This window comes from Silurus aristotelis (genome assembly GCF_946808225.1).
Source record: "Silurus aristotelis genome assembly, chromosome: 17".
NCBI lineage: Eukaryota > Metazoa > Chordata > Actinopteri > Siluriformes > Siluridae > Silurus > Silurus aristotelis.
In genome coordinates, this window is record NC_139590.1 from 2,017,899 (window position 1) to 2,089,987 (window position 72,089).

Sequence of the window (72,089 nt, forward strand, 5' to 3'; positions counted from 1 at the left end):
ACATACTTAACCTAAAGACGTTTTTTGTGTAATGAGTGTAATGACCTTCCCCTTTTACTTGGTTTGCTTGGCATCACCACTGGAAGGAGTAATAAACATATAGGATATAAGTTAAACGAAGAGCAAGCGTAATCCATGTTTGTTCACAGCTTGGGAGAAAGATTTCAGCTGTAAGGATGGTCAGATCTCTTAATGAGGTCAGACTCTGATAATTGCCATGCAACAAAACAATAAACCTTTTAATCTGAGGAGAGAATCTCTTTAATCTGAGGAGAGAAAGCCATCTGTTCAGCTGCCCGCTCACCCATCTTTGAGCCCCCTCTTTCTCTCCTGGGGAGATGGCCTGATCACGGAAAGGTGACTTAGAAGTTACCAGAATTCAAGCTACTATACTTGCATAATGTAATAATTACAATTTAGGAATGTATGCATTTTACCTTCACATGTTTGGTATCATTTTAAAGGTCTCAGTGTGATTGGAAGTATGATCTTAGTCCCATATCATTAGAACAGAACTCAGAAATAACCCAAACAACACAATAAATGATGATCTGCGGCAGAAGCTACGCAACCTCGGCGTGCTCCGAGAACCAGGCCTCCAGACCCCGGCGTCGCCTGCAGCGGATGGACGGAGGAGGGGGAATCGAAAGCGCTGCGCGAGGAAGCAGAAGCGGAAGCGCGGAAAGCGAGCGGGTGCTAATGCTAGGCTAAAAGCTTACCCTAGCCAGCCCGCTCTACCATCTCTTCCGCTGGCAAATGTCTGCTCCCTGGACAATAAATTAGACTACATCAGACTCCAACAAGCTACTCGGCGTGAGTACAGACACTGCAGCGTTTTTGTGTTTACTGAGACATGGCTGAGTGACAGAGTTCCGGACGCGGTTATTTAGCTGGACAGGCTAGCCGCGTTTCGTGCCGACAGAAATGCAGCTCTGTGCGATAAGACTCGCGGTGGTGGTCTGTGTGTTTACATCAATACGGAATAATGTAAGAACTCTGTCCTTGTTTCTACCTACTGCTCATCGCTGCTGGAGTTTACTGTTGTGAGATGTACACCTTTTTATCTACCACGGGAATTCACCACCGCTATTGTGCTCGGAGTGTACATACCACCTAGCGCTAATGCTAAGAAGGCGCTCAGCATGCTCTCTGGGACAATTAGCGAACTTCAAAACACACACCCTGACGGATTGTTTATAGTCGCCGGAGATTTTAATCATGCAAATCTCAGGACTGTGCTCCCTAAATTTTATCAGAATGTGGACTTTGCAACCAGAGGAGAAAACACGCTGGATGTTGTTTACACTAACATCCGGGGCACATACCGGGCAAAGCCCCGCCCCCACCTCGGGTACTCAGACCACATCTCTGTTATGCTGATCCCAGCATACAGACCACTCAGCAGGCATTCAAGACCAGCTCGGAAGCAAGTGAGAACCTGGCCAGCAGGATCCATGTCTGCTCTCCAGGACTGTTTTAAATGCACTGACTGGGACATGTTCAGGGAAGCTGCAACCAATGGCGATTTCATTAACTTGGAGGAGTACACGTCAACAGTGACCAGCTACATCGGCAAGTGACGTGACCATCTTCAAGACCATCACTACACGCTTCAACCAGAAGCCGTAGATGACCGCCAAGGTGCGTGCGCTGCTAAAAACAAGAGACTCCGCCTTCAGAGCAGGGGAAAGGCGGCCTTGAAAACAGCAAGGGCCAAACTGTCCCGTGCCATCAGAGAGGCGAAGCGCGCACACGCCAAGAGAATTCACGGCCACTTCCAGGAAAGCGGAGACACCCGCCGCATGTGGCAGGGCATCCAGGCGATCACAAATTACAAGATAACATCACCTTCTTGTGACCGTGACGCCTCCCTCCCAGCTGCGCTCAACGACTTCTACACCCGGTTCGAGGTGCAGAACAACATGGTGGCGAGGAAGACCATCCCTCCTCCCAGTGACCAGGTGCTCTGTCTAACCCCAGCTGAAGTGAGGAAAACTCTATGCAGAGTTAACCCACGGAAGTCACATTCCTGGCAGAGTGCTCAGGGAATGTGCACAACAGCTGGAGATGTCTTAACTGACATCTTTAACATCTCCCTGAGAAACACCATTGTTCCTACGTGCCTCAAGACAACGACCATCGTTCCTGTGCCGAAGAAGTCTACTGTCTCCTGCCTCAATGACTATCGTCCCGTTGCACTCACACCCATCGTGATGAAGTGCTTCGAGAGGCTCGTCATGAGGCACATCAAGACCCAGCTTCCACCCGCACTGGCAGTTCGCGTATCGTCCTAACCGCTCCATGGACAATGTTATCTCCACAACCCTTCATCTGGCCCTCAACCACCTGGACAACAAGGACTCTCATGTAAGGATGCTGTTCATAAACTTCAGTTCAGCATTTAACACGATTGTCCCTTAGCACCTGATCGAGAAGTTGAGCCTACTGGGCCTGAACACCTCCTTTTGTAACTGGATCCTGGACTTCCTGACTGGGAGACCTCAGAAAGTCCGGATCGGAAACAGCATCTCTAGCACCACCACACTGAACACTGGAGCCCCTCAGGGCTGTGTGCTCAGTCAACTGCTGTTCACTCTGCTGACTCACGACTGTGTAGCAATGCACAGCTCGAATCATATAATCAAGTTTGCGGATGACACAACCGTGGTGGGTCTCATCAGCAAGAACGACGAGTCAGCATACAGAGAGGAGGTGCAATGGTTAACAGCCTGGTGTGGAGTAAACAACCTTTCTCTAAACATGGACAAAACTAAAGAGATGGTTGTTGACTTCAGAAAAGCACAGAGTGACCATTCTCCACTGATCATCGATGGATCCATAGTGGAGATCGTCAAGAGCACCAAATTCCTTGGTGTTCACTTGGCGGATAACCTCACCTGGTCACTCAACACCAGCTCCATCACCAAAAAAGCCCAGCAGCGTCTCTACTTCCTGAGAAGGCTGAAGAAAGCCCACCTCCCTCCCCCCATCCTGACCATGTTCTACAGAGGGACTATTGAAAGCATCTTGAGCAGCTGCATCACTGCCTGGTTTGGGAATTGCACCGTCTCGGATCGCAAAACCCTGCAGAGGATAGTGAGGACAGCTGAGAAGATCATCGTGGTCTCTCTCCCCTCCATCATTGATATTTACACCACATGCTGCATCCGTAAAGCAAACAGCATTGTGGACGACCACACACACCCGTCACACACACTTTTTACTCTTCTACTATCAGGGAAGCGGTTCCGAAGCATTCAGGCCGCCACATCCAGACTGTGCAATAGTTTCTTTCCTCAAGCCATCAGGCTCCTCAACAAAGAACTGAACTGAACTCTTAAAACACACTCACACACACTCATACTCACTTCGTGTGACTGATCTGCACAAACCGGACTCAACACACATCATACACTGTGCACATCTATCATCCAGTACCACTCACACTAATCATTACCACAAAAATGTTTACATGCCGTTTTTGCACATCTTCCAGGATTACTGCTAATTGTTCTTTCGCACAATATTCTGTCCACATATTTTTGGCACTGTTCACTTTATCTTTGTTGCTGCTATATGTTTAATTGCACAATATTGTTAAAATTTTTCTGCTACCGTGCACCTTATTTTATTTTGTAAGGACAGGTTTACTGGCGGAGCTATTTTGTGATTTGTGTATTGTCCTACACTGTCCTGTGTTGTCCTGCACTGTCTTGTGTTGTGTTCTTGCACTGTTTGCACCAGTTGCACACATGCACTTTATGTGGCGAGGATCTGTCTACTAGTTCTTGGCACTGTGTTTTTTGTTCTGTTTCTGTGACTGTTGTTGTATGTAGCATCTGGGTATGTAGCTATATATGAATAAAATGACAATAAAAGCTTCTTGACTTGACTTCTGAGGTTTGGGGAAATTCTGTCCTACTGACAAAAGGGTTGCTCCTGATAAGATCCTTACCAGGTGTTGGTTTTATGGTAAGTGACATTTGGTTTTTAGGTCACCTCTTGTCCCAAGAAAGGGTTTGCAAAGCTTTTATTACTTTGAATTTACAAGTGTTTATAATGTTTTGGGTATTTAAGGAAATTTGGCAAAACGCTCAGGGAAACATTCGGTAGTCAGAACCTCCCACACAGTCTCTGTGTGTCTCTATTGCCAGGTACAGTAATTCTTTAACAATTCTTTGGTAAACTGCATTGCTAAAATATTTGGTTTTTGTCTGATCATGTTGTGTAACGTTCTTCTATTATTTGTTTAATGTGACATTTGTTTATTGATTATTGCCTGGCAAATAAATGTAAAATTCTTGATTAACTCTGAAATTTCCTGAAATAATTTATATCTAGTTGATTTTGCAGCCTGGTGTTACCGCAAATCTATGACCAGGATAGTAAATTGTCTTGGATAGACCATGCGTCAGAAACCGGGAGTAAAGTAGAAAATTCTTTATTTGCCTTGGTACATGGAGCAGAGTACTTCCAGAGAAGCGATGCCTGGAAACAAGTAGTATGCAGCGTATAAGGTAGTCCTGTGAAGATCTATGTTGCAATCTGTAGATCGGACGGTGACTGAGAGGAAACGAGGCCTTATAAAGGGGAGTGTAGATTGGGAACAGGTGTGGGTGATTAGTAGGAGGGAGAGGCTGAGCGAGTGTGCTGAGTGCAGGAGTGAGGCATGGCTGGTGGTTCTCTGACATAAATACTAAAGGCTCATGAACGGATGGAGCATAGAGCACAACGTCTGAGACCTTCTGATTTCTGACTATAGCCCTATTCGGACGGGACTAGTTTTACAGGGGGTCGTTAGAGAAATTTCTGTTTCACAGAGGTACTTTGTGATTTTAATCCCGTCCGAATCTGCCATGTCTGTCTTTTTCTCACACGACCGTTGTAAAAATTCCAGAGCAAATTACCTACTGTTATTTAGCAAACTCTGCGCTCCTCTGAGAAATCTAATCCCGTCCGAATGCGAATGTCTATGATTGGTGAAAATGTTTTTTTCCAAAACGCGTTTACTTGTGTGTTTTGGTCAACGTGAACTACCGTACTAACCCTAGCGTGCCGGTATTCAAATTTCTGCTTTCTGCGCACCAATAATGGATGTAGAGCCCACATGTAAAACCCAGACACTCCTACCTCCGCAATAAACACGGAGATGTTAGTCCCGTCCGAATCCATACATGAAATGACAGACGTCGGCTGAAAAAAATTCTAACTCAAACGTCGTTTGGAAAACTAGTCCCGTCCGAATAGGGCTTATCACTAATTTAGCAAGTTATAATGAGCAAGCACTGAGACTACTCCGCACGGAGCTCCTCACCATCCTACTGATTATCCACACCTGACACTCATTCCCGTACATATATAAACCCCTCTCACCTTCACTCATTGTCCGTTATTGTTTTCCGTATGCTCCGTCTACGGTTGGACTCACTCTATAATCCTGTGCTACGCTTTTGCCGAAGCATATTCTCGGATTATCCCACACACTTCTCTTCATTTGCTCAGGACATTGTGGACCGCGCTCCCAGAGCGCACCACGGATATTTTCCTCACAAACTCTTTACTACCGATGGTGTTTATGTTCTCTCTGCCTCCTCTTTATTAAAAACTGCACCTATTTGTACTCCGTCTTCCGCCACGTTTTTGCCGCATGTCAGATACAGACTGGCGGGTTTATCCGTGAGCATGTGTCATGGCTCTCACTGACTTAGCAAGTTATGACTAATTAACTAAATCAGTTGTTTTTTATGAATGAGCAAGCATTGAGCGGCCTACTTAAAAAACATTAGTTTACCGTTATATCCTCTAACCAAGGCTGTAAGTGTCTCCAGGTCCATAATGAATGATTAATTGAAAAGACAGAAAGTTTAGAATAATCTATTACAATCAAAGAAGAAATACAATCAATAAAGTGCTCAGATTGAATTAGAGATATTCAAGTTAAATCTTTATTATAAATTGGAGTCAGACTAGAGATTAAAAATTGGATTCATGAAACAAATTGATATCCATTTTAGTAATCTTTTACAGCAGCGCGAGAAAGACTAACACGCAGCATACCTTCACCCACACCAGTGAATTCTGTCATTGGGCCATTGGGTGGGCACCCCTACACAGCTTTCAGCTTCAGTATCCATTCGGCAAATGAGTTTTTTTTGTTTTCACGTATTTCCTTGGTACAATATTGTTGATTAATTTGAATGTTAAATGTTTAGTTATTGCGGTCGGTGTTTGGTTGTTTATTTTGCTTTGCTTATGTTTGTTTCTTTATTTGTTTTCTTTGTAGTTTTTTGGTGCCATGGTGCTGTGATCTTATTGGTATGGTGCTATGAAGTCAATCAATAGTTGTGATTTATGGAATGAATTTGCAACAAAGAATTGAGACAATGAGTTCTTCAGTGATGAAGTTTTATTGTATCTGAGTAAAATAAATCACAGGCACCCGTCAAAAAAAATCTCTGCCTCCTTTGTTCGATGCTGTATTGCTGCTACAGAGACTAATGACAACACAAAAATTTGCCACAGGGGGCAGTCTCTGACATTGCTTCTACATTTTGAGCTATTCAGAATCACTGAATTGATGACAAGAGCCTTAATTATAGAAGCAAGTTAATAATTCTACATTACAAAGCTACTTCTAAAATAAATCAATGTTTATATAGTTTGCATGTATATTAATGCTATAATTTAAGCTATGTTGCAAATATCAGCAAACAAATTGCCTTGTGCATTTTTTTATCTTAAATGTAAAAAGAATAATATGAGAATGAGGAGAAAGCTAAATTAGTGCTAAGTATATAAGTGCTAGCATTCGAAAGCAAAATTGCTTTTAATAAGACTGATTACATTTTGCAAAAAAGAAAACATGGATAAAATAAATGTAATTCACAATCTTTAAAAGTCAAATTAAATAGGAAAGTCTTGTTAGTAAAACATATTTCTAGACTATATTAGATTATAATTGTTTAAAAATTTATGTGTTCTGCATCAACTGCAATGGTAAATAATAATAAAATATATGTGTAGAAAATTAAGAAGATACAACCAAATGTTTTACATGAATACATGAGTCCTGTGTAAAGAATAAACTGATTCAAATGTCATTTAAATCTATCATTCACAATGATAATATCTTAACTATGGAAAGTAACAATCTAATTTAATCATAATTTGTTACTGGACTGTGGATACTGCACTCTAACCTACAAAATTGGCATAAATGTCTGTATCCACATCACTTCTTTGTTCATCGGGATCAACATTAATATAATCATCATCCGAGTCTTTGGAATCCTCCTCCTGCTGGAAAATGGTTTATGCATTTTGTCATCTGTCTCAGTCTTCCCTTCTGGACTCTCATGTGTTGTTGGCACCTCCAACTTGATTTACTTAAAATGTACAGAGGTTTACAGGTTAATTTTCTATATATTTATTTTCAATAAAGATAATGTAATTGTCTGTCCTAAATGCTGTTATTAGAAAATACATCCTACATGTTTTTGTCTACTTTTATGCCTTGGCAATTAGACACATTGTTCATTCATCATAAAAAAGCATAACATTTTTAAACCGTTTAGAGTATTTAGTATAAAGTCTGCAAAACAAGATTAAGACTTTTGTATTTCTGTTATAAAATAAAAATATATTTATATTTTTAATGGGGTTATTTTATTGATATAGTAAAACTCACACTGCATATCATTTGTCTTATTCAGCTGATCATCTCTTGTTTGTTGCCTTTTTACAAAGTAAATGATGAGTGGAACTAGGAAGAGAAGCAGTCCTGCTGTCACTCCAACACCAATGTAGGGAGCTAGAGATGCTGAGAGCAAAATCATCATCATTATTATCATCATCAAGCTTTTCAAAAATATAAATGCAGAACAGATAATAACAGAAATAATTACTTCTAATCTACCTTTCACAGTGATGACCAGGACCTCATTGGCAGTGGAGGTAAAAGTATGTGAAGACACATTAATCTCATAGGTACAGCTGTAGTTTCCATGATGGACAAAATCTGCCTCAGGAAACATGAAGATGGCTGAGTGGTTAACAGCTAATTGAGTTCTGGTGATGTTGGATCCACTGAACTTCAAGTGGAAGGAACCTCCTGGATACTGATGTTTAGTGGAGCAGATGAGTGAGAAGCTGTAGCCCCTTGTCACATCTGGTCCATCAGACCCCCAGTGGAATGAACCACTGGCAGCACTGAAGGAGATTTTGGGCTGCAGCAGGTTTACTACAAAACAACAAACAGAAAAGCCACTTTCGTTAAATCAAAGCTTATGCAGTTGGTAAGGGCTGTGTAAGGCACAAACTTCATCAATCTAACAATCATACTTTATAATGTTGATATTTATTTATTTGTTAAAATTAAAGGTAAGAGTCTATAGTGTCATTACTTTGTAGCCATAAAAAGGTAAAGGTGAATGTTAAGATAGTTTGACACTAGAAATTCAGAGACTGACTGTCTGAATTTTGTAGATATGTTTTATTTACATAAAAAAAGCAAATAGAATATATAAACTTGTTTTATAACCTTTGTTGTTATTCAAAACAGAAAGTGACAGTGAGCTCATGGTCAAGTGTCAGAGAGGAGGTGAATTAGAAGGTAAAGCTTTATTCTTCCTTATAGCCTATGTGTGTCTTGCCTGGGAGCGGAGCACGCTAAGTTGGTTCTCATGGTGTGCTCACATGTCAATGTCCCAGTGGGCACTCTTCGAGGAGGTGCTGCCGCACCTAGCGGTTCTGGCCCCACCCTTGCTGAGGCGGAGCGGCGCGCTAGTTCCTTGGGCTTGCAAATGGACCTTGTCTCTTTCTCCTATCTCACCTGCCCAATCCTTCTGGCATTTCAGAGGTTCCTCCCACATCGCTCTTATGGGGCTGCTCAGCAGGCACAGCCCCAAGTACAACCCAGGTCCTGTGCGATGCTCTGGGCCAAAGCCCCATGAGGCTAAGAAGTCCTGATATAGTATGTTCTGGGGATCCTACCAGGAAACCCAAGAACGCCCAGTGACCTCAGTGCTTTAGGGCATGGCCAGTTCCAGCGAGCACTCTCCTCAATTCCCGCCCGGCATTGTAGTGGACCTGGAGAATTCACAGCCTCCTTTGAGGCTCCTAGAGCTGTACCAGGGCGTACCCCTAGCTCTAGGCATTCCTAGAGGTCAGTCTCAATAGACTGATATCCATAAGAGACTACATGGCAGGTGGATCGTCGATGCCATCCTCCTACCCCCTTCGGGGTCAGAGCACACTTGACTTGGAGTGTGGCAGCCTTTAAGGCTTGGTCCTCTGGAGTTTCGCTCCATTACATCTGAAACGCTGCAGGCTGGTCTACCCCGCTGACCTTTTTCAGGTTCTATAATCTTGACCGCAGTGCTTCTCATGGCCCTAAAGTCCTTCGACCTAGCTGTGCCCCCACACACTAGGCAGGGACTGGTCAGTCTGCCGGTATTGGACACTCATTCCCAAAGCGTTGTTGATGCAGCTCGAGTTCCTGACCTGCTGGGGAAGTCCTGGGGTTTTTATGCTATGCACAAGTGGGACAGGCTGCCACAGCTCTTCTAATTGATGGCCACCAGAACTTTTGCTGGAAGAGGTGTGCGATGTGCAGAAGGTGCAGTAGGTAATAATATATGGTATATATAGTAATATACCATATATTGTGTAAAGATTTTTCATAGACAGATATCTCAAAAGATAATACACCTCCTCCTTGGCCTTCCTCTTTTCCTCCTTCCTGGTGGCTCCAATCCTCAGCATTCTTCTACCAATATACCCCATGTCCCTCCTCTGCACATGTCCAAACTATCTCAATCTCACCTCCCTAACCTTGTCTCCAATACGACCTGCATGCACTGTCCCTCTAATAAACTAATTTCTAATCCTGTCCATCCTTGTCACTCCCAAGTTAATTAGAATTGCAGAAAAAGACAGTATGCTCAGCTACAGACAGGCGCTAAATGCTGCTAGAGCTGAGCACCTGAGCAAAATCATAAAAAACAACAAAAACAATCCCAGGGTCCTCTTCAGTACAGTAGCTAAATTAACAACATATCAGGTATCTGAAAAACGTGTTTTCTTCACTGAAAACAATGATAGTATTAGAAAAACAATTGTGGAGGTGCAACCTAAAACAATCGTACCTAAAACTCCACAACTACATTGCTTTAAAAGTAAAAGGACAGGAAGAGCTGTATGATATTACCAAAGGCAACTCAACAACATGTCTGTTAGGTTCCATTCCAACTAAACTACTGGAAAAAGTGTTACATACAGCTGGTGAGCCTCATCTGAATATTATTAACTGCTCTCTATCTGTCAGGGATACTCCTGCCACGGCCCCCTTTATAAATTCTCATTCCGGCCTCACTTGCTGTCGAATCTACTTAAAGTTACAGTGATCATTCAAACTCCTGACCGCCAGCATTCCCTGCTGGTTTCTGGTCCGTGTTATGATCCATGACCACCAGCATTCCCTGCTGGTTCCTGCTCCATGTTCCGATCCTACAGATCCTACCCGCTTTACAGATTATCTCCGCAATATAGATCCTACCTGCTTTACGGATTATCCCTGCATTACGGATCCTACCCGCTTTACGGATTATCCCCGCATTACCGATTTTACCCGCTTTAGGGATCCTCCCCGCATTACGGAATATACCTGCATTCTGGTCTATACCCGCATTATGTATTATACCTGCATTACGGACTTGACCCGCATTATGGTTCGTAACTCTCCCAGACTTGTGTTTATGTTCTTACCTTAATAAAGACTATGATTGAGTTACTCCCGCTTCCTATGCCTGGTTGCTGCACTGACAGAAGATCCAACCAAAACTGAAGGAAAGGGAATTGCTGTACCGCGATAGGTCGGCAACCCTGTTCTGCTTTGAGACCCACACGGAAGCTCACTGCTGCTCCTAGGGAGTCATGATTGAAGGCTCCAGCTCATGCAAGTGCGGCGGTGCCATGCACCTTTAAGAGCCCGATGGCATTCCCGGCTTGTTTCTCGGGCAACGTGGCTGACTGGAGTGGTTTTCAATGGAGCGTTAGCGTTTTCCTTCTTTATCCTTTCTGGGGAGGCTCTCTCTCAGGCCTATAAGATGTGGAGTGCAACCGGGAGCAATTTTGGCTCGTACGTCTAATTTATCTTTCAGTTCACAGGGAGAATTCGGGATGATAATGGCGGACCTCCACTACAGTCCCCTTCATTCTGGGAACGCTTCAAACTGGATTACCAGTGGCAGGAGGCGCCAACCCAAGCTCCAGTCTCCCAGCCCCACAGAGTACACCGCCCAGCCTCCAGGTCCCACTGGGGGCACTGCCCAGCCATCTCTCCTCGCTGGGGGTGCCACACAGTTCGTGAGTCCCATTGGGCTGGTGCTTCACCAGAGACAGCTACGGATTAGGGATTAATACCTGCATTCTGAACTATACCCGCATTACGGATTATACCTGCATTATGGACTATACCCTCATTACAGTTTGTAACTCTTCCAGACACGTGTTTATGTTCTTACCTTAATAAAGACTATGATTGAGTTACTCCCGCTTCCTATGCCTGGTCGCTGCCCTGGCACTATCTTTAGGTCACGTCCACTAAAGGTGGTGGAATATTCTCACATTTAGCTTTGGAATAGTCTTCCTGACAGTGTTTGGGGCTCAGACACACTCTCCCAGTTTAAGTGCAGATTAAAAACATATCTTTTTACACATAACACACATCACAGATCATAAATTTGTGCTCCAGTACATCTGATCACATGCAAATTATCAACTTGTTGTGCTTGTTAATATCATAAATAGCAGCTATGCTAATTCCTCTTCACTGCATCTCTTTCACTACCCATCCCGAGGCATCCTGAGGTTGCTCCAGCCCCAGTCATGTCCCACATCATGAAGATTGTGGACCATTAAAAAAGTAGATGCCAATCCTGCAAACATCCCGAACCATCTAGAGACATACCAGCGCCAATTGGACCCCACTTTATGTGGAGTTTGGACAGTGGACCTCCTTGAGTGTTTAAAGGCTCTGTTTGAGGCTGTTAATGAAGCCACTTAAAATAACACTATTTCATTTATAAAGTTACTGATTAATACTGGTATAACATCCTGCAAACACTTACCCACAGTAATGCTAATGGAATTGCTCCTGGATGAAGTGGAGGATGTTTCCCTGTATGTGTAATCACAGGTGTACTCGCCCTGATGTGAGGCTTCTACAGTCAGAGTAAATGTTGTTGTAGAAGCTGCAATTTGCTTCTTTATTGATGTCCCACTTTTATATAAACTGAAGTCTACAGAGATGCAGGTTGGGCTGGGTGTGGAACATCTGAACTTAAGAACTTCTCCAATTGATACCACAGAGTTTGGGGAGATCCGAGTCAATGTAGGAGCCTGCATATCTTATCATATACAAAAATAGTAATTTAGTATCTCAATATGCTTAAACAGGTTAGTGGAACAAAAAGAATAATAACTTACTTGAGCACACAACTCCAGCATCTTCATGGTGTCCACAGTTCTCTAATCCAAATCCTCTGTGTGAGCACTGATCTATGTAGCTCTCAGTTCCAGTACACTGAACATCATCCAGCCAGGTTGGTTCAGTTCCCTGACCAAAGTGAGCATTACGAGGAGCGCTGACGACTTTACCACATCCAAGCTGCCTACACACCACCTCTGCATCCTTTAAGTCCCAGTAATGATCACACACTGTTCCCCACTGGGCTTTGTGCTGGACCTCCACTCGACCACAACAGTTACTTGAACCATTCACCAGCCTGATCTGATTATGGACTGATTGATTATATAAACAACACAAGGTTTTTATTTATGACTGATTTTTATGTTAATCGGTTCTGCTAATAAGCTATAAAAATGAAATAATAGAAAGAACATCAGTCTCAGCTGAACAGTTTTGCTTGTTGATAAGCCCAAGCCATGTAACACTTGCTGGGAAGAATGACAATTCAACTTGACACCTTGAAAATTATTTTGTACCATAACAGATGAAGTTTGAAGGAGCAGCTCATCAAATGTAGATCTTTATATCAGAATCAGAATCAGGTTTGTTGGCCAAGTGTGACACACACAAGGAATTTGATTCCAGCTGTTAGTTACTCTAAAACGTACATACATAAATAACACTATACATTTAGCTTGCACTATACAAGACAAAACACACAAGACAAGACAAAAACAGACTATAGAAGACAATACAGACAATGTGAGACAATATAGACAGTATGAGTATTAAATTACAGTTACTTGAACCATTCACCAGCCGGATCTGATTATGGACTGATTGTTTACATAAAAAAGGTTTTTTTTTATGTTAATCGGTTCTTCTCATTAGCTATAAAAATGTTATAATGGAAACAACAGCACCTGAGTTTGCAGAAAGGTTTAAACTATAAACAAGCCTTGCATTCTTGATGAATGTCAAACTAAAGTTATAAAAAAAGAGTTTCCTGAACTACAGAGTCTCAGCTGAACATTTTAGCTTGTTGATAAGCCCAAGCAATGCACCACTTGTGCTGTCAAAAAATCCACCTTTGTGACTGACACACTTCCTGGGGCCTGTTGGTGGCGCTATACCCGGGACTCACAATAGGCAAATCGATGCGATCAGAATCTTTGGCCGAACATACACCCCACGTGTCATCACAATAAGACATTTTTTGCCTTAGATATTAGGCACTTCCTGTTTCTCTGATTTCGCCATAAATTTGTTGCCTCGCCATGGCAGCACCGTTCGAGATATCAAAAATCTCTTCACAATTTAGCAACGTCAATGTCTTGGCATCATGTTTACCATGTTTGGTGTCAATCGCATGAATCCCCTAGGAGGAGTATTTAAAAGTTCACCACGTGCACTTTGACGTCTGTGCCAAATTTCCGGTGTTTTCGAGCATGTTAAGAGACCCCAATTGGCCAATGTGTTGCAAAAAATAAAAATAAATAAAAAATAAATCTGAGCAAAAACAATAGGGCTACACACCTTTCGGTGCAGGCCATTCTGGCCTGCTCCTCGGTGCTCAGGCCCTAATTAAGGTCTGAGGTCCAAGTATACAGATATGAGGGTGATTAATGTACAGAAGGTGCAGTTGGTAATAATATATGGTATATATAGGAATATACTGTGCAATAATTTTCCATAGACACTCCAGATCTTCCTTTTCCTGCGGTCTCTGTAGACATCATCCTCCTCTCCTTCTCCTCCTTTAACCAACAGTAGCCCAATTTTCACCAGTACCCTCTTTGCTAACGATACCTGTGGCGGTTGTTGGTAACCCAGGCCTCGACAGATCCGGTATGAATTTCTCTTTCGTGATTCGCATATTTGATTTGGCACGTTTTATGCTGGATGCCCTTCCTAACTCAACCCACCACATTTACCCGGGCTTGGGACCGGCACTAAGAGTGCACTGGCTTGTGGCTCTCTCCAGTGTTCTATATTGTTTCAAAACTATAATCACACTCTTGATGACACAAATGAGGATGGGTTCCCCTTTTGAGTCTGGTTTCTCTAAAAGTTTCTTCCTCATGTCATCTAAGGGAGTTTTTCCTTGCCACAGTCACCATGCCTGCTCATCTGGGATAAATACACATTGTTTACCTTAACTCTTAAAATTCTTTAAAGCTGCTTTGAGAGAATGTCTGTTGTGAAAAGCGCTATAAAAATACACTTGACTTGAAAGTGTTTGTTTTTCGCTGTTAATGAAGCCACTTACAATAACACTATATTTCAGTTATAAAAAAATATGTGCTAATTCTTGGTTAGAATGACAATTAATTAGTAATTATTTAATGAGGAATAAAAGTTACTGATTAATACTGGTAAAACATCCTGCCTGCACTTACCCACAGTAATGCTAATGGAGCTGCTCCTAGATGAAGTGGAGGATGTTTCCCTGTATGTGTAATCACAGGTGTACTCGCCCTGATGTGAGGCTTCTACAGTCAGAGTAAATGTTGTTGTAGAAGCTGCAATTTGCTTCTTTATTGATGTCCCACTTTTATATAAACTGAAGTCTACAGAGATGCAGGTTGGGCTGGGTGTGGAACATCTGAACTGAAGAACTTCTCCAATTGATACCACAGAGTTTGGGAAGATCCGAGTCAATGTAGGAGCCTGCATATCTTATCATATACAAAAATAGTAATTTAGTATCTAAATATGCTTAAACAGGTTAGTGGAACAAAAAGAATAATAACTTACTTGAGCACACGACTCCAGCATCTTCATGGTGTCCACAGTTCTCTAATTCAAATCCTCTGTGTGAGCACTGATCTATGTAGCTCTCAGTTCCAGTACACTGAACATCATCCAGCCAGGTTGGTTCAGTTCCCTGACCAAAGCGAGCATTACGAGGAGCGCTGACGACTTTACCACATCCAAGCTGCCTACACACCACTCCTGCATCCTTTAAGTCCCAGTAATGATCACACACTGTTCCCCACTGGGCTTTGTGCTGGACCTCCACTCGACCACAACAGTTACTTGAACCATTCACCAGCCGGATCTGATTATGGACTGATTGATTATATAAACAACACAAGGTTTTTATTAATGACTGATTTTTATGTTAATCCATTCTGCTCATAAGCTATAAAAATGAAATAATAGAAAGAACATCAGTCTCAGCTGAACAGTTTTGCTTGTTGATAAGCCCAAGCCATGTAATACTTGCTGGGAAGAATGACAATTCAACTTGACACCTTGAAAATTATTTTGTACCATAACAGATGAAGTTTGAAGGAGCAGCTCATCAAATGTAGATCTTTATATCAGAATCAGAATCAGGTTTGTTGGCCAAGTGTGACACACACAAGGAATTTGATTCCAGCTGTTAGTTACTCTAAAAAGTACATACATAAATAACACTATACATTTAGCTTGCACTATACAAGACAAAACACACAAGACAAGACAAAAACAGACTATAGAAGACAATACAGACAATGTGAGACAATATAGACAGTATGAGTATTAAATAGGAATACAGAGTATATGACAGATCAGTATTGTATATAAACTGTGAGAGTGCGTGGTAGACGGCGCTTCCAGAGTGGTCTTAAAATGTGACGGCCTCCTGGGAGAAATGTTCCGCCGAGTACTCCGGTCCAGGGCCGCAGGGACATTGTATCGCAGCCTGGCCGCAAAATGGACGTTGTACTGCCGCCAAGCCGCGAAAAGGAGGTCGTACCGCCACCAGACCACGACACGAACAGAACATCGGCACCAAACCGCTCCCGATGGGCCGTCATACCTCCAAGGCCCTCTGAAGGTGACGTCTCGCCTCCAAGCTCCTCCAAAGGCGACATCTCCGCCACCAGACCACGACACGAACAGAACATTGGACTCCCATTTTAGATCTTGGGAAATGGTAGTGCCCATAGAATTTAATTTCTCCACAGATGACACAGGGCTGTTGGATATTGTGAGGGGAATTTCCTAAAGACCACTAGTACCTCCACAGTTTTGAGTGTGTTTAGCTCAAGGTTGTTCTGACTGCACCATAGCACCAGCTGCTTTACCTCCTGCTGATATGCAGACTTGTCGCCATCTTGGATGAACATGATGAGTGTGGTGTCATCTGCAAATTTCAGGAGTTAACAGTTGGGTCACTTGATGTGCAGTCATTCATATAGTGGAAGAATAGCAGTGGGGAGAGGACACATTCCTGAGGAGTGCCAGTGCTGACTGTCCGAATACCGGAGGTAATTCTTTGCAGTCTCTCTTTTTGTTTCCTGCCTGTCAGGACGCTGTTGATCCACTGACAGATTGTAGGGGGTACAGTGAGCTTTAAGAGTTTGGAGTGGAGCATTCCTGGAATTATTGTATTAAAAGCAGAACTGAAGTCAACAAACAGAATCCAAAACCTTGAAGATAGAAGCCAGTAAGTCAGCACATGCTTTGAGACAGGAGGGGGAGACACCGCTTTTTCCAGGAGCTTTCCTTGTCTTCTGTCTCTGAAAGAGCCGATTCACATCCTCTTTACAAATCGTGAGTGCAACTTGAGTGCTGGAAAGAGTTGTTAGAGGGGTTCCCAAAGGTGTGATGGGAGCAGACAGTGGGCTAGGTTGTATGACAGGAGTGAAGATGTTGTTCTTAAATCTGCAGTAGAAGGTGTTGAGGTCATAAGCCAGATCTTTGTTTGCTTCAGTGGGGAGGGGTGGTCTCCTGTAGTTTGTGATATCTTGGAGAGCCTTTTCACACTGATGCAGGATTGTTAGCTGAAAATCTGCTTTTCAGCTTTTTAGAGTAGCTTCTTTTGGCTATTCTGATATCTTTTGTCAGTAGATTCCTGGCCTGATTATACAGTGCTTTGTCCTCCCCTCTGTAGGCATCTTCCTTAACATGTCGAAATTTTTTCAGTTGGTAAATCATGGCTTGTTGTTATTGAATTTGCAGAAGGTTTTGGTTGGAACACACACGTCTTAAAAAATTTATGTAAGATGTCACAGTGTCAGTCAGTTCATTCAGTTCAATCAGTCCATTCAAAGCAGTCTTGTAGTTCCTGCTTTGCCTCACTGGTCCATCTCTTCACTGTTTTGACTATGGTCTTAGCAGATTTTAGTTCCTGCCTGTATGTTGGAATAAGATGAACCAAGCAGTGATCGGAGTTCCCTAGGCCTGCCCGGGGTACAGAGCGATATGCACCCTTAAGAAGGTGTAGCTGTAATCCAGTGTGTTTTTCTGTCTTGTGGGACAATTCATATGCTGTTTGTATTTTGGAAGTAAAAGTGTTAGTTTTGCTCTGTTAAAGTCTCCAAGGATAATACAAAGACAATCTGAATGTTTTTGCTCCAAAACAAATTTTTTGTTTGTCAGGTTTTGCAGTGCATCACTCATGTTGGCCTGTGGTGGGATGTAAACTCCAGGCACAAAGAATGAGGAAAATTCCTGTGGTGAATAAAAAGGTTTACAGTTAATAAACTGTGATTCCAAGTTTGGGCTGCAGTATTAATTCAGCACTGTGACATATGTACACCAATGTTCGTTAATGTTAAAGCAGATTCCGCCGCATTCAATTTTGCCCGATAGCTCTATTACATGATCCGCTCGGTGTAAGTGGAAGCCCGAGAGAAGTAATCCGCTGTCTGGGATTGAGTGACTGAGCAAGTTTTGGTAAAACAGAGAGCAGCAGAGCATGTAAAATCTTTGTCTGGTCCGTTAAGAAGAATTAGACCATCCATTTTGTTTGGCAATGAGTAGAAGATTGCCAGGTGAATTGATGGGAGCGCAGTTCAAAATTCCCTCTGCCGTAGTTTCACTAGCACACTGGCGCGCTTCCCTCGCCGGTGTCTCCTTCGTGTACCATAGAGAGCAGCTGCTCCTCCAACTAAGAGTTCCAAAAAAATTTCTGTGTTTCCTTTCACTGAAACTTTCCTTTCAGTGTCTGAAGTGAACTGCCTGATGTTAAGCAGTTCTTCTTTAGTGTAAGTTATCAGGGTAGGTTAACCAAACACACAGACAGTAATCAAAAAGAAAAAAGTACTAGAGAGAATCGTGCAGAAGCTGCCATCCTCTGCAAAATCTTGCAGAGAGATCTATAGACCTTCATCTTCCAGGGGTTCTTAAATGTTTAAATGTAAGTGTAAATGTAGGTAAGATTTGTACCACAGTATTGCTGAATTTTCAAATCTGACAAAATTTGCTGATTAATATTCTATTATAGTTTTATGGTTATTTTTCTGCACAAATTAATTTTTACGGTATCAAATTACATTGGGAATCATATAACACAACTTCCATATTTCCATCATATAATCATATGTAATTGTTAGAAGGAGAGAAGTTTATGATCACAACACCCTGTTGATTATCTTCTTATAAAATGGAATGTTTTATTATTTTAATAAAAGTAACACTAAATAACTGATCAGTAGTAGAAGCTTAGGCTGAAATATTCATCCATCACTGACTGACAGTGTTTGTTTTTGGCTGTTAATAAAGCCACTTACAATAACACCATATTTTATTTATAATACATATGTGCTAATTCTTGGTTAGAATAACAATTTTTCTTCTCCTTCTTCTTCTTCTTCTTTCGGCTGCTCCCATTAGGGGTCGCCACAGCGGATCATCAGTCTCCATACCACCCTGTCCTCTACATCTACCTCACACCAACTACCTGCATGTCTTCCCTCACCACATCCATAAACCTCCTTCTTGGCCTTCCTCTCTTCCTTCTACCTGGTGGCTCCATTCTCAGCATTCTTCTACCAATATAATTCATGTCCCTCCTCTGCACATGTCCAAACCATCTCAATCTCGCCTCCCTCACTTTGTCAACAAAACATCCTACATGCGCTGTCCCTCTAATAAACTCATTTCTAATCTTGTCCATCCTCGTCACTCCCAACGAAAACCTTAACATCTTCAGCTCTGCTACCTTCAGCTCCACCTCCTGCCTTAACTCAATGCCACTGTCTAGTCCAACCCTCACCAGTCTGTTGTACCTACTGCACACTTTACTGCCATCACACTGTCCTCATACATGTCCTGCACCACCCTCACATACTTCTCTGACACACCTGACTTCCTCATACAATACCACAACTCCTCTCTCCACCCTGTCATATGCTTTCTCTAAATCCACAAATACACAATGCAATTCCTTCTGTCCTTCTCTATACTTCTCCATCAACATCCTCAAAGCAAATAAGGCATCTGTGGTGCTCTTCCTCGGCATGAAACCATACTGTTGCTCAAAGATGATCACCTCTTCTCTCAGCCTGACTTCCACTACTCTTTCCCATAACTTCATGGTGTGACTGATCAACTTAATTCCCCTGTAGTTACTGCAGGTCTGCATATCTCCCTTATGCTTAAAGATCGGTACCAGCACACTCCTTCTCCATTCCTCAGGCATCCTCTCCCCTTCCAGAATCCTGGTAAACAATCTGGTTAAAAACTCCACTGCCATCTCTTCTAAACATCTCCACGCTTCTACCAGTATGTCATCTGTTCCAACCGACTTTCCATTCTTCATCCTCTTATTCGCTGCTCTTACTCCCTCCTTACTAATCCTATCTACATCCTGCTTCACCAACTCCACATCCTCCAACCTTCTCTCTCTCTGATTTTCCTCATTCATCAGCTGCTCAAAATACTCCCTCCACCTTCTCAACACACTCTCCTCATTAGTCAACACATTTCCCTCTCCATCCTTTATTGCTCTAACTTGCAGTACATCCTTCCCAGCTCGGTCCCTCTGCCTAGCCAATCGGTATAAATCCTTATCTTCTTCCTTAGTGTCCAACCTCTCATACAGCTCCTCATATGCCTTTTCCTTGGCTTTCGCCACATCCCTTTTTACCTGCTGCCGCATCTCCTTGTACTCCTGCCTACTTTTCTCATCGCTCTGTCGATCCCACTTCTGTTTTGCCAACCTCTTTCTCCTAATGCTCTCCTGCACTTCCTCATTCCACCACCACGTCTCCTTGTCTTGCTTTCTATTTCCAGATGTCACACCAAGTACTTTTCTAGCTGCCTCCCTCATAACTCCCAATCATCCAGCACCTCTTCACCACCACCAAGCCCCTGTCTGACCTCTTCCCTGAACCTCACACTACACTTTTCCTCCTTCAGTTTCCACCATCTTATTCTTCTTTCAAACCTTACTGTCCTCCTCTTCTTCTTCGCCTCCAAAACCATCCTACAGACCACCATCCGATGCTGTCTAGCTACACTGTCCCCTGCCAACACCTTACAGTCTCCAATCTCCTTCAGGTTGCATCTCCTGCATAGCACATAGTCCACCTGTGTGCACCTTCCTCCACTCTTATACGTCACCCTATGATCCTCCTTCTTCTTAAAATAAGTGTTCACCACTGCCATTTCTATCCTTTTAGCAAAATCTACCACGATCTGCCCTTCCACATTCCTTTCCTTAAAACCAGACCTACCCATCACCTACTCATCACCTCTGTTCCCTTCACCTACATGCCTATTAAAGTCTGCCCCAATCACCAATCGTTCTTTCCTAGGTACGCCATCTACCACTTCATCTAATTTACTCCAGAATCTTTCCTTCTCCTCCATCTTACAGCCAACCTGTGGAGCATAGGCACTGATGATATTTATCATCATCCCTTCAACTTCCTCCTTCACGATCATCACCCTATCAGAAACTCTCTTCACCTCCACTACACTCTTACTGTACTCTTCCTTCAGAATCACCCCTACACCATTTCTCTTTCCATCCACACCATGATAAAACAGTTTAAACCCACCTCCAATGTTCCTGGCCTTACCCACTTTTTACTTGCTCTCCTGAACACACAACATATCTACCTTTCTCCTCTCCATCATATCAGCTACCTCTCTCGCTTTACCCGTCATAGTACCAACATTTAAAGTCCCAACCCGAAACTCTACTCTCCTACACTGCTCCTTTTCCTGCCGTCTCTGTAGACATCTTCCTCCTCTCCTTCTCCTCCTTCGGCCAACAGTAGCCCAATTTCCACCGGTACCCTGTTGGCTAACGATACCTGTGGCGGTCGTTGTTAACCCGGGCCTCGACCGATCCGGTAGGAAATTCTTATTTGTGATCCGCATATTTGATTTGGCACATGTTTTACGCTGGATGCCCTTCCTAACGCAACCCTCCCCATTTACCCGGGCTTGGGACCGGCACTAAGAGTGCACTGGCTTGTACATCCATAATGGCTGGGTTGGTTAGAATAACAATTAATTATTTAATGAGGAATAAAATTTACTGATTAATACTGGTATAACATCCTGCCTGCACTTACCCACAGTAATGTTAATGGAGCTGCTCCTGGATGAAGTGGAGGATGTTTCCCTGTATGTGTAATCACAGGTGTACTCGCCCTGATGTGAAGCTTCTACAGTCAGAGTAAATGTTGTTGTAGACTCTGCAGTTTGCTTCTTTATTGATGTTCCAGTTTTAGATAAACTGAACTCTACTGAGATGCATGTTGGGCTGGGTGTGGAACATCTGAACTGAAGAACTTCTCCAATTGATACCACAGAGGTTGGGGAGATCCGAGTCAATATAGGAGCCTGCATGTCTAATCAAACAGAAAAATAGTAATTTAGTATATAAATATGCTAAAACAGGATATTGGAACAAAAAGAATAATAACTTACTTGAGCACACGACTCCAGCATCTTCATGGTGTCCACAGTTCTCTACTCCAAATCCTCTATGTGAGCACTGATCTATGTAGCTCTCAGTTCCAGTACACTGAACATCATCAAGCCAGGTTGGTTCAGTTCCCTGACCAAAGCGAGCATTACGAGGAGCACTGATGGCTTTACCACATCCAAGCTGCCTACACACCACCTTTGCATCCTTTAAGTCCCAGTAATGATCACACACTGTTCCCCACTGGGCTTTGTGCTGGATCTCCACTCGACCACAACAGTTTCTCGAACCATTCACCAGCCTGATCTGATTATGGACTGATTGATTATATAAACAACACAAGGTTTTTATTAATGACTGATTTTTATGTTAATCGGTTCTGCTCATAAGCTATAAAAATATAATAATAAAAACAACAGCAGCTGAGTTTGCAGAAAAGTTTAAACTATGAACAAGCATTGCATTCTTGATGAATGTCAAACTGAAAAAAAAGTGTTAACAATCTGAACTACAGAGTCTCAGCAGAATGGTTCAACCTGTTGATAAGCTCAAGCCATGCAACACTTGCTGGGAAGAATGACAATTCAACTTGACTGAATGAAAATAATTTTGTATCATAATAGAAGAAGGCTGACTGAGCAGCCTATCAGAACAGGATTAAATGTAGATGTCTATAGACCTTCATCTTTTACATTAGACTAGATTCAACTTTATTGTCATTGTGCAAGGAACACGTACAGAGCCGATGAAATGCAGTTAGCATCTAACCAGAAGTGCATATGTGGCATTTTTACAATAAATAACAGTCGATAAATAAGGTCTCAGGTAAATACATACAGATATGAGGGTGATTAATGTACAGAAGGTGCAGTTAATAATAAGATATGGTATATATAGTAATTTACAATATACTGAGCAAAGTATTTTCCATATACAAATATTTCAATAGATAATATACCCTAATGACATGATATAATTATGTACAAGTATGAATGTATGTATGATACAGTATCATCATCTTTCGGCTTCTCCTATTAGGGGTTGCCACAGCAGATCATCCGTCTCCATACTCCCCTGTCCTCTACATCTGCCTCATTCAAACCAACTACCTGCATGTCTTCTATCACCACATCCATAAACCTCCTCCTTGCCCCTCCTCTTTCGCTCCTTCCTGGTGGCTTCATCCTCAGCATTCTTCTACCGATATTCCCCATGTCCCTCTTCTGCACATGTCCAAACCATCTCAACCTCACCTCCCTCACATTGTCTTCAAAATGTCTTACATGCGCTCTCCCTCTAATAAACTCATTTCTAATCCTGTCCATTCTTGTCACCCCCAACAAAACCTCAACATCTTCAGCTCTGCTACCGCCACCTCCACCTCGTGTCTTTTAGTTAATACCTCTGTCTCGAAACCAAACAACACCACAGTCCTATAAACTTTTCCTTTTACTCTTGCAGATACCCTTCTATCACAAATCACTCCTGCCACTCTTCTCTCCAGTAACACTAGTAGTAACACTAAATTACTGATCAGTAGTAGAAGCTTATCCTGAATTATTTACCTTTAACTGACTGACACCAGAAATGCTAACCACCTTGATGAAATGACTAACAACATAGACCTTATACTCACTAGCACATTAAACACCGTTGCCCCCATCCGGTTAAAAAAGTTTAGAGAAAAAACACAGGCACCATGGTATAATAATACGCATGCCCTCAAGAGAACAGCCCTTAATCTGGAAAGAAAATGGAGAAAAACTAAATTGGAGGTATTTAGAATTGCATATAAAGACAGTATGCTCAGCTACAGACAGGCGCTAAAAGCTGCTAGAGCTGAACACCTGAGCAAACCCATAGAAAACAACAAAAACAATCCCAGGTTACTTTTCAGTACAGTAGCTAAATTAACTACAAATTGGGGATCTGAAAAAACGTGTTCCATCACAGTTTAGTAGTAAAGACTTTATGAATTTCTTCACTGAAAAAAATTATTGTATTAGAAAAACAATTGTGGAGGTCCAACCTCTACACTGCTTTACACGTACAGGACAGGAAGAGCTGTATAATGTTATTACCTCTCAGCCTGGCTTCCACTACTCTTTCCCATAACTTCATGGTGTGACTGATCAACTTAATTCCCCTGTAGTTACTGCAGGTCTGCATATCTCCCTTATGCTTAAAGATCGGTACCAGCACACTCCACAATTGTTTTTCTAATACTATAATTTTTTTCAGTGAAGAAATTCATAAAGTCTTTACTACTAAACTGTGATGGAACACGTTTTTTCAGATCCCCGATTTGTAGTTAATATCTTAATTCCTCAGATATTACTCATTTTCTTTGGCTTTCGCCACATCCCTCTTCACCTGCTGCTGCATCTCCTTGTACTCCTGTCTACTTTTCTCATCACTCTGTCGATCCCAATTCTGTTTTGCCAACCTCTTTTTCCTTATGCTTTCTTGCACTTCCTCATTCCACCACCACGTCTCTTTGTCCTCCTTTCTATTTCCAGATGTCACACCAAGTACTTTTCTAGCTGTCTCCCTTATCACTTCTGCAGTAGTTGCCCAATCATCCAGCACCTCTTCACCACCACCAAGCCCCTGTCTGACCTCTTCCCTGAATCTCACACTACAGTCTTCCTCCTTCAGTTTCCACCATCTTATTCTTCTTTCAGCGCTCTTTTCCTCTACTTCTTCACCTCTAAAACCATCCTACAGATGACCATCTGATGCTGTCTAGCTACACTGTCCCCTGCCAACACCTTACAGTCTCCAATCTCCTTCAGGTTGCATCTCCTACATAGAACATAATCCACCTGTGTGCACCTTCCTCCACTCTTATTTACCACTGTATGATCCTCCTTGTTCTTAAAATCAGTGTTCACCACTGCCAAATAAACTTGACAGTGTTTGTTTTTGGCTGTTAATGAAGCCACTTACAATAACACTATATTTCAATTATAAACAAATACGTGCTAATTCTTGGTTAGAATAACAATTAATTAGTGATTATTTAATGAGGAATGAAAGTTACTGATTAATACTGGTATAAATCCTGCCTGCACTTACCCACAGTAATGTTAATGGAGCTGCTCCTGGATGAAGTGGAGGATGTTTCCCTGTATGTGTAATCACAGGTGTACTCGCCCTGATGTGAAGCTTCTACAGTCAGAGTAAATGTTGCTGTAGACTCTGCAGTTTGCTTCTTTATTGATGTCCCACTTTTATATAAACTGAAGTCTACAGAGGTGCATGTTGGGCTGAGTGTGGAACATCTGAACTGAAGAACTTCTCCAATTGATAGCACAGAGTTTGGGGAGATCCGAGTCAATGTAGGAGCCTGCATGTCTAATCATATAGAAAAATGTTTAATAAATTAGTAACTGTACATGCTTAAACAGGATATTAGGATAAAAAGAATAATAACTTACTTGAGCACACGACTCCAGCATCTTCACTGTGTGCACAGTTCTCTACTCCAAATCCTCTGTGTGAGCACTGATCTATGTAGCTCTCAGTTCCATTACACTGAACATCATCCAGCCAGGTTGGTTCAGTTCCCTGACCAAAGTGAGCATTATGAGGAGCGCTGATGGCTTTCCCACATCCAAGCTGCCTACACACCACCTCTGCATCCTTTAAGTCCCAGTCATCATCACACACTGTTCCCCACTGGGCTTTGTGCTGGATCTCCACTCGACCACAACAGTTACTTGGACCATTCACCAGCCTAAACTGATTATGGACTGATTGATTATATAAACAACACAAGGTTTTTATTAATGACTGATTTTATGTTAATCGGTTCTCATTAGCTATAAACATTTTATAATAGAAACAGCAGCTGAGTTTGCAGAAAAGTTTGAACTATAAACAAGCCTTGCATTTTTGATGATTGTCAAACTGAAGTAATAATAAAAAGGTGTTTTTCATCGGAATTACGGAGTCTCAGCTGAACAGTTTCGCTTGTTGATAAGCCCAAGCCATGCAACACTTGCTGGGAAGAATGACAACTTGACTCCATGAAAATAATTTTGTATCATAACAGACGAAGGTTGAAGGAGCAGCTCATCCAAAAACTATCAATTGTAGATCTCTATATCACAATCGGGGTTATTGGCAATGTGTGACACACACAAGTAATTTGATTCCAGCTGTTAGTGACTCAAATGTACAGACATAAATAACACTATACATTTAGCTTGCACTATACAAGACAAAACACACGAACCAAGACAAAAACAAATTATACAAGACAATACAGGTAATGTGAGACAATATAGACAATATAAGTATTAAATAGGAATACACAGTATATGACACATCAGTAATGTACATAAAGTGTGAGTGCATGGTTGTGCAAATGACAGTATTGTATGTCAGGTATGATAAAGAGTTTACTTTAGAACTTTGTACGATATACAGCAGCAATAGTGTGTAACATATACGGATGATGTTATGACTGACATGTCTAATAATGCAGTACTTATAGATATGTAGCAGGAAATATTATAAAGGTGAGTTATTAATATTGGTGATTGCCTGGGGAAAGAAAATGTTCCTGTGTCTGGCAGTTTTGGTAAACAAGGTTCTGCAGCACCTGCCAGAAGGGAGGAGCTGAAAGAGATTAAGTCTAGGGTGTAAAGAGTCAGGAGTGATTTTTATCCTGCCCGGTTTCTGGTTCTTGTATAGTACAAGTCCTAGATAGAGGGCAGTTCAGTTCAGCTTGTTGATAAGCCCAAGCCATGCAACACTTGCTGGGAAGAAAAACAATTCAACTTGACTCCATGAAAATAATTTTGTATCCTAACAGACGAAGGTTGACTGAGCAGCCAATCAGAATAGGATTAAATGTAGATGTCTATAGACCTCATCTTTTACATTAGATTACAGGAAGTCGTCGACTTACGACCACAATTGGGACCGACATATCGGTCGTAACACGATTTGGTCGTGTTAAGTAGAGTAGGCTATATGTACAGTACTGTGAAATGATGCCGGAAGCTGGTACGCACTGTCGTATGCTGCGGCTACCTGCGTAGCCGTGGTGTATGGCATTCATAAACGATTTGGTCATAAGTAGAGTAGGCTATATGTACAGTACTGTGAAATTAAAAAAATAACGTACGCCAAGGCTAGCGATTGTGGTCGTAAAGTCGAATGGTCGTAAGTTGCATAGGTTGTAAGTCGACGACTACCTGTATATTAGATTCAACTTTATTGTCATTGTGCAAGGAACAGGTACAGAGCCAATGAAATGCAGTTAGCATCTAACCAGACGTGCATATTTGGCCTTTTCACAATAAATAACAGTCGATAAATAAGGTCTGAAGTCCATATATACAAATATGAGGATAATTACTGTACAGAAGCTGCAGTGGGTTATAATATATGGTATATATAGTAATATACAATATACTGAGCAAAATTTTCTATAGACAGATATGTCAACAGATAATACAGTCGAAACCCACTTATCTCGACCTTGGTTAACTCGCCAACCCTAATAAGTCGACGTTTTTGAAGTGGAACCGCCAAATTCTTGCTTTGTCTTAGCATTTTTAATCGGTTATGTCGATTCTTTTATGTCACTGAACCCTAATATCTCGAGCACAAGGGGGGGCAAATTTGCCACTTAACGTCGCTTGTGTCAGGAATCCCCCTGCCTTGCCCCCTTCATTTCCCGAAGTATCCCGCTAAGTACCCTTCTTCTCGGACTCCGCATTTTCTCAACGGCACCCCGGATTACCCCGATCCTGCTGTTTTCCATGTTCGCGCTGTCTGCACCACGTTTATCCGTTGCTGCCCAGCGCTGCACTTCCATAGCACGGATCCGTGGATTCTCTACACGAACTGTCTCTGCTTTCACAGAACTTCATGGACTGCGCTCCCGGAGCGCACCACTGGATATTACTGCTTCGCTACAAGTATGGGTGGATTATCTCCTGAGTATTCTCAATAAACTTTGTTTGCGTTTACTTCGGCTTCCGCCTCCTTATCCGCATTACAGGTTATCTCGATTTGCATGACCAACCAGTCAAATCGCCGTAACGCTGTTGTGTAAAAAAACCCTCCAAAAACACGTGCATGCACATTCTCATTTAATAATGCACATCATGTACATAAAGAAATTTCAAGCACGTAAATATATTGCCGCCATATTGGTTTTTGTTTATCTCGATCATCGGTTATCTCAATGCTTTTTGGCGTCCCCTAGACCGGTGACATAACCGGGTTCCACTGTATACTCAAATGACATGATATAGTTATGTACAAGTATGAATGTATGTATGATACAGTATCATCATCTTCTTCCAATTAGGGGTCGCCACAGCAGATCATCCGTCTCCATACCCCCCTGTCCTCTACATCTGCCTCTTTCAAACCAACTTCCTGTATGTCTCCACATCCATAAACCTCCTCCTTGGTCCTCCTCTTTCCCTCCTTCCTGGTGGCTCCATCCATAGCATTCTCCTACTGATATACCCCATGTCCCTCCTCTGCACATGTCCAAACCATCTCAATCTCGCCTGCCTCACCTTGTCTCCAAAATGTTCTACATGCGCTGTCCCTCTAATAAACTCATTTTTAATCCTGTCCATCATCGTCCTACCTCCACCTCTACGTCCTGTCTTTTAGTTAATACCTCTGTCTCTAAACCAAACAACACCACAGTCCAATAAACTTTTCCTTTCACTCTTGCAGATACCCTACTATCACAAATCACTCCTGCCATTCTTCTCTCCAGTAACACTAGTAGTAACACTAAATTACTGATCAGTAGCAGAAGCTTATGCTGAATTATTAACCTATAATTGACTGACACCATAAATGACCCAGAAATGCTAACTACCTTGATGAAATGGCTAACAACATCGACCTTATACTCACTAGCACATTAAACACTGTTGCCCCCATTCGGTTAAAAAGGTTTAGAGAAAGAACACCGGCACCATGGTATAATAATACGCATGCCCTCAAGAGAACAGCCCGTAATCTGGAGAGAACATGGAGGAAAACTGAAGTGGAGGTATTTAAAATTGCATATAAAGACAGTATGCTCAGCTACAGACAGGCGCTAAAAGCTGCTAGAGCTCAACACCTGAGCAAACTCATAGAAAATAACAAAAACAATCACAGGTTCCTTTTCAGTACAGTAGCTAAACTAACTACAAATCAGGGATCTGAAAATTGTGTTCCATCACAGTTTAGTAGTGAGGACTTTATGAATTTCTTTACTGAAAAAAATAAATAACATTATAAAAACAATTGTGGAGGTCCAACCTCTGACAGCATCTCCTTACATTATCTTGCCTACAACTCCACAACTATACTGTTTTACATGTACAGGACAGGAAGAGCTGTATGATGTTATTATCAAAGCTAAATCAACAAGATGTCAGTTAGATCCAATTCCTACTAAACTACTGAAGGAAGTGTTATATACAACTGGTGAGCCTCTTCTAAATATTATAAAATCCTCACTATCGTTAGGTCATGTCCCTAAAGGTATTAAGCCCCCTCATTAAAAAACCTAATCTGGATCCAAACATGCTATCGAATTACAGACCTATTTCAAATCTCCCATTTATGTCTAAGATTTTCGCTGCCCAGTTATGTTCCCACTTGCAAGAGAACAATATCTTTGAAGAGTTTTAGTCAGGTTTTAGGCCCCATCATAGCACAGAAACTGCCCTAGTTAAAATCACTAATGACCTGTTTATAGCTTTAGACCAAGGCTTCATCCCGCTGTTGGTTCTACTAGATCTTAGTGCTGCATTCGACATTATAGATCATGATCTTCTCCTCGATAAGATGGAGATTAAATCCTACCTGTCTGATCGTTACCATTTCGTAGATTTAAATGAAGAGTTATCCAGGCTAATGCAAGTAAATATGGCGTGCCGCAAGGTTCAGTTCTAAGACCCCTGCTCTTCACAATATACATGCTTCCGTTAGGAAATATTATTAGAAGGCATGGAATTAGCTTCCATTGTTATGCTGATGATACTCAGCTATATATCTCATCTAAACCAGACGATACAGCTCAATTAGCTCGAATAACTGAGTGTGTTAAGGAAATAAGAGATTGGATGACCCATAACTTTCTACTACTAAACTCTGATAAGACAGAGATTTTGCTCATCGGCCCAAAAACTAGTATACAGAAGCTCCAGCATCTCAACCTGCTTTTAGACGGATGTTCTGTAACCACTAGTTTAACATAATGTTGACACATTGAAGATGGCGGCGCGGCAGTAGCTCGCAGCAGCCGCTCCGGACCCAAAACGGTGCTACTCTCACTTTGTAGCCCGCCTTACCCAACACATGGACATCAGAGCAACCGGTGTCCCTGTGTACAACCGAAAAACCCTGAAAGAACTCAAAAACAACCCAAACAACACTATTAATGATGACCTGCGGCAGAAGCTACGCGACCTCGGCGTGCTCCGAGAACCAGGCCTCCAGTCCTCGGCATCGCCTGCGGCGGACAGGCGGAGGAGGGGGAATCGGAAGCGCTGCGCAAGAAAACAGAAGCGCGGAAAGTGAGCGGGTGCTAATGCTAGGCTAAAAGCTAACCCTAGCCGGCCCGCTCTACCATCACTACTGCTGGACAATAAACTAGACTATATCAGACTCCAACAAGCTACTCGGCGTGAGTACAGACACTGCTGCATTTTTGTGTTTACGGAGACGTGGCTGAGCGACAGAGTTCTGGACACCGCCATCCAGCTGGACGGGCTAGCCGCGTTTCGTGCCGACAGGAATGCAGCTCTGTGCGGTAAGACTCGCGGCGGCGGTCTGTGTGTTTACATCAACACGGAATGGTGTAAGAACTCTGTACTTGCTTCCACCTACTGCTCATCGCAGATGAAGTTTATTGTTGTGAGATGTAGACCTTTTTATTTACCCCGGGAATTCACCACCGCTATTGTGCTCGGAGTGTACATACCACCTAGCGCTAATGCTAAGGACGCGCTCAGTGTGCTCTACGGGACCATTAGCGGACTTCAAAACTCACACCCTGACGGATTGTTTATAGTCGCCGTAGATTTTAATCACGCAAATCTCAGGACTGTGCTCCCTAAATTTTTATCAGAATGTGGACTTTGCAACCAGAGGAGAAAACACACTGGATGTTGTTTAGACAAACATCCGGGGCGCATACTGGGCGAAGCCCCGCCCCCACCTCGGTTACTCAGACCACATCTCTGTTATGCTGATCCCAGCATACAGACCACTCAGCAGGCATTCAAGACCAGTTCGAAAGCAAGTGAAAACCTGGCCAGCAGGATCCATGTCTGCTCCCCAGGACTGTTTTGAATGCACTGACTGGGACATGTTCAGGGAAGCTGCAACCAATGGCGATTTCATCAACTTGGAGGAATACACGTCAACAGTGACCAGCTACATCGGCAAGTGCATCGATGACGTGACTATCTCCAAGACCATCACTACACGCTCCAACCAGAAGCCGTGGATGACCGCCAAGGTGCGTGCGCTGCTAAAAACAAGAGACTCTGCCTTCAGAGCAGGGGACAGGGCGGCCTTGAAAACAGCAAGGGCCAAACTGTCCCGTGCCATCAGAGAGGCAAAGAGATGCGCACACGCCAAGAGATTTCACGGCCATTTCCAGGACAGCGGAGACACGCGGCGCATGTGGCAGGGCATCCAGGCGATCACGAATTACAAGACTACATCACCTGCTTGTGACCGTGACGCCTCCCTCCCAGATGCGCTGAACGACTTCTACACCCGGTTCGAGGTGCAGAACAACATGGTGGCGAGGAAGACCATCCCTCCTCCCAGTGACCAGGTCCACTTTTCAACCACAGCTGAAGTTAGGAAAACTCTATGCAGAGTTAACCCACGGAAGTCTGCTGGACCAGACAACATTCCTGGCAGAGTGCTCAGGTAATGTGCACAACAGCTAGCAGATGTCCTCACTGACATCTTCAACATCTCCCTGAGCAGCGCCACTGTTCCTACGTGCCTCAAGACGACGACCATCATTCCTGTGCCTAAAAAGTCTTCTGTCTCCTGCCTCAATGACTATCGTCCCGTTGCACTCACACCCATCATGATGAAGTGCTTCGAGAGGCTCGTCATGAAGCACATAAAGACCCAGCTTCCACCCGCACTGGACCATATGCGAACTGCATGGGGTCCAGTGCGGGTGGAAGCTGGGTCTTTATGTGCCTCATGACGAGCCTCTCGAAGCACTTCATCATGATGGGTGTGACGATGCTATCTCCACAACCCTTCATCTGGCCCTCACCCATCTGGATAACAAGGACTCTTATGTAAGGATGCTGTTCATAGACTTCAGTTCAGCATTCAACACAATCATTCCTCAGCACCTGATCAAGAAGCTGAGCCTACTGGGCCTGAACACCTCCCTCTGCAACTGGATCCTGGACTTTCTGACTGAAAGACCTCAGTCAGGCAGGAAACAGCATCTCCAGCACCACCACACTGAGCACTGGGGCCCCCCAGGGCTGTGTGCTCAGTCCACTGCTGTTTACTCTGCTGACTCACGACTGTGCACCAATGCACAGCTCGAATCACATCATCAAGTTTGCCGATGACACGACCGTGGTGGGTCTAATCAGCAAGAACCACGAGTCAGCATACAGAGAGAAGGTGCAACGGTGAACAGCCTGGTGTGGAGCCAACAACCTGTCTCTAAACATCCGCAAAACTAAAGAGAGACTTCAGGAGAACACAGAGTGACCATTCTCCACTGATCATCACTAAATCCTCAGTGGAGATCGTCAAGAGCACCAAATTCCTTGGTGTTCATCTGGCGGACAAGCTCACCTGGTCACTTAACACCAGCTCTATCACCAAGAAAGCCCAGCAGCGTCTCTACTTTCTGAGAAGGCTGAGGAAAGCTCATCTCCCTCCCCCCACCCTGACCATGTTCTACAGAGGGACCATCGAGAGCATCTTGAGCAGCTGCATCACTGCCTGGTTTGGAAACTGCACCGTCTCGGATCGCAAGACCCTACAGAGGATAGTGAGGACAGCTGAGAAGATCATCGGAATCTCTCTCCCCTCTATCATGGACATTTACACCACACGCTGCATCCGCAAAGCACACAGCATTGTGGATGACCACACACACCCGTCACACACACTTTTCACACTCCTACCATCAGGGAAACGGTTCCGAAGCATTCGGGCCGCCACATCCAGACTGTGCAACAGTTTTTTACCGCAAGCCATCAGGCTCCTCAACAAAGAACTGAACTGAACTCTCTCTCACACACACACACACTTACACACAACTGTGTGACTGATCTGCACAAACCGGACTCAACACCCATCATACACTTCATTCACCCAGGTTTCAATACCAATCACACTTTTCACTTTGCAAAATGTTTACATGCCGTCTGTTGTTGATTCCGGGACTTATTATTTTGCACAATATTCTGTCCAAATCCTTTGGTCACTGTTCACTTTATTTTTGATTGATGCTACTGCTGAATTGCACAAATTCTGTTTACATTTTTCTGTTTACACTGCACCTTATTCTGTTACGACAGGTTTTACTGGTGGAGCTATTTCCATTTTTATTTTTATTTTTATATTTTGTGTATTGTCCTGCACTGTCCTGTGTTGTCTGCACTGTCTTGTGTTGTCTTTTGCACTGTTTGCACCAGCTGCACACATGCACTTTATGTGGCGAGGATCTTAGTTCTCGACCCTGTGTTTTTCTGTTCTGTACTGTTTGTTTTATGTTGTTTTATGTAGCACCTGGGTTCAGGAGGAACGTTGTTTCATTTCACTGTGTACTGCATCAGCTATATATGGTTGAAATGACAATAAAAGCTTCTTGACTTCTTGACTTGAACAGTAAAAGACCTGGGAGTTATTTTAGACAGCAACTTGTCTTTCAAATATCATATCAACCAAGTTACAAAAACAGCCTTCTTTCACCTTAGGAATATTTCTAAGCTAAGAAATATGTTATCTATATCCGATGCAGAGAAGCTCGTCCATGCGTTTATGACCTCCAGAATAGATTATTGTAATGCATTACTAGGTGGATGTCCTGCATCATTAATAAACAAGCTTCAGTTAGTCCAGAATGCAGCAGCCAGAGTTCTTACAAGGTCAAGAAAATATGATCACATAACCCCAATCTTATTGTCCCTACACTGGCTTCCTGTTACGTTTTGAATAGACTACAAACTACTGCTACTCACTTAAAAAGCACTAAATGGTTTGGCTCCCATGTATCTCTCCAGTCTTTTAACACGCTACAATACGTCACGCTCCCTGAGATCTCAAAACTTAACTTAACTTGTGACAAGGAGTTTTTCCTTGCCACAGTCGCCACAGCTGCTTATCAGGGATAAATGCACACCATTCACCTTCACTGTTGATTTCTGTAAAGCTGCTTTGAGACAATGTCTGTTGTGAAAAGCGCTATACAAATAAACTTGACTTGACTTACAATAACACTATATATCAATTATAAACAAATATGTGCTAATTCTTGGTTAGAATAACAATTAATTAGTGATTATTTAATTAGGAAATAAAGTTACTGATTAATACTGGTATAACATCCTGCCTGCACTTACCCACAGTAATGTTAATGGAGCTGCTCCTGGATGAAGTGGAGTTACTTTCCCTGTATGTGTAATCACAGGTGTACTCGCCCTGATGTGAAGGTTCTACAGTCAGAGTAAATGTTGTTGTAGAGTCTGCAGTTTCCTTCTTTATTGATGTTCCAGTTTTATATAAACTGAAGTCTACAGAGATGCATGTTGGGCTGGGTGTGGAACATCTGAACTGAAGAACTTCTCCAATTGATACCACAGAGTTTGGGGAGATCCGAGTCAGTGTAGGAGCCTGCATGTCTAATAAAACAGAGAAAAAGTCATTAATACCTAAATATGATTAAACAAGTTTTTGGAACAAAAAGAATATTAACTTACTTGAGCACACGACTCCAGCATCTTCATGGTGTCCACAGTTCTCTACTCCAAATCCTCTGTGTGAGCACTGATCTATGTAGCTCTCAGTTCCATTACACTGAACATCATCCAGCCAGGTTGGTTCACGTCCCTGACCAAAGCGAGCATTACGAGGAGCACTGACGGCTTTCCCACATCCAAACTGCCTACACACCACCTCTGCATCCTTTAAATCCCAGTAATGATCACACACTGTTCCCCACTGGGCTTTGTGCAGGATCTCCACTCGACCACAACAGTTACTCTGACTGTTCACCAGCCTAAACTTATTATGGACTGATTAATTATATAAAACAACACAAGGTTTTTATTAATGACTGATTTTTATGTAAATCGGTTCTTCTCATAAGCTTTAAACATTTTATAATAGGACAACAGCAGCTGAGTTTGCAGAAAAGTTTGAACTATAAACAAGCCTTGCATTTTTTATGAATGTCAAACTGAAGTTATTATAAAAAGTGTTTTCCATCTGAACTACAGAGTCTCAGCTGAACAGTTCAGCTTGTTGATAAGCCCAAGCCATGCAACACTTGCTGGGAAGAATAACAATGCAACTTGACTGAATGAAAATAATTTGCATCATCACAAACGAAGGTTGAAGGAGCAGCTTATCAGAATAGGATCAAATGTAGATGTCTATAGACCTTCATCTTCCAGGGGTTCTTAAATGATCAAATGTAATTGTAAATGTAGGTAAGATTTCTACCACAGTATTGCTGGATTTTCAAATCTGACAAAATTTTCTGATTAATATTCTATAATAGTTTTATGGTTATGTTCCTGTACTTATTATTTCTATAATATTAAATTAAACAGGGAATCATATGGTACAACGTCCATATTTTTATCATATATTCATATGTAATTGTTAGAAGGAGAGGAGTTTATGATCACAACACCCTGTTGTTTATCTTCTAATAAAATGGAACGTTTTATTCTTTTAATAAAAGTAACTCTAAATAACTGATCAGTAGTAAAAGTTTGGCTGAATGATTCACCTATTACTGACTTACAGTGTTTGTTTTTGGCTGTTAATGAAGCCACTTGCAAAATACTATATTTAAACTGTAAAAAAAAATTGTTAATTCTTGGTTAGAATAACAATTAATCAGTGATTATCTAATTAGGAATAAAAGTTATTAATTAATACTGGTTTAACATCCTGCCTGCACTTACCCACAGTAATGTTAATGGAGTTGCTCCTGGATGAATTGGAGTTACTTTCCCTGTATGTGTAATCACAGGTGTACTCGCCCTGATGTGAGGCTTCTACAGTCAGAGTTAATGTTGTTGTAGACTCTGCAGTTTGCTTCTTTATTGATGTCCCAGTTTTATATAAACTGAAGTCTACAGAGATGCATGTTGGGCTGGGTGTGGAACATCTGAACTGAAGGACTTCTCCAATTGATACCACAGAGTTTGGGGAGATCCGAGTCAATGTAGGAGCCTGCATGTCTAATCATACAGAGAAATAGCAATTTAATACCTAAATATGATTAAACAAGTTTTTGGAACAAAAAGAATAATAACTTACTTGAGCACACGACTCCAGCATCTTCATCATGTCCACAGTTCTCTACTACAAATCCTCTGTGTGAGCACTGATCTATGTAGCTCTCAGTTCCAGTACACTGAACATCATCCAGCCAGGTTGCGTCAGTTCCCTGACCAAAGCTGGCATTATGAGGAGCGCTGACGGCTTCATCACATCCAAGTTGTCTACACACCACCTCTGCATCCTTTAAGTCCCAGTCATCATCACACACTGTTCCCCACTGGGCTTTGTGCAGGATCTCCACTCGACCACAACAGTTACTTGAACCATTCACCAACCTGATCTGATTATGGACTGATTTATTATAAATAAAAGGCAGAAGATTTTGATTAATTACTTTCTAATTTCTGCCATTCACTTTCAGTCATGAGTCAGAAAGAGCTTCTTTTCCAAAAAGAAAACATTTATGGACACTTCTATTTGTTACTGTGTTTGCTTAAGAATAATTTTTGTGTTCTGTCTAATAAATAACCAGTTTGACAAATAATAAACACTACATCTAATGTGGATCTTTTTATGTAAATTCCCTAGAAATGTTTTACAAAAACTTTGCAGTCTGTACTAAATATTTAAGCCTGATACATGCAGCTGGATTGGAAGAATGTCAGTTTAACTCGACTTCATTAAAAATGTAATTGTACAACATACAAACAATTAACCCCATTGTCAGGCCCATGCAATTCACACCGAGGCCTTCAGTGGTGTCCTACTGTCAGGGTGATGTCGCGGAAGCGAGAGTAACTCAATCATGTCTTTATTTTAACTCAAAATACACACACAACCCGAAGAGTCATCAACCAAAAGGATATCCGCTCAGGACGAGTAATCCACAACAAAAGGCAATATCCAGAAATGAAAGTAGATTACCAACGCAAACGAGTAATCCTCTGAGACAGAGTCAGGAGACAGAACCAGCGGGAAAAGCTGCGGTCGAGGATCCACGGTATCACCAGCATGACATTCAAGAACCGACAGTCTGTGACTAGAGAACGTGAGTTTATATAGTTTATCCTTAATGAGTCACAGCTGTTGGCAATCAAGGCCGGCGCGGCCTAACGAGGCAGCGTGATTGCTACAGAGGGGGGGCGTGGCAGGGGGATCCCTGACAGCTACAGAGGGGGGGCGTGGCAGGTGGATCCTGACAGTGACCAAGGCATGGCAGGGGGATCCCCGACCGTACCCCCCCCCCTCCAGGGGCGACACCTGACGCCCCAAAACCCACCTACGCCAGGCAGGTCAAGGCCATTCCGAGGAAGGCCTCTCCAACCACTCAGGTTCAAAGGAGGCCCGGTTAGCATTACTGGGACAGGGGAGAACTGGGAGGAGCCCAAGGCGAAGGCGTCCTCTGTGGAGGTCCGGAACGGAGTGACGCCAATCACGATAATCAGGATCGGAGTGACGCCCATCACGGAAATCAGGAACAGAGTGACACCCATCACAGAGATCTGGAACGGAGCGACGCCCATCATGGAGATCTGGAACGGAGCGACGCCCATCATGGAGATCTGGAACGGAGCGACGCCCATCATGGAGATCTGGAACGGAGCAATGCCTACCACGGAGATCTGAAACGGAGCAATGCCTACCACGGAGATCTGGAACGAAGCAATGCCTCTAGAGAAGACCAGAGGCAGAGCGTCGTCCTCTGCGGAGTTCAGAGGCCGAGCAACGCCCATGGTGGAGTCCAGAGGGCGATTAAGGCCCACTGTGTGGAACAGGAAATGGGCGACATCCATGACGAAGACCTCGGCGGAGATCTCAGGTCATGCGACGCCCACGGCGGAGTCCGAAATCCGTGCGACATCCGGAGATTGAGGCGGAGACCAGAGGTTGAGCAACAACCACGGCGGAGTTCAGAGCCTGTGCGACGCCCATGGTGGATTTCAGAGACACAGTGACACCTCCGGCGGGGCCTTGAGCCATAATGACGCCCACAGAGGAACTCAGGAGTGCTTTGTCCTCGTCTGAGGGACCTTAAGAAGAGACGATACCTGGAGAGGGACTCGGAGAAGTGACGTCGCCTGGATAGGGATTTGGAGGCGTGATGTTGCCTGGAGAGGGATTTGGAGGCGTGACGTCGCCTAAAGAGTCTTGGTCCACGTCGTCCCCATCGGAGAGGCTTGGAGGCGACTCTGTAGATGCTCTGAGATGAAAAGGCACGCCTGCAGGAACCTCGGAACAGAGCGGCACACTCGTAGGAACTTTGAGACGGTGTGGCATGCTTGTAGACACTCTGAGACAGAGCAGAGTGTCCACGGGAACCCTGGAACAGCACAGCACGTGCGTAGAAACCCCGGGACGGAGTGCTTGTGGGAAGTCTGGAACGGAGCTGTGCGCTCGTGGGAACTCTGCAACAGACCCGCGCGCTTGTGAGAACTTTGCAACAGAGCCGAGCGCTCGTGGGAACTCTGGCGGAATGGTATGCCCGTGGGAACCTCGGAACAGAGCGGCACCCTCTGCAAAATTGTGAAGCGGAGCGGCACCGTCAGCGGAACTCTGAAGCCGAGCGGCGCGCTCGTGAAGACTCTGTGGCACCACAGAGGGCTCGTGGAGACTTTGTGGCGGTGCGCTCGTGGAGACTCTGTGGCGGCGCGCTTTGTGGCGGAGCGCTCGCGGAGACTCTGTGCAGCGCAACGTGGGCGTATAAACCCTGGGACGGAGCCGCACGCACGTGGAACTCCGGAACGGAGCTGCGCGCTTGTGGGAACTCTGTGACAGGCCGCGCCCGCGTAGGAATTCTGTGACAGAGCCGAGCGCTCGTGGGAACTCTGTGATGGAGCCGCGCGCTCGTTGGAACCCTACGATGGAGCCGCGCTCGTGGGAACTCTGCGACGGAGCTACACGTTTGTAAAGACTCTGCGACAGAACTGCGCCCTCGTGAAGACTCTGGGATGAAGCCGAGTGCTCTGTAGAACTCCGGGACTGAGCCATCTCAGACTCGAGGGAGCTACAGTGGAGGTCTGCCATGTCCTTCCCAAACATCCCCAGGAGAAGCCTGATAAAGTCGGCGTACGAGCCAAGATCGTTTCCATTGGCGCTCCACAGCGCGCTGGCTCGAGAGAGAGCGTCAGCAGCCAGGAGGGAAATGCAAAAAGCGATATAATTAATGGTTCTGAAAAAGCTTAACAACTGTTTTGATCTGTTTTGGCTGATCTTTCTTCACAATGTCCAGCTTTGCTTGAAAAGTCTGTCTTTAAAATGGTCTTGTAAGTCTATCTGAGACCAGTCTGTTCATTGTGGTATGAAAAAAAGAAAACAGCTATTGAATCTACAAGAATTTTAAACTTTGCTCTGACTAGTGTGATCTCTGACCATCCAACCTAAGAACGTCAAAATACTAACAACACCAGGGTTAATTGGCCCGGTGTCAGCAATTAGAATTTGATTGGTTAAATTAACAGTTTTATTGTCATGTATTTGAAGCTACAGGTGCCCACAGTGTTGATTCTGAAGGCCTTAAGGCAGATTTCTTTGACCCTGGCAACACATGATGGCTGACATATGATTGGATAGAAACTCTAACATAAACATACATTACTGAAACCATTACAACCAAAAGAAAAGCACTGAAATGAAGAGAATACACTTTAGTAATTATTTAATAAATATTCATTAGGGAAAATTTTTTTAAAAAGTACGTCATTTGTTCTGATAGTATTAAGGCCAGCAGAAAATACTTTGTTGGCCCTAAAGGCTCGCCACTGATTAAACAATGTACATGTACAATGAGACATTCACATTTAATATAACATTCATGAAATATAAAGATACTGATCTGAAATAATTTACTAGTAACTCAATAAATTACATATATTTAATTTGGCAGATACCCTTCTCCAGAGCCACTTATACATGAAGTGTAAGTTTATACACCTGAGCACCTGATGGTTAAGAGACTTGCTCAAGGGTCCAAGAGCAGCAGTTTGGTCTGAACCACTGAGTTATAAAGTCACCACATGTTGTGATAACAGCATTACAGTTCTCCACCTCTTCTTATATTACCATTTTGTTATTTTAATAATAAAAATAATTTTGTAACAGCACACCCCGAGTAACATTAATTATCAACAGCAGCTGTTAAGCAAATCAAATTTAACAGCCAGCCAACTTCAGCTTGTTGTGGAATTTGCAGCTGTAACCCGGTTCTGAAGATCTGTATTTCAAGATTATGGGGTTCTGTCAGGCCTCTTATCTTCACCAGATGTCCCCATTGTTTCCTTATGTTGTTTTCTTTTGTTCATTAAGTCAATCATCTTCCAAACTTCAACCTGTTTGAGTCTGTTTCTGCTGTTGGGTTCACATACTACTCTGTGGCACAATCTGAGAGAGGGTCTGACCTCAAAAACGCTGTTGACTCTGTTTTAACTTCTAGCTCAGATTTTACATCTGATTGAGTTAATTTATTAACATTTTATGTTAAAATGACTGAAATTAATTGCTTACAAAATATATATATTTTTAATTAATTAATAAAAGGAAATAAGTGATATATAAATATAATCACATTTATAAGAATGTCATAAAGTAAAAGTTTGTACCTGAGCAAGTAACACCAGCATCACCATGGCTACAGTTGTGTATCCCAAATCCATTATGACGGCACTGTGTGATCTCACTTTCACTTCCAGAACACTGAACATCATCCAGCCATATTGCGCCACTTTCCTGACCAAAGTGGGCACTTTGATGAGCACTGACAGCTTTACCACATCCAAGCTGTCTACACACCACATGTGCATCATTCAGATCCCAGCTATTATCACACACTTTCCCCCACTGGTTATTATGATAGATTTCCACTCTACCAGTGCAGGAGTGATTGCCACCAGTGAGTCGTATGTTAGCAGCATCTAATACAAACAAAATGCATGTTAATATTCATTCTTTATAATTAATTTAATTACTTCACTGATATCTTACTGCCTTTTTTTATTGTACAGTATATTTTCCCATCAAGTATAAATTATCAGTATAATTATCTAAACCCCAAAAAAGCATTAGTAGACTATCAGGAGATCAGGGAACATGATGTACAACTAGATTACTCTGTCAGCGTGTCTCTCTATGGCAGGGGGGTCAAACTCAGGCCGACGGGCCAAATCTGGCTCGCGGTGTAATTAAATTTGGCCTGCAAGATCATATCAAAAGTGTATTAGAGCTGGCCCACCAGTATGTAGCGCATACACCGCTAATACTACAAATCCTAGAATGCTTTGTTAGTACATTGGCGCGTCAGTCGAGACGGCTAAAGCGCCTTCCTCCTTTTCTGTCCACAATCATCGGTATCCATGCCACCAGTCTCCTTGAACAAACTTAATCCACCCCTCCCCAAAAATGGGCAAACGAAAGATGGAAAACAGGAGCTTTCAAGACAGGTTGGAGGCAGATTATCTGTTCACGAATTTAAAGGACAGACCTGTTTGTCTCATGTGCGGAGCCACCATGGCTGTAACGAAAGAATATAACATAAAAAGACACTATGAAACGAAACACCACGACAAGTACAAGGACCTGGACGTAAAGCACAAGTTCCAGAAGGTAGAGGAGATGAAAAAAGTCTGGTTTCATGGCAGACTATGTTCACAAAAGATAAATCACAAAGTGAGGCTGCTGTAAAGGCTAGTTTTACTGTGGTAGCAGAGATTGCTAAATCAGCCCGGCCGTTTAATGAGGGTGAGTTTGTCAAAAAGTGCATGGTCAAAGATTGCGACATCGTGTGCCCAGATAAAAAGCAAGCATTTTTAAATGTGAGCCTGAGCAGAAACACCATGGCTGAGCGTACATGTGAGCTCACCACCAATTTACATGAACAGCTGATGAAAAAGGGAAAAGATTTTATTGCATACTCCCTTGCTGTGGATGATACATCTGATACTGCCCAGCTGTCAATCTTTATCCATGGAGTGGACTCGAGTCTGTGTGTTACAGAGGAACTTTTGGGATTAAAATGATTGCATGGCACAACCACTGGAAAATAAATCTTTGAAGCAGTATCCAAATGTGTAAATGAAATGAAGCTGCTTTGGGATAAACATCTGACGACAGATGGTGCGCCCGCGATGTGCGGTCAAAAGAATGGGCTGGTGGGCAGGATTCGGGAGAAGAGGTGGGAGAACCATGCAGGTAAGCTTACAGTTTATCACGGCATCATACACCAGAAACCGTTGTGTAGCAAAGAACTAAAAATGAAACATGGTACCTTAACACGAGTAGTTAACTTCATAAGAGCCAAAGGTTTAAATCACCGCTAAGTCTTTTCTGGAGGAGTTTGGTTCGGAATACACAGACGTGCCCTATCACACAGATGTAAGATGGCTAAGCCGAGGAAGAGTACTGAACAGATGTTTTGAGCTGCATGAGGAAATCTGTCAGTTTGTGGAAAGCAAAGGGAAGTATGAACTATGAGTAAACTTTGAACTATAAACAAGCCTTGCATTCTTGATGAATGTCAAACTAAAAATATAATAAAAAAGTGTTTCCAATCTGAACTACAGAGTCTCAGCTGAACAGTTTCGCTTGTTGATAAGCCCAAGCCATGCAACACTTGCTGGGAAGAATGACAATTCAACTTCACTGACTAAAAATAATTTTGTATCATAACAGATAAAGGTTGAAGGAGAAGCTAATAAAAAAAAAAATCAAATGTAGATGTCTACAGACCTTCATCTTCCAGGGGTTTTTAAATAATCAAATATAAGTGTAAATGTAGGTAAGATTTCTACAACAGTATTGCTGAATTTTCTAATCTGACAAAATTTGCTGATTAATATTTTATTATAGTTTTATGGTTATGTTTCTGTACTTATTATTTCTATAATATTAAAATAAATCGGGGGAATCAAATGGCACAACTTCCATATTTCTATCATATAATCATATTTATTTGTTAGAAGGAGAGGAGTTTATGATCACGAACCCTTTTTATTATATTTCTTTAAAATGGAACGTTTTATTATTTTAATAATAGTAAGAATAAATAACTGAACAGTAGTAGAAGATTAGGCTGAATTATTCACTCATCACTGACTGACAGTGTTTGTTTTAGGCTGTTAATGAATCCACTTACACTAACACTATCTTTTAATTATAAACAAATATGTGCTAATTCTTGGTTCGAATAACAATAAATTAGTGATTATTTAATAAGAAATAATAATTACTGATTTATACTGGTATAACATACTATCTGCACTTACCCACAGTAATGTTAATGGAGCTGCTCCTGGATGAAGTGGAGGATGTTTCCCCGTATGTGTAATCACAGGTGTACTCGCCCTGATGTGAAGCTTCTACAGTCAGAGTAAATGTTGTTGTAGACTCTGCAGTTTGCTTCTTTATTAATGTTCCAGTTTTATATAAACTGAAGTCTACAGAGATGCATGTTGGGCTGGGTGTGGAACATCTGAACTGTAGGACTTCTCCAAGTGATACCACAGAGTTTGGGGAGATCCGAGTCAATGTAGGAGCCTGCATGTCTAATCATATAGAAAAATAGTAATTTAGTACATAAAAATGCTTAAACAGGTTATTGGAACAAAATAATAACTTACTTGAGCACACGACTCCAGCATCTTCACCGTGTCCGCAGTCCTCTAATCCAAATCCTCTGTGTGAGCACTGATCTATGTAGCTCTCAGTTCCAGTACATTGAACATCATCCAGCCAGGTTGGTTCACGTCCCTGACCAAAGCGAGCATTATGAGGAGCACTGACAGCTTTACCACATCCAAGCTGCCTACACACCACTCCTGCATCCTTTAAGTCCCAGGCATCATCACACACTGTTCCCCACTGGGCTTTGTGCTGGATCTCCACTCGACCACAACAGTTACTTGAACCATTCACCAGCCTGATCTGATTATGGACTGATTAATTATATAAAAAAACAAAGTTTTATTAAGGACTGTTTTTTTCTGTTCATTAGTTGTACTCATAATTATAAACACATAATAATATTAGACACAAAAGCAGCTGAGTTTGCAAAAATCTAACTATAAACAAGCCTTGCATTCTTGTTGAATGTCAAATTGAAGATTTTATAAAAAAAGGTGTTTTCCATCTGAACTACAGAGTCTTAGCTGAAAAGTTTAGCTTGTTGATAAGCCCAAGCCATGCACCACTTGCTGGGAAGAATGACAATTCAACTTTACCCCATGTAAATAATTTTGTATCATAACAGATAAAGGTTGAAGGAGCAGCTTATCAAAATCTAATGTAGATGTCTATAGACCTTCATCTTCCAGGGGTTCTTAAATTATCAAATGTAAGTGTAAATGTAGGTAAGATTTCTAACACAGTATTGCTAAATTTTCAAATCTGAAAAATATGCTGATTAATATTCCATTATAGTTTTATGGTTATGTTCCTGTACTTATTATTTCTATAGTATCAAATTACACAGGGAATCATATGGTACAACTTTCATATTTCCATCATATAATCATATGCAAATTTTTAAAAGGAGAGGAGTTTATGATCACCCTGTTGATTATCTTCTTATAAAATGGAACATTTTTTTTTTTTAATAAAAGTAACACTAAATTACTGATCAGTAGTAGAAGCTTAGGCTGAAATATTCACCTTTTACTGACTTAACAGTGTTTGTTTTTGGCTGTTATTGAAGCCACTTGCAATAACACTATATTTAAATTATTTAAATATATGTGCTAATTCTTGGTTAGAATAACAATTAATTAGTGATTATTTAATGAAAAATAATAATTACTGATTAATACTGGTATAACATCCTGCCTTCACTTACCTGCAGTAATGTTAATGGAGCTGCTCCTGGATGAAGTGGAGTTAATTTCCCTGTATGTGTAATCACAGGTGTACTCGCCCTGATGTGAAGAAGCTTCTACAGTCAGAGTAAATTTTGTTGTAGACTCTGCAGTTTGCTTTTTTATTGATGTCCCAGTTTTATATAAACTGAAGTCTACAGAGATGCATGTTGGGCTGGGTGTGGAACATCTGAATTGAAGAACTTCTCCAACTGAGACCACAGAGTTTGGGGAGATCCAAGTCAGTGTAGGAGCCTGCATGTCTAATCATACAGAAAAATAATAATTGAACACCGATATATGTTTAAACAAGTTTTTTGGAACAAAAAGAATAATAACTTACTTGAGCACATGACTCCAGCAGCTTTATGGTGTCCATAGTTCTCTACTCCCAATCCACTGTGTGAGCACTGATCTAAGTAGCTCTCAGTTCCATTACACTGAACATCATCCAGCCAGGTTGGTTCAGTTCCCTGACCAAAGTGAGCATTACGAGGAGCACTGATGGCTTTACCACATCCAAGCTGCCTACACACCACCTCTGCATCCTTTACGTCCCAGTAATGATCACACACTGTTCCCCACTGGGCTTTGTGCTGGATCTCCACTCGACCACAACAGTTACTTGGACCATTTACCAGCCGGATGTAATTATGGCCTGATTTATTATATTAAAAACATAAGGTTTTTATTAATGACTGTTAATTGTTTATATACTCATAAGTTACAAAATGTAATAATAGATAGAACAGCAGCTGAGTTTGCAGAAAAGTTTTAACTATTATCGAGCCTTGCATTCTTGATGAATGTCAAACTGAAGTTATTATAATAAGTGTTTTCAATATGAGCTACAGAGTCTCAGCTGAACAGTTCAGCTTGTTGATAAGCCCAAGCCATGTAACATTGCTGGGAAGAATGACAATTCAACTTCACTGACTAAAAATAATTTTGTATCATAACAGATGAAGGCTGAAGGAGCAGTTTATCATAAAAGGATCAAATGTAGATGTCTATTGACCTTCATCTTCCAGGGGTTTTTAAATGATCAAATGTAAGAGTAAATGTAGGTAAGATTTTTACTATAGTATTGCTGAATTCAAATCTGACAAAATTTGCTGATTAAAATTCTATTATACTTTTATGTTTATGTTCCTGTACTAATAATTTCTATAATTGTCACGGTTTTCCGGTTTCGCGGTGCGCACTTTGCAACATTCACTTCCAGGTCGGCGGCCAATTTGGGGTTTTCCTGCATTGCCCGGTATTTAAGGACTTGAAGAACCCTCTGTCTCTGCCGGATTATCTCTTTGGTCTCCTCAGATTGTTCCGAGGTCCTCCAGCCTTTCGCCTGTTTGTTTTTTAAGGACTGTTTTTTCGCTTTTGTCTCTGTTTGTTTTCCTCCTCTGCGTTTTCGGTTTTGGGTTATTTTTGTGCTATGTTTTTGCCTGGATTTCTATGCTGCATGCTCGGACTATTTTGATGTATTTTTGGACTTTTGGGTGGTTTTGCTTTTTAAATTGTTTGTTGGGATTTGCACAGTTGTTTTGGCTTTTCAAATGGTTACTCCCTAGTTTGTTAATTAAAGACTTTTATTATAACTGTCAGTCTGCGTCCTGCATTCCGGTCCCTCCAGCAAGTGCCTGACAGAAAAATCTGGCCAAAATGGACCCCGCGTGTGCTTAGTATATAGGAACCGAGATAAACACCTTGGCTCAGGTCTCGGCCAGCAACACCAGGACCCTCACCTTACAGCAGCCATTGGCAGTTCCACAGTTAAAACCAGTCCTAGCTACGATAACCCCCTTGAGAGCCTCACCTAGCCCCGCCTGCACATTTCTCTGGGGAACCCGGATCTTGCCACTCCTTTCTCACACAGTGCATTGTGTGAGCTCCAGCCTTCTTCATTTCCAACCGTGCAAGCCAAGGTGTCGTACGTGGTATCCTTGCTGACCGGAAAGGCTCTGTGATGGGTGACCGCCGAGTAGGAGAGCCAGTCTGCCTTCTGATCTTCTTTTGCCGCCTTTTCGGGTTAGCTCCGCAAGACCTTTGATACTTCCACTCCCCGGCAGGATGCTGCACGGTCACTTCTCTCAACCACCCAGGGTTGCCGAGTATGCTGTGGATTTTCACAGAGACACGGTCGAAAGTGGTTGGGACCACACCGCTTTGTATGACACCTTCCTGTGAGGCCTTGCTATGGATGTGAAGGATGAGCTGGCTGCCCAGGAGTTACCAGTTGGCCTTGATGGTCTAATCACTCTGAACACCAGGATTGACCGGAGGTTTTTGGAGCGATGCGTTGAAAGGCAATTGAAATGCCCTGAGCTTGGTCCTCAGTTCCCAGTTTGTCAGAAGACCCCTACAGAACCCCTGACTTTGCTTCAGCCTATGGAAATAGGGCACCGACATTTATTGCTCACAGAGAAGGAGAGGCACTGCTCTGAGGGGCTCTGTCTCTATTGTGGGGAACCAGGGCACATGGCGGCCTGGTGTCCAGCAAAAGGCAGGGCTTACCATTGACTGGGGGAGCCCACATCAAGCCAACCACTGCCTGTCTTCTTCAAACCACTTCTTAAAGTACAGATCTGCATTTGAAACCATACCCACAAATTGGCGGCATTCGTTGACTCCGGAGCAGGCTCTGAATTCCTGGATGAGAACATGGTCTGTCAATTTGGCATCTCGACTGAACAGCTGCTTACCACCCTGCAGGCCTAAGATGGGCACACCCTTTACCAGGCATCTTGCCGTACCAAGCCACTGCTTGTTACCATCTCCATACCTGCTTGTGACCATGACGCCTCCCTCCCAGATGCGCTGAACAACTTCTACGCCCGGTTTGAGGTACAGAACAACGTGAAGGCAAGGAAGACCATCCCTCCTCCCACTGACCAGGTGCTCTGTCTAACCACAGCTGAAGTGAGGAAAACTTTATCCAGAGTTAACCCACGGAAGTCTGCTGGACCTGACAACATTCCTGGCAGAGTGCTCAGGGAATGTGCAGAACAACTAGCAGATGTCTTCACTGACATCTTCAACATCTGACAACCCTGAGCAGTAACGTTGTTCCCACGTGCCTCAAGACAACGACCATCATTCCTGTGCGAAAGAAATCGACTGTCTCCTGCCTCAATGACTATTGACACATAGGAGACACATTAAGACACAGCTTCCACCCTCCCTGGACCCCATGCAGTTTGCGTATCGACCATTCCACGGACGATGCCATCTCCACAACCCTCCATCTGGCCCTCACCCACCTGGATAACAAGGACTTATATGTTCGAATGCTGTTTATTGACTTCAGCTCAGCATTCAACTCAATCATTCCTCAGCACCTGATCGAGAAGTTGAGCCTACTGGGCCTGAACACCTCCCTCTGCAACTGAATCCTGGACTTCCTGACTGGGAGACCCCAGTCAGTCCGGATCGGGAACAGCATCTCCAGCACCACCACACTGAGCACTGGGGCCCCTCAGGGCTGTGTGCTCAGCCCACTGCTGTTCACTTTGCTGACTCACGACTGTGTAGCAATGCACAGCTGGAACCACATCGTCAAGTTTGCCGATGACACGACCGTGGTGGGTCTAATCAGCAAGAACGACGAGTCAGCATATAAAAAGGAGGTGCAACGGTTAACTGCCTGGTGTGGAGCTAACAACCTGTCTCTGAACATGGACAAAACGAAAGAGATGTTTGTTGACTTCAGGAGAAGACAGAGCGACCAATCTCCACTGATTATTGATGGATACTCAGTGGAGATCGTCAAGAGCACCAAACTCCTTGGTGTTCATTTGGTAGACAACCTCACCTGGTCACTTAACACCAGCTCCATCACGAAGAAAGCTCAGCAGCGTCTCTACTTTCTGAGAAGGCTGAGGAAAGCTCATCTCCCTCCCCCCATCCTGTCCATGTTCTACAGAGGGACCATTGAGAGCATCCTGAGCAGCTGCATCACTGCCTGGTTTGGAAATTGCACCATCTCGGACCGAAAGACCCTACAGAGGATAGTGAGGACAGCTGAGAAGATCATCAGAGTCTCTCTCCCCTCTATCATGGACATTTACACTACACGCTGCATCCGCAAAGCACACAGCATTGTGGACGACCACACACACCCGTCACACACACTCTTTACACTCCTGCCATCAGGGAAACGGTTCCGAAGCATTCAGGCCGCCACATCAAGACTGTGCAACAGTTTATTTCCCCAAGCCATCAGGCTTCTGAATACACAGAAATGAAACGGAACACAAACACACACACACTCACTCAATATGTGTACCGAACTGTACAACCTGGACTAAACACTTAACACACACTCATCTCAATCCATTCCACAACCATTTATTTAGTTATTATTTATTATACTTGACCGTACTACACTCCTTAACTGCTGTTTTTTGCACATTTCTCACTATTATACTGTTTACATGCTGTCTTTTCACCTCTTGACTGCTGCTGTTCTTTTGCACTACGTTGTTCTGTTTGTTCTGTTTATATTTACTCCCAGTTATAGTTTTTACATTTTATATTTCACCTCGCACAGTACTGTATAATTTGAGTTTACAGTAGGTGTTGTCTTGTGTTGTCTTGTGTTTTCTGTCTGCACTGTCTGCCTGTACTGTTTTTTTCTGCACTGTTTGCACTAGGTTGCACTCGATGCACTTTATGTAGCTTGTGTTGTGTTGTAGCTTTATGTTGTCTAGTGTAGAACCAGGAGTGGCTCTCCTGATCATCCCCTCGTCCCATGCTCATGTCATGCTTGGTTTTCCCGGCTCTGGAAACACAACCCCCATCTAGATTTTAACAGTGTATGAGTCTTAGAATAGGGGGTGCCCTGCCAGACCCACTGCATTTCCTTAACCGGCCCTGCATTGTCCCGCCACGTCAGGAGCCTCGACCTGATTTTAGCTCTATCCTGGCAGGCTACCATGACCTGGGGGCCGTTTTTAGCAAGGTCAAAGCACCCGCCCTGCCACCACACCGGATATACGACTGTGCCATCGACCTGCTGCCTGGAACCTCTCCTCCCCAGGGATGTTTGTACCATCTGTCTGGACTTGAGCAGGAGGCAATGCACCAGTATATTCAACAGTCTCTCTCTGCCGGGATTATTCACCCTTCCTCCTCCCCTGCTGGGGCTGGGTTTTTCTTCGTGGCGAAGAAAGACAAGATCCTTCACCTATGTATAGACTATCTGGGGCTAAACACCATTACTGTCAAGAATCACTATCCCCTACAACTCATGGCTTTTGCATTCAAACTCCTTCAGGGGGCTTCTATTTTCATGAAGTTGGACTTCGTGCCCACCACCTTGTTTGCATTCGGGAGGGAGATGAGTGGAAGACTGCGTTTAACACCCCTTCCGGACTTTACAAATACTTGGTAATGCTGTTCGGCCTGACCAATGCTCCAGCAGTGTTCCAGGCTCTGATCAACGATGTCTTATAACACATGCTCAACTGCTTTGTATTCGTTTACCTTGATGACATTCTCATTTTCTCTTGAACCCAGAAGGAACACGTCACGTTTCTGCCTAGTCTGAGAAATGTGAGTTTCATGTCACCACCACCTCGTTCTTGAGGTTCATACTGTCAGCTGGGAAGATAAAGATGGACCCCGGCCGAATCCAGGTAGTCAGAAGTTGGCCTGACCCTGATTTCCACAAGCAGCTGAAGAGGTTCCTTGGTTTTGCCAACTTTTATCTGCGATTTATCCGGGGTTATAGCTCTATTGTGGCCCCCCTTCACCAGCCCACTTCCACCTATCGGCTGTTCCTGTGGGACTCTGACAGGCCTTCTCAAAACTTAAAGACCTTTTTACATCTGCTCCTGTCTTGGCCATGCCTGACCGGATTTGTCAATTTATTGTAGAGGTTTTCTGCTCTAGGCGTGGGGGTTGTACAGGAGTGGCACCATTGGCTTGAGAGTGTGGTTTCCTGTACGAGAACATCATCAGGAAAGTGAAACACCTCAACAGCACTCAGTATCAGAGTTCACATGCAAAGATGGTTCCAGATTTATCATGAACACGATACTGAGTTATGGATCACCGCAGTCTGGAGTACCTGAAGTCGACCAAACACCCGAAACCCCATCAGGCATGCTGGAGGCTTTTCTTTGGCCATTTCATCTTTTCCCATGTCCTGTGCCCCGCTACCAGGTAGGCCATTCTATTTTGATCACCCTGAGCAACCCAGAGGGTTCGTGGTGTGCACTTCCAGTTTTGCAACGTGCACTTCTGGGTTTGTGGCCATTTTTTCACACCCTGTTGATTATCTTCTTATAAAATGAAATGTTTTATTCTTTTATTAAAAGTAACACTAAATTACTGATCAGTAGTAGAAGTTTAAGCTGAATAATTCACCCATCACTGACTGACAATTTTTGTTGAAACTGAGTTACAGTACAGTGGTTAGGCTTTTAACCCTAGTTTCCTGAAGGAATAAGATGCTGCATCGAATCGCATTGTCCACGCTCTGAAATGAATTTTGTAATCAGTCAAAATTGGACGCAGGCCATCACCAGTGGAAGATGTCATGACCAGGAAGTATAAAATGCACATGGAGTGGCAGGGTGGCAATCACGCCAGACTGACCCGTCACTGACTAGTGTGTATAAGCACAGCTAGGTCAAAAAGACAGAGGGGCCAGGAGTGGCACTGAGGTCCAGACTGTAGAAACGGACAAAGGTCAGCAGGGTAGACAAGCTTGCAGCATTGCAGATGTCTTAGAGAGGTACTTCAGGGGACCATGCCTCTGACCCTGAATGGAACCAGAGGACTCATAAGAGGATGCAATAACATCAATGACCCATCTGCTCAAAGTCTGCTTATTGCAGGAAGGCCTCCCCTCGGAGGGCTGTCACAGACAAGCAGATGGTCAGACATCACTGGGGCAAGTTCCAGGTATGGCCAGTACCTTTATGTACCCTAGAACGGGTTACTTCCCCAAGGTGCCCTCGTTCGTTCCATGACCAAGGGCACTTTGGGGAAGTAACCCGTTCTAGGGTTCAAAAGGTACTGGCCATACCTGGAATAAACTCCAGAAAGGAAGGTTACAAAAGGGCCTGCAGATCTCCGAGAGCAACTACCCCTGGGACCACAGGAGGATCTGTTGCACTAGCCTGTAGAGGGGGTGTGAGAGCAGACCTCCATGATGGTTGATGTATGAGACCACTGAGGTGTTGTCGGAATGTGGTGACATCTGAGGTCTGGGAAAAAACTGTTTCATTGCTAGAAGCATGGCCAGCATCTCTACGCAATAGATGTGCCACAGTAGATGGGGGGCCCTTCTGATAGACCTTGGGTGGAAGCGGCCCTGTGAGGGACGCATCCATCATTAGCATTACATGACGACTGGGGACTCCCCCCACAGGGCCCTGAGATAGGAACCCAGGATCTCTCCAAACATCTAAGGAACATAGGCATCACCGCATGACCCTGATTGTATGGAGGGGGTTGCCCTTCCATGAGAGCCCATAGGTCCTGAGCCACCACTTAAGGCATCTCAAGTACAGAGGGCAAATTGAAATGACACTGGACACAGCTGCCATGAGCACTAGCAGTTTCTGCAACTGCTTGACAGTGAGGCTGTCCTTCTCCTACCTTCCTGATGGCCATAAGGATGGACACAATGCAGGCAGGGGAAAGCTGCAAGCGCATAGTTCTCTGTAATGGAGAAGCACACTCTTCCCGGCTTTCAGCCGAAACCCCAAAGCCTTTATGTAAACGAGAACGACATCTCAATGCCAGACCGTTTACTGCTCTGATTAAGCTAATATCAACCAGTTGTTAATATAGTTGAGGATGCTGAAGCCCTGAAGTCTCAGGGAGACCAGAGCCGCATTGACACACTTTGTGAAGATGCGGGGTGAGAGGGTAAGGCCAAATGGAAGAACCTGATACTGGTAAGCTTCATTCCCGAAAGCAAACCCCAGGAACTTTCGTTGAGAAGGATGGATAGATAGATGGAAGTATGCACCCTCTAGATCTACTGTGACAAACTAGTTCTCGTATCTGATTTGAGACATTACCTGCTTGAGGGTCAGCAAGAGTCTCAAGTGTGAGCCAGCTGACAGAGATCCAGAATATGACACAACCCACCGTCCATTTTAGGAACTATCAAGTACCGGCTGTAGAACCTGGACCGGGACTAGAACCTTCCACGACCAGAGCCTGCTCGGGTTCTCACTAGAGTGGAAACAACCCCATCAAAACGGGGTGGACAAGACCCAAAAAGAATAGAATAGCCTCGTTCCACAGTGCACAGGACCCCCTGAGACAACATACGTTAGTCATTAATTTTGTATTTTGTTATGTAAAATATTATTAAATATTATTTTATATATTATTAAACCCAGCCATTAGGGTTGCACAAGCCAGCGCACTTTCAGTGGCAGTCCCAAGCCCAGATAAATGGGGAGGGTTGCGTTAGGAAGGTCAGCATAAAACGTGCCAAATCAAATGGGCGGATCACGAAAGAGAAATTTATACCGGATCAGTCGAGGCCTGGGTTACCAATGACCGCAGCAGGGATCATTAGCCAACAGGGTACAGATGGAAATTGGGCTACTGTTGGCCAAGAAGGAGAGAAGGAAGACGTCTACAGAGACGGCAGGGAAAGGAGAAGTAGAGGAGAGTTGAGGTTGAATGGTGTAGGGAAGATCCTGAAGACAGACAGGGGTCTTCATGGACTATGATGTTTCACGGATGATAATGTTTTTTTGTGGTGAAGGTACACACGGAAGAAAAGGGGAATGAAAGTCAGTAGGAGTAAGACAGAGTACATGTCTTTGAATAAAAGGGATGGCAGTGAAGTGGTGTGGTTGCTAGAAGAAGAGACAGTAAAGGTGGAGGAGTTCAGGTACCTGGGGTCAACAGTGCAAGTAATGGATAGTGTGTTAGTGAAGCTAAGAAAAGAGTGCAGGCAGGTTGGAGTCACTGGAGAAGAGTGATAGCAGGAGTGATTTTGTTATAGAAGGGTATCTGCAAGAGTGAATGTTAAAGTGTATAGGACTGTGGTGAGACCTGCGATGTTGTATGGTTTAGAGACAGTGGCATTGAGGAAAAGACAGGAGGCGGAGCTGGAGGTAGCAGAGCTGAAGATGTTGAGGTTTTTGTTGGGAGTGATGATGATGGACAGGATTAGAAATTAGTTTATTTAGTTTAGGGACAGTGCATGTAGGAGGCTTTGTATATAAGGTGATTGAGGCGAGATTGAGATAGTTTGGACATGTGCAGAGGAGGGACATGGTGTATATTGGTAAGAGAATGCTAAAGATGGAGCCACCAGGAAGGAGGAAAAGAGGAAGGCCAAGGAGGAGGTTTATGGATGTGGTGAGGAAAGACATGCAGGTAGTTGGGTTGAAAGAGGACAGGTGGGTATGGAGATGGATGATTTGCTGTGGTGACCCCTAATGGGCGAAGCCAGAAGAAGAAGAAAAAGAAGAAGATTTTATATATTATTTAACCAAGTTTTAAAAATGTAAACGGTTTAAATGTTTATGATTACAAATGTTAATAATAATAAACTGCATAATATAAATTGAAAATTGTCCCTTAAGAGGGAAATATCAAGGTCCGTGACGTCGGAGTGACGTGGGGCCGCCTTCCCGTGGGCTCACCACCTGCAGGAGGGACCGTAAGGGACGGTGCTGTGAGGATTGGGCAGCAGTCGAAGGCGGGGGCCTGCTTAGACTGCTGCCCCCGCGACCCGAATTACGGATAAGCGGGAGAAAATGAATGAATGAATTTTAGGTTTTGCACTTCTTCCCCCCCAAACTGAGACTTAAAAATCGAGGTACATACCGAACTGTGAGTGTTGTGTAGTCTAAATGAAGTCTAAACAAAGATGTAGGTCTGATGATGCAGATTTTTCTACACTCGAATGTACATACTGTACATTTTTAACTCTGTGTCATGTTTGCAATTGCCATTTATTATACTCTGCTTGATGATTAATAATTAAAGAAAATAGGAAATCATGACCCCTACAGTACATCGTATAGTGTGTTGTTAATGCAGGAAATAATCTGCTTCCTGGAAAGAAGTTATATATTCCATGAATAGCTATATTTACACTCACAAGACACATTTTGCTGCCAGCACTTCCAATGTTCTTTGCGGTTATTTTTCACACTTAGCTGACAAGCTGCAACCTGATTGGTCGAGTGGTCTGAAATTATTTGAGAGCATTTTGTGCATTTCTGACAGTTTGTGAGCATTTATGAAATGCTAAACTATTTTAACAATGCTTTGTAAAAGAACCACCTTCCAAAAAATGTGAAAGCAGCTTCAAATTCTACACAATAAATTCACTATAAAAAACTGAAACCCTTCAAATGTGACACATGTAATTAAACAAATGTGTCTTGTTTAGAATTGCCTTTTATTATTCTCTGTTTGCTTAATTTATATTTAAAGAAAATATATAATCATGACCCCCTACAGTACATTGTATAGTGTGCTGTTAATGCAGGAAATAATCTGTTTCCTGTTAGAAAGTTCATTTGCTCTCACTTTTGTTCTTAGTGTTCATAATCTCTAAACCAGGTCACGTCGTCTTCTAAGAACAATTGAGTATATATTTATTTTATAAATTAGGAGGTTTACATTTTGTATCTAGCAATAAAAAGTGCTTGAAATTTAATTATTTTTCAAGGTAATAAAATAAGTATAATCAGTTTAATCGTTCCAATATGTGATCTAGCTTTTTTTCGAAATTATATTTACACTTACCAGCCAACAGTGAAGCTGTAGGGACACTGACTATGGAGAGAAAATAAAGAGGATGTAAACCAGTGATATAAAAACCTAAAGCTGTCTTTAGCATGATAATCGTTAATTTTACTAAAATATAAATAATCCTCAGCTGTATATGAATTTAGACTTAGAGACTTTATTTGTCATTGTTGTGATACAACAAAATTAGTTTGGTAGCTTTTAGAGACCAGCAGCAATAAGAAAGAAAATGTAAGAGTAAACAAAAGAATAAACAAAGATAATAAAATATAATATAATGAAATATATGTGCAGTGTAACATGAACATATATTTATTAAAATAAATGTGCATGTTACATATATTTATTAAATAGTATCAGTTATTTTATTAAACAATATTAATAATATTAAACTAATATATTTTAATAGTATCAGTAATTCAGTCATAAGCAGAACAGTAGTGCTGGGACCGAACGCTCTGTGCTTCTGCTTCACCATGCTGTCAAATACTAAAGAGTTTGTGTAATGAGTTTGTTAGAAATTTGCGTATTGTTAGGAATATAACTGTTTTCAGCAGGTAATTGGTTCAGTCCTCACTAGACATATTGACACCTTTCATGAAATTGACTCGGCTTTAACATATGAAAAGAGTAACACGGCCAGAAGCTCATACATGAACACTGTGTATTAGAATTTATATTATAATGCTGGTCTGGATTCTGATTTATTACCATAATAATATGTTTAGAGATTCTAATGTAAAAGATCTTTGGCAAAATCTGAAGATTATAAAAAAGATAAGATAAACTATCATCACCCTTTAATAAAGATTTTTTCACTTTTGGGGGTTTTATACTTTTATGAATGAAAATTCCAAAAACACTGGACGTGTATCACATTTTCACCTTCACCAACAGGAGAAAAGACAAGCAGATTGAACAGTAAATAATTATAACAGCTATTAAAGCTTAATGTTGAGCGCAACAGTAATATCGCATCAGCATGTTTTTCCTCAGTCCTTAAACAAGAAGTGTATCAGTTTAAGCAAATCTCACACAGCTCAAAATAAGATTTTATTCAAAATAGTCATTTATATTTTTTCTCTAAAATTGTAAACTATAAAAATTATATAGACAATAATGTATCTACATAAAGCAAGACATTATAGGTAAAAAAAATAAAAATCTAATCTCCTCAAAGACATAAAAAATCTGTAAATATTAATAATCATCTTGCAAAGATTTTTTGTGATATGAACTGTTAAAAAAAACCCTGCTTCGTATAATTCACAATGATAAATCATGGAAATTGTGGAATTATATAAAAAATGTTTTTACCAAGGAATAAAGTGAGATGAAGTCTCAGCATGCTGGTTCTTCAGGTGAAGTTCAGTTTGATGCTAATTTCTGCGCTCACTGTCGATCTTTTATTTATGGTGAAGCTTCATGAATCTGAAGAGGCGGAGTTTCTTTTTTTGTGCAGTTTCTGCTTATGAGAGATAAAAAAATCAGCCAAAAGCATCACTAGTTATAGAAATCTTTTCAAGACCACCGAGTGACTGTAGGGTAAAAAAAATCAACTTCCTCTTTGTAATTAAAAAAAATATATACAAATATGAATTCAATTCCTACACTTCAGTTAATTAATCCAGCATTTTATTTACAACAACTCAAAGCTTATAACTTAATCTGTTTTTTAACTTTCTTTACTCATGATTACACATTTTGTCTCACACTTTCCTTTTTTCTTTTCTGCTGATGTGAAAAAAAGCTGCTAACCTAGCATACTGTAAAGCACAACAATCCAGTAAAGTCATCGTTATGTGTAATTTTGTGTCTTTTTACAGCACATACAGCAGATTCAGAGCATATACACCCACCAGGCAAAATGTTATGACCTTATACCATTATAAGCGGTGAAGTGAATAAAACTGATGATCTCTTCATCATGGCACCTGTTAGTGGGTGGATCTATTTATTAGTTAGCAAGTGAACATTTTGTCCTCAGGGTCGATGTGTAAGAAGCAGGATAGATGGGCAAGCACAAGGATTTACTCTTTTATATATCAAAGTGCTCCAAGGAAGGAACAGTGGTGAACCGGCGACAGGGTCACGGGCGAGGCTCATTGATGCACGTGGGGAGTGAAGGCTGGTTTGACAAACGAGTTCCTGTAGATCACATTGCTGAAGAAGGTCATTCTTTAATGCTCGATGGGTCACGACTGTTTTAGCGGCACAAAAGGGACCAACACAGTATTAGGGAGGTGGTCATAATGCTGCATTATGCCTGATCGGTGTATATTACAGTGCTTCACATATTTATGTTATGCCGATTACATATGCAAGATATTTCCGCAAGAATAAAATAATCTGTCAACAAAATTCATACTATTCATTGTTAAACCTCTATTCCAGATATAGACAAGATTTAGAATTAAATTTAACTCATGGCATACTAAGATGCAACACTTAAGCATTGTATCTTCATTTTTCTGTCCCTTTTACCTGATCTCATCAACTGAAAGATTGAATATATAATCGCTAATGAAGCACAATATCTATAGTATTGGATATAAAAAAATTATCTACACTTTCTAGCAGCATTTAAAGCAAGATTGAATCCTCTTGATGAATTACTTTCTATAAATGTTTGTTCATCCTAATCCTATTTTTGAGATTGTGTCTGAGGTAATGAGGACATGACAATTATATATTTCATGAATATCTATATTTACACTCACAAGACACATTTTGCTGCTGTCAGGGCTCCACCGGCTTCGCCTGGTCTCGGCACCCCGCCCGTACGGAGTGCCTCTCTTACATACTAACTATCCACAACTGAACCTTATTCACGAGGCCTACTTCAGGACCTTGTCCCCACATTAGAGCGTCCGTTTTCTTCGTGTGGACCACGCCTCTCCTTAGGCGCACCGCGGATATCGCTTTCACTACCCAGTATCCGTTCTCGGACTTTGTGGACCTCGCCACCGTTCGGCGTACCACGGATTATCTCCTTCCTGTTTTGCTTCAGAGCATACTATTCCCTATCCTCACTTTTCTAAATAAAACCCGCTCCATCTACTACAGCTTCCACCTCCATTTCTCCGCGCATGACAGCTGCCAGCACTTCTATATGTTTCTTTGTGGTTGTTTTTACACTTAGCTGGCAAGCTGGAACCTTGGTCGAGTGGTCTAAAAGTATTCAAGAGCATTTTTGCATTTCTGACAGTTTGTGAGCATTTATGAAATGTTTTCCAATGCTTTGTAAAAGAACCCCTTTCCAAAAAAGGTGAAAGCAGCTTCAAATTCAAAACAGTAAATTCACTATAAAAAAATTAAACAATTTAAATATGACACATGTAATTAAACAAATAAAAAACCATCATTTTTTAATAAAGATTATTTTTATTATCTAGTTCATGATACAAGAGAAATAATATTGCTGCATTTGTGTTATATTCCCACAGTGGCTGCAGTGAGGGTGTAGGGGTGGCTGGGGTGGGGGTTGTGAGGGTGGCTGGGGTGTGGGAGTGCAGGATGTTTGGATCAAAATGAAGGTAAATATAATAGCATCAGAGGTTAGCGTGTGGTTATTGCATTGATTGATCAAATGCAAAACTTACTTAAAAACAGAACGACAGAAGAGACAAGAAAACAGTCCAGGGAACTAGTTGACAGAGAAAAAAGACTCACACAGACAACAGAAACATGGACAGTGCCAGATAAAAATAAACAAAAGAAAAAGACGATTCTAAGCTGCATTTTAAGAAAGCTAACAAACAACAAATCAAGTAGCCAACAGGTCCTTTTCTCGGCCTAAGTAACAAAGGGTTCGCAGCAAGTTTTTACGAACAAAGCAACCCTACTTCTGGATACCTCCCTTCATTGTGTCTTTTTTGTGTAGCATAGTCCTGATCTGGACAGTCAAATTCGGGTCAAGCTGCTGTTTTTGTTTCTGCTGTTTTAGTTTTTGTCTCCTTCAACTCTTCTTATATATGCACAATCCCTTGTCGCTTGTTTGAGAGCAGAGCATGCTAGGTCGGTTGACAGGGGGGCGAAGAAACCGCCGAAAGGCTTGCTTCCAAAGCCTGTGAACGAGTGCTGGACCGAGAAGATGAGGTAGGAGAAAGGGATAAGCCCGTCTTTAAACCCTCTGTGAGGTCCATTTGCAAGCCCCAGAAACTAGCGTGCCGCTCCTCCTTAGCGAGAGTGCGGACAGAACCGCAAGGAGACGCCATGCTTCCATGGGACAGATTACACACGGATTGCGGTCGGTGTTTGGTTGTTTATTTTTCTTTGCTTATGTTTGTTTCTTTATTTGTTTTTATGTAGTTTTTTGGTGCCATGGTGCTGTGATCTTATTGGTATGGTGCTATGAAGTCAATCAATAGTTGTGATTAATGGAATGAATTTGCAACAAAGAATTAAGACAATGAGTTCTTCAGTGATGAAGTTTTATTGTATCTGAGTAAAATAAATCACAGGCACCCGTCAAAAAAAATCTCTGCCTCCTTTGTTCGATGCTGAAGTGCTGCTACAAAGACTAATGACAACACAAAGGTTTGCCACGGGGGGCAATCTCTGACATTGCTTCTACATTTTGAGTTATTCAGAATCACTAAATTGATGACAAGAGCCTTAATTATAGAAGCAAGTTAAGAATTCTACAATGCAAAACGACTTTTAAAATAAAAATAAAAAGATTATATCAGTACTATAATTTAAGCTATGCTGCAAATATCAACAAATATAAAATCTACACAGGGCAATTTGTATCATAGCTGTAAAAAGAACAACATGAGCAGAAGGCAAACTTTTAAGTGCTATCATTCCAAAGCAAAATTGCTTTTAATAATACTGATTACATTTTGCAGATAAGACAAACATGGATTAAATAAATGCAATTCACAATCTTTGACAGAAAATTTGAAGAAAATCCTGCAAGTAAAAATATTTCTAGAATATTTTAGATTATAATTGTATAAAAATGTATGTGTTCTGCATCTACTGCAATAGAAAATAATCATAAGATATACATAAAGAATAAACTTATTCAAATTTCCATTTAATCTATCATTCACAATGATAATATCTTAACTATGGAAAGTAATGATCTAATTTAATCATAACTTGTTACTGGACTGTGGATCTGCACTCTAACCTACAAAATTGGCATAAATGTCTGTATCCACATAGTCATTGCCCACATCACTTATTTGTTCATCGGGATGAACATTCATGTAATCATCATCTGAGTCTTTGGAATCCTCCTCCTGCTGGAAAGTGGTTTCTGCATTTTGATAAATGTCTTCATTGTCATCTGTCTCAGGCTTTCCTTGGGGACTCTCATAAGTGTTGTTGGCACCTCCAACTTGATTTACTTAAAATGTACAGAGGTTTACAGGTTAATTTTCTATATATTAAATTTTCAATAAAAATAATATAAGAAATGGTCTGTCCTAAATGCTGTTACAGGAAAATAATCAGTGATTACATCCTACATGATTTTTTGTGCACTTTTATGTAAAATTTATAAATTTTTTAATCCATATATAGTAATTTGTGCAAAGTCTGCAAAACAAGATAAAGACTATTGCATTTCTGGTATAAAACAAAAATATATTTACATATTAATTGGGTGATTTTATTACTATAGTGAAACTCACACTGCATATCATTTGTCTTATTCAGCTGATCATCTCTTGTTTGTTGCCTTTTTACAAAGTAAATGATGAGTGGAACTAGGAAGAGAAGCAGTCCTGCTGTCACTCCAACACCAATGTAGGGCGCTGGAGATGCTGAGAGCAAAATCATCATCATCATCATCATTATCATCATGATTTTCAACAATATTACTGCAGAACAGAAAATGACAGAACCAATTACTTCTACTCTACCTTTCACAGTGATGACCAGGACCTCATTGACAGTGGAGGTAAAAGTACGTGCAGACACATTAATCTCATAGGTACAGCTGTAGTTTCCATGATGGACAAAATCTGCCTCAGGAAACAGGAAGACGGCTGAGTGGTTAACAGCTGATTGAGTTCTGGTGATGTTGGATCCACTGAACTTCAAGTGGAAGCATCCTCCTGGATACTGAGGTTTAGTGGAGCAGATGATTGAGAAGCTGTAGCCCCTTGTCACATCTGGTCCATCAGACCCCCAGTGGAATGAACCACCGGCAGCACTGAAGGAGATATTGGGCTGCAGCAGGTTTACTAGACAATAACAAACAGAAAAGACACTTTGGTTAAATCAAGATTGATGAAGCTGCTAAAGGCTGTGTAAGGCACACACTTCATCAATCTAACAATCATACTGTATATTGTTGATATACAGTGAGGAAAATAAGTATTTGAACACCCTGCTATTTTGCAAGTTCTCCCACTTAGAAATCATGGAGGGGTCTGAAATTGTCATCGTAGGTGCATGTCCACTGTGAGAGGCATAATCTAAAAAAAAAAAATCCAGAAATCACAATATATGATTTTTAAACTATTTATTTGTATGATACAGCTGCAAATAAGTATTTGAACACCTGAGAAAGTCACTGTTAATATTTGGTACAGTAGCCTTTGTTTGCAATTACAGAGGTCAAACGTTTCCTGTAGTTTTTCACCAGGTTTGCACACACTGCAGGAGGGATTTTGGCCCACTCCTCCACACAGATCTTCTCTAGATCAGTCAGGTTTCTGGCCTGTTACTGAGAAACACGGAGTTTGAGCTCCCTCCAAAGATTCTCTATTGGGTTTAGGTCTGGAGACTGGCTAGGCCACGCCAGAACCTTGATATGCTTCTTACAGAGCCACTCCTTGGTTATCCTGGCTGTGTGCTTCGGGTCATTGTCATGTTGGAAGACCCAGCCTCGACCCATCTTCAATGCTCTAACTGAGGGAAGGAGGTTGTTCCCCAAAATCTCGCAATACATGGCCCCGGTCATCCTTTCCTTAATACAGTGCAGTCACCCTGTCCCATGTGCAGAAAAACACCCAAAAGTTCTATTTTGGTCTCATCTGACCACATGACTTTCTCCCATGACTCCTCTGGATCATCCAAATGGTCATTGGCAAACTTAAGACGTGCCTGGACATGTGCTGGTTTAAGCAGGGGAACCTTCCGTGCCATGCATGATTTCAAACCATGACGTCTTAGTGTATTACCAACAGTAACCTTGGAAACAGTGGTCCCAGCTCTTTTCAGGTCACTGACCAGCTCCTCCCGTGTAGTTCTGGGCTGATTTCTCACCTTCCTTAGGATCATTGAGACCCTACGAGGTGAGATCTTGCATGGAGCCCCAGTCTGAGGGAGATTTACAGTCATGTTTAGCTTCTTCCATTTTCTAATGATTGCTCCAACAGTGGACCTTTTTTCACCAAACTGCTTGGCAATTTCCCCGTAGCCCTTTCCAGCCTTTTGGAGGTGTACAATTTTGTCTCTAGTGTCTTTGGACAGCTCTTTGGTCTTGGCCATGTTAGTAGTTGGATTCTTACTGATTGTATGGGGTGGACAGGTGTCTTTATGCAGCTAACGACCTCAAACAGGTGCATCTAATTTAGGATAATAAATGTAGTGGAGGTGGACATTTTAAAGGCAGACTAACAGGTCTTTGAGGGTCAGAATTCTAGCTGATAGACAGGTGTTCAAATACTTATTTGCAGCTGTATCATACAAATAAATAGTTTAAAAATCATATATTGTGATTTCTGGATTTTTTTTTTAGATTATGTCTCTCACAGTGGACATGCACCTACGATGACAATTTCAGACCCCTCCATGATTTCTAAGTGGGAGAACTTGCAAAATAGCAGGGTGTTCAAATACTTATTTTCCTCATTGTATATTTATTCGATAAAATTAAAGGTGAGAGTCTATAGTGTCATTACTTTGTATCCATAAAAAGGTAAAGGTGAATGTTAAGATTGTTTGACACTAGAAATTCAGAGACTGACTGTCTGAATTTTGTATTTCCGTGACACAGCCTATGTGTGTCTTGCCTGGGAGCGGAGCATGCTAAGTCAGTTCTTGAGGGAGCCGACTGTGCACATTGTGCTCGCATGTCAATTCAAACACTCTGCTTCCAGTGGACACTTGTCGAGGAGGCATCTCCGCTCTTTGCGGTTCTGGCCCCCGTTCTCGCAAAAGCGGAATGGCGTGCTAGTTCCTGGGGCTCGCAAATAGACCTCGGAGAGGGTTATGAGACAGGCTTGTCTCTGTCTCCTATCTCACTTGCCCGGTCCAGCACTCGTTTGCATGCTTTGGAAGCACTCCCTTTGGCGGGTTTCTGCCCATTGAGATGAGACCTTTCAGCTTTGTCTTTCTTCCTGTGAGGACGGGGGTGGGGGGTGGCGGTCGGGGGGTATTGTGACCTGCTGCGTGAGCTAGATGGGGGCATGTCGGGCAGCCAGGAGGTACAGAAGTGGATTTATCTCTTAGGGCCTGTAAGAATTACAGACTGCCTCAATCCAGATTCCACCCCACACTATATAAAATTCAGCTCATCTTTAAAACGGTTTAAAATGGATAAAAAGTAGTTATGTAGTTTGATGTAGAATTTCAGTTGTTTTTTTTTTTTTTTTTTTTTTTTTTTTTTTTCATTTCATCAATCTTAATCATAGACTTAATTAAATCAGTCTGGGAGAGGCAGCAAGCCATCAAGAACTATCTATAACCAAAAGGTATCTAAAACCATGCATCCTGACCTGCTGGGGGGCCGGTGCCAGTAAAGGTGTGAATACCGGTGATTACCACCTGCTGACCTCTGCCCTGAGAGTGGTATCCCCCAGCCTTTTGTCCCCACATGCATGTCCTACATCCAATTTACATTTAAAGGATAACTCCGGTCTATACTTCAAAGGGAGGAACAATATAAAATATCTGGGCAGAGTTTGCTCTGGGTTTTTTCTGACTTTGATGAACCCAAAGTGCTTTATGTATTTTGTCACTGCTACGCTGTTATAAACTTCTTCATTTCGATCTTTGTTGTCCTCATCATTTTTTCTTACAGGCCCCAAAAGAAACCTCTTTGGCCGTTGGCCGGTCTATGGCCGCCCTACCCTCCACCGAAAAGGCACCTATGGCTTACCCTATCGGTATCTTTCCGATCGGGACAGGGCCGTGCTGCTGGACACCCCTCTAGTGCCAACTGGCCTGTTCTGCAACTCCGTGAACACGGTAGTCAATAGACTCCAGATGGCCAAGATACAGGTGGTGGCATTTCAGAGGTTCCTCCCACATTGCTCTCATCGGGCTGCGATGATCTGGCCCGAAGCCCCGTGGGATGACAGATCTGAGGACTGTCATTTTTAATAAGCGAGCTTCAACCAAAACCTGGTGCATCAACCCTGCCACGTTCAGTGCTTCTGGGCACAGCCAGCTTCAGCTTTTTACCCGGCATCGTAGCGGACCTGGAGAACTTGTAGCCTCCTTTGACACTCCTAAAGCTGCACCAGGGTGTAGCCTCGGCTCTAGGTGTACCAGAGGTCAGTCTCGTTAGACTGATACCCTTAATGTCAATTGACTTATGTCTCTTAGTGCTTTTATTAACTGCCATAGCCACAGAGAGAGTGGTTAAGTCAATTAAAAGGGTGCTTTAAATAAATGTTACCTGGAGGCAAAGTTAATGTTCTGCCTGTCTCCCAAATTTTCCCCCACATTTTGCATGGGGAAGGGGGCGGGGCGCAATGACTAAGTCAAGACACAATGGGCATCTTGGCACAGGGGAGTGGGCAGAGTAGACCTGCTGGGGAAGTCTTTGGGTTTTTATGCTATGCACAAGTGGGACAGGCTGCTATGTCTCTCCTGACTAATGGCCACCAGAACCTTTGCAGAAAGAGGGACAAGGGCCATGTGCACCTGGGTGACAGAATAGAGAGGAGCTGTGGCACTGGAGGACCAGGTAGGGCAGCTGGTTGGCAATGTAAAGCTTTTTCTACAGACCACAATCATGAACCGATTAGCTAGACATGGTTTCTTATACCTTCCTTTTAGTGACCAGGCAGAGGGCACAAACCATTACAGAGGAAGGGAAGAATGTGTTCGGAAGTTGTCACTTGTCACTTTTAATGTCATGTAGTGCACGGGCACAAAGGCATAAACAAATACAAGTTTAATGTAAGTCTGTTTCTTAAATATAAGCAGTGAAATGAATTCAAATTGACAAATACGATCTAAATGTGAAACAGACTAAAGTCAGGTGATTGGCAAAGAACAATGTGACAGAAAAAAAGAACAAGAAAGGAGAAACAAAATGAGATCAAACACCAGGAAATTGCAAAACATAAAATTTTTTTACAGAAACAGTGCTTTAAAGTACAGTAAACTTTACATATTGCTACAGAGATATATGACGGAAACAAAAGGCTATTTATAATAACAGGATAGGGTGAAAACATCACAAAGAGACACACGTGGCAATGACTGGAGAATGGAATGTGGAAGACACTAGTGTGTAGTGTGACAGGGTTTATCTGTGACTTAGTGAAAATTATATACAGCAGATAAAAGGAAAAAAAAAAATCACAACACTGGTCAGTAAAACATCCTGTCTGCACTTACCCACAGTAATGTTAATGGAGTTGCTCCTGGATGAAGTGGAGGATGTTTCCCTGTATGTGTAATCACAGGTGTACTCGCCCTGATGTGAAGCTTCTACAGTCAGATTAAATGTTGTTGTAGACTCTGCTGTTTGCTTCTTTATTGATGTTCCAGTTTTATATAAACTGAAGTCTACAGAGATGCATGTTGGGCTGGGTGTGGAACATCTGAACTGAAGGACTTCTTCAGGTTTGACGACAGAGTTTGGTGAAATCTGAGTCAGTGTAGGAGTCTGCATGTCTTATAGTAAAGAAATATTTTTGATATGTTAGTAAATGTATTCAAGCAGGATATTGCAAAAAGAAAAATAATAATAACTGACTTGAGCACACGACTCCAGCATCTTCATGGTGTCCACAGTTCTCTACTCCAAATCCTCTGTGTGAGCACTGATCTATGTAGCTCTCAGTTCCATTACACTGAACATCATCCAGCCAGGTTGGTTCACGTCCCTGAGCAAAGCGAGCATTACGAGGAGCACTGACGGCTTTACCACATCCAAGCTGCTTACACACCACCTCCGCATCCTTTAAGTCCCAGTAATGATCACACACTGTTCCCCACTGGGTTTTGTGCAGGATTTCCACTCGACCACAACAGTTTCTCGAACCATTTACCAGCCTGATCTGATTGTGGACTTATTTATTGTATAAAAATCAAAAGAATTGTATTAGTGACTGATTTTTCTGTTCATTAGATGTATCCATAAGCCATAGAAATGTTATAATGAAAAACAGCAGCTGAGTTTCCAGAATCATTTCAACTTTAAACAAAACTTTCTTAATAAATGCTATATTTATAAAAATTATATATATATATATATATATATATATATATATATATATATATATATATATATATATATATATATATATATATATATATATATATATACATTTTCTAGCTGAACTACAGAGTCTCAGCTGAACAGTTGAATATCAAAGTGTTCAGGGTTTTTTTTTTTTTTTTTTTTCCTGAACCAAACGATTGCAATCAATTTAAACAGTTAAGCTTGTTGATTAACACAAGCCATGCAAAGTTTGCATAAAAAAATTACATTTTAACTAAATTGAATGGAAATAATTGTTTATCAAAATATAAGTTATTAAAACGTGTACAATCCAAATTCCAAAAAAATTGGTACAATTTGTAAAATGTAAATAAAATCAGAATGCAATGAAGTGGTATTTATTTCTTAGTTTAAAAAATATATTTTTTAATGATTGTAAATAGAATATGGGTTTATGAAATGTGCAAAACATGGCATTGTGTTTTCATTTACATTTTCACAGTGTCCCAAAGTTTTTTGGAATTGGGTTTTTACATGCACCGTTATACATTTACAAAATAATCAGCTGATCATCAGAATAACCAAATACAATTTACTGGACAAAGAAGCAGCTCATCAGACAAGGCTGAAATGTAGACATCTATAAACATTCGTAAATAGTGTTCATAAATCAGCACTTATTATATTTAAAGAAAAAATTTGCTTTTTCATCAACTTAAGCATAAAAGTAGGTACAGTAAGATTTCAAACACTACACAACTCTGACAGGACAAAAGTTGCTGAAATAGAATATTAAACAGTATTATAGTTTCTAATTCTCATTGTAATTTTCCATTTCTATAGTAATAAATTACACTGGGAATCATATTGTGGATATTTTGTATTACTATTTTATAGACATATGCAATTGTTGTAAAGAGGAGAGGAGTTTATGATCATAACACATTACTGTAGATTATTTTCTTATAAAATGGAGGAATTTATTATTTCCATAAAAGTAACACTAAATTACTGATCAGTAGTTGAAGCTTAGGCTGAATTATTCAACCAACACTGACTGACAGTTTTTGTGTTAGTCTGTTAATAAAGCTATTTACTGTAACACTATATGAAATGTATAGAGGATTTGTGCCAATTCTGGGAGAGAATAAAAATTAGATAGTGATTATTTAATGATGAATGATTATTGATGATTAATACTGGTCAGTAAAACATCCTGTCTGCACTTACCCACAGTAATGCTAATGGAGCTGCTCCTGGATGAAGTGGAGGATGTTTCCCTGTATGTGTAATCACAGGTGTACTCGCCCTGATGTGAAGCTTCTACAGTCAGAGTAAATGTTGTTGTAGACTCTGCAGTTTGCTTCTTTATTGATGTTCCAGTTTTATATAAACTGAAGTCTACAGAGATGCATGTTGGGCTGGGTGTGGAACATCTGAACTGAAGAACTTCTCCAACTGATACCACAGAGTTTGGGGAGATCCGAGTCAGTGTAGGAGCCTGCATGTCTAATCATATAGAAAAATGTTTAATAAATTAGTAACTGTACATGCTAAACAGGATATTAGGATAAAAAGAATAATATCTTACTTGAGCACACGACTCCAGCATCTTCATGGTGTCCACAGTTCTCTACTCCAAATCCACTGTGTGAGCACTTATCTAAGTAGCTCTCAGTTCCAGTACACTTAACATCATCCAGCCAGGTTGGTTCAGTTCCCTGACCAAAGCGAGCATTAGGAGGAGCGCTGACGGCTTTCCCACATCCAAGCTGCCTACACACCACCTCTGCATCCTTTAAGTCCCAGGCATCATCACACACTGTTCCCCACTGGGTTTTGTGCAGGATCTCCACTCGACCACAACAGTTACTTGAACCATTCACCAGCCTGATCTGTTGACTCTCTAATTTATTATAAATAAAAGGCAGAAAATTTTCATTAATGACTTTTTTCTGTCATTCAGTTCCAGTCTTGAGTCAGAAAGAGCTCATTTTCCAAAAAGGAAAACAGACGTACAGTTTATACTATTTTATTTGTTACTGTGTTTGCTCAAGTATAATTTGTTTATGTTCTGTGTAATAAAAGTTTGACAATTAATATACACAACATGTAATGTGGATCTTTTCATGTAAATTCTCCAGAAATGTTTTACGTAAAGGTTGCAGTCTGTACTAAATATTTAAGGCTGATACGTGCAGCTGAATTGAAAGAATGTCAGTTTAACTCGACTTCATTTAAAATGAAACTGTACAACATACAAACAATAAACCCCAGTGTCAGGGCCATGCATTTCACACCGAGGCCTTTAGTGGTGTCCTACCTGAATCAATCCACCGCATTACAATCACTATGATGCCATGGTGATAGAAACCATCAGCTTTATACAGAAACACATTGAAACAGAGCGAAGCATAACAGACAGGTATTTCATGCAGTGAGAATGAGGGCCATTACTAAAGTAAGAAAACTAATTAACACAATTCAACACATCTCCTCCAACACCTCTCCAACACATCACCACCATCACCACCATCGCTACATCATCTCTAGCAGAAGCACCATTTTCAACCTCATAGTTCTCCGAGCATGGAAACCCCAGGGATTATCATTTTCCTGCTGTTTTCAAATTCAGGCAAATTGTATTTTTTTTCCACACGAAAAAAAGCTAAATAAATATTTTAAATTGTTTTGGCCGAAAGCTGGAAATTTCCTCACAATTTCCAGCTTTTCTTGAAATGTCTGTCTTGAAAATGTTCTTGTAAGTTTATCTGAGACCAGTCTGTCAGCCATTATGGAATAATAAAAAAAAACAGCCATTAAATCTACACGAATATTGAGCTTTCCTCTGACTAGTCATGTCAAGTTTATTTCTGTAGCGCTTTTCACAACAGACATTGTCTCAAAGCAGCTTTACAGAATTTCAGAGTTAAAGATATACTAGTGTGATCTCTGACCATCCAACCTAAGAATGTGAAAATGCTGGTGCTATTGTACGCCTGCTAAATGGCCCCGGTGTCACCAACTCGAATTTGAGTGGTTAAATTAACAGTTTTATTGTCATGTATTGGAAGCTACAGGTGCCCACAGTGTTGATTTTGAAGGCCTTAAGGCAGATTTCTTTGACCCTCGCAACACATGATGGTGACATATGATTTGATAGAAACTCTAACATAAACATACACTTCTGAAAGCAGCACAACCAAAAGAAAAGCACTGAAATAAAGAGAATAGACTCTTAGTAATTATTTAATAAATATTCATTGGGGAAAAGAATAGTAAAACGTAAGTCATTTACTCAGATAGCATTAAGGACAGCAGAGAAGACCTTGTTGGCCCTGAAGCTCGCCACTGATTAAACCATGAACATGTACAATGAGACATTCACATTTAATATAAAATTCATGAAATATAAAGATACTGATCTGAACTTATTTATTAGTATACCCGTCTCCAGAGCCACTTACAACTGAAGTGTAACATTATACACCTGAGCACCTGGGGGTTAAGGGACTTTCTCAAGGGCCCAAGAGCAGCATTTTTGTCTGAACCACTGAGTTACGAAGTCACCACATGTTGAGTAGCTGAACAGAAAAGAATTGTACCACAAAACTATTGACTTTTCACAAATTGTTGAATTATTGTCTATAACAGCATTACAGTTCTCCACCTCTTCTTATATTACCATTTTTTATTGTTATCATATAAGAAAAATAATTTTGTAACAGCATACGCCGAAGTGACATAAATTATTATCAACAGCAGCTGTTAAGCAAATCAGATATAACAGCCAGACAACTTCAGCCTGTTGTTGAATTTGCAGCTGTTACCCGGTTCTGAAGATCTGTATTTCAGGATTTTGGGGTTCTGTCATGCCTCTTATCTCCACCAGATGTCCCCATTGTTTCCTTATGTTGTTTTCTTCTGTTCATTAAATCAATCATCTTCCAAACTTCAACCTGTTTGAGTCTGTTTCTGCTGTTGGGTTCACATACTACTCTGTGGCACAATCTGAGAGAGGGTCTGATTGTACCGCTGTTTACCTTCTTTAACTTCTAGCTCAGAGTTTACATCTGATTAAGTTGATTTAAAAACATTTTATGTTAAAATGACAATTAATGAAATCAAGTGGTGGCAAAATATATATATATATATATATATATATTTTTTTTTTATTAATTAATAAAAGGTAATCAGTGATATATAAATATAATCAAATTTATTAGAATGTCATAAAGTAAAAGTTTTCTGTACCTGAGCAAGTAACACCAGCATCTTCACCATGGCCACAGTTGTGTATCCCAAATCCATTATGACTGCACCGTGTGATGTCACTTTCACTTCCAGAACACTGAACATCATCCAGCCATATTGTGCCACTTCCCTGACCAAAGTGGGCACTTTGATGATAACTGACAGCTTTACCACATCCAAGTTGTCTACACACCACATGTGCATCATTCAGATCCCAGCTATCATCACACACTGTTCCCCACTGGTTATTATAATAGATTTCCA

At 41.8% G+C, this 72,089-nt stretch overlaps 2 protein-coding genes and 1 long non-coding RNA gene across 4 annotated transcripts; all 3 read right to left on the reverse strand.

The window, feature by feature from the left end:
- Positions 1–6,933: 6,933 nt before the first annotated feature.
- Positions 6,934–14,900, reverse strand: LOC310740391. Of its 2 annotated transcripts, none has more exons than XR_014537628.1 (4): positions 14,869–14,900; positions 7,916–8,239; positions 7,688–7,819; positions 6,934–7,385 (listed from the first exon to the last, which is right to left on the reverse strand). It is a non-coding gene; the product is annotated as an uncharacterized lncRNA (long non-coding RNA). The 2 variants fall into 2 exon arrangements; XR_014537629.1 differs by lacking the exon at positions 14,869–14,900 and adding an exon at positions 12,129–12,236.
- A 123-nt stretch (positions 14,901–15,023) lies between these two features.
- LOC310739939 (scavenger receptor cysteine-rich domain-containing protein DMBT1-like) lies at positions 15,024–47,999 on the reverse strand (the record flags this gene model as incomplete). Its single annotated transcript, XM_083566238.1, has 16 exons — positions 15,024–15,139; positions 15,227–15,541; positions 21,772–22,050; positions 22,130–22,444; positions 25,206–25,484; positions 25,568–25,882; positions 34,733–35,011; positions 35,090–35,404; positions 36,305–36,583; positions 36,663–36,977; positions 41,222–41,533; positions 42,100–42,129; positions 44,234–44,548; positions 45,807–46,121; positions 47,398–47,579; positions 47,884–47,999. 16 exons carry the CDS (start codon positions 47,997–47,999, stop codon positions 15,024–15,026), a joined length of 4,077 nt encoding a protein of 1,358 aa, XP_083422364.1.
- A 13,171-nt stretch (positions 48,000–61,170) lies between these two features.
- LOC310740377 (uncharacterized protein) lies at positions 61,171–67,362 on the reverse strand. Its single transcript, XM_083567074.1, has 5 exons — positions 67,104–67,362; positions 66,743–67,021; positions 62,083–62,406; positions 61,852–61,983; positions 61,171–61,565 (listed from the first exon to the last, which is right to left on the reverse strand). The coding sequence occupies exons 2-5, from the start codon at positions 67,017–67,019 to the stop codon at positions 61,342–61,344; spliced, it is 957 nt and encodes a 318-aa protein (XP_083423200.1). The 5' UTR covers positions 67,020–67,021; positions 67,104–67,362; the 3' UTR covers positions 61,171–61,341.
- Between the last annotated feature and the right edge of the window lie 4,727 nt (positions 67,363–72,089).

Coding starts and splice junctions, on each gene's coding strand:
- LOC310740377 (XM_083567074.1), bottom strand. CDS start 67,019: ATGCAGACTCCTACACTGACTCAGATTTCACCAAACTCTGTCGTCAAA. Junction 61,984..62,082: donor CCTGGTCATCACTGTGAAAG/GTAGAGTAGAAG, acceptor TTTTGCTCTCAG/CATCTCCAGCGCCCTACATT. Junction 61,566..61,851: donor TAAGACAAATGATATGCAGT/GTGAGTTTCACT, acceptor GTACATTTTAAG/TAAATCAAGTTGGAGGTGCC.